This window comes from Pinus tabuliformis, chromosome 4_1, assembly GCF_031772625.1.
Source record: "Pinus tabuliformis cultivar Carrire ecotype Pingquan chromosome 4_1, CPIR1, whole genome shotgun sequence".
NCBI classification, from domain to species: domain Eukaryota; kingdom Viridiplantae; phylum Streptophyta; class Pinopsida; order Pinales; family Pinaceae; genus Pinus; species Pinus tabuliformis.
Window position 1 is genome coordinate 901,333,704 of NC_142303.1, and position 72,089 is coordinate 901,405,792.

Here is a 72,089-nt window from a genome sequence, read left to right on the forward strand (position 1 = left end):
TCCAACACAAGTATAATTTACAATGTAGAAAAGGTCAAAAAGCCACCGAAGAAAATCGAAACAAGTAGCCTCCTCATGAAACTATGGCCGAAGATATTCCTAAAAGGGATGGTCAAGAGGGTCCCAATCGTTGTAGTGCATCTAATTTGATCTTACAGAATGAGTTGACGGAGTTAAAAATAAATATTCCATTAAACAAATTAATTAACGTACTTGCTTATAAATAAGAAATCAATAGTTTCCTGCAAAATACCTCCCATCCTTCCAATGAATTAAAAATTACTGACACTTTTAACATCCAGGATGATTCCCCAAAAATCACTACCGAACCACATGTAAGAAAGGAAGACAACTTAATTCCCCCATTTTATATTAGCTCAAAAATTCAGAATTTCACACTTCACAACTACATGATAGATTCAAGGGGATATCATAATTTGATACCCAAAGAGATCATGGATAACTTAGGGCTAGATATTACCCAAGAATATAGAGATCTATACTAATTTTACTCTAGAAGGGTAAAGTGTTTAGGAATGATCAAGGACTAAGTAGTTGTCCTAGACGTGGTGTTGGTAGATGTCCCACCTTATTATGGCTTTCTACTATCTAGAAATTTGAGAGCCAAACTGGGTGGTTCTGTACAACTACCCCTATCATATGCCACTAGTCATGCTTTTGGAGATGGAACTCATTTTTTGTACTAATAATATTGGCTAAATTATACCATTAGTTTAGAAAAATACCCATACAGCTCTCTCTTATATGCTTTCAATCACATTTTTGGAAATGTTGCCTTAACTGAATCCTCAAAGAAAAATCCTCAATTCAAGAAACGAAAAGGAAACTAAAAATGTAATAGACAAATTTTTTTTGGATTTTTTTTTCGATGGTGCATCATCAGAACCTAGGTCTAGGGTGGGGCTCATTTTATTTCCCCTAATCAGAAAAATGTCACATTCTTTCAATCTAAGTTTTGAAACTAAAAATAATGTTGATGAGTAGGAAGCCCTTGTTATAGGACTTAAAACAACATGAAATATTAGCATCCAGAACCTGGCCATATTTAGTGATTCTAAATTGGTAATCAAGAAAGTAACGAACAAATGTCAAGAAAAACATCCTCGATTAAGAGCATAATGGAATTAGGTCTAGGATTTGATAGAGAACTTTGTCTCGATTATTAACTTTACTATTGTTCCTAGGGAAAGGAACTAGACAACATATTCTTTGGCAATTACTCCGCAACCTTTGTTCCTCCCAATGAGACAAAATTAAAATATGAAATTGAAGTGTTGTATTTCCTTTCCATTCTTGACAATGCTAAACATTGGGAGGTGTTTGAAGACGACGAAGAAATTAAAAGATTTATCGTGATCATGGTGCAATTTTCTAAACAATGTGTAGATGAAGAGGAAGATGTTTCTCAAGAAAACATCGATTCTTCAAATCTTAAAGAAAAGATAGGAAAATATGTGGTTGTGTAGCTAAAAAATAATTATATCCCCAGACGACTAATTCCCCTAGAAAAAAACTTTGATAAGAAAAATGTAGTTACTATCCAACACTCAAAGATTTAAATTTGGAAAAAGAACAAGTTAATATAGGAACCGAGGGAGAAGCTTATTTGATAAACTTATGATGATCTCTCCCATAAAGCTAAAAAATAAATATCTTGACCTTTTTTTTGAATATGCTGATGTTGTTTCCTAGAGTTACAAGGACATAAAAATATATTACCAACATATAAGTGAACATATAATACCTCTTAAATAAGGTGTCAATCCATTTAAACATAAAAAAAGACACATTAATCCCCTTTTACTGCTCCCTATTCAGAAGGAAATTAAAAAACTTTTAGAGGCAAAAATAACTGTACCCTAAGTTATTCTAACTCAGTAGCTAACGTGGTCCTAGTCAGAAAGAAAAATGGTGAGATTAGATCATGTGCCATTTTTAGGAATATTAATTGAGCCTTGCTCAAAGATAATTATCCATTACCTAAAATGGATTCAATCATCTAAAGGTGTTGGGAGCCCATCGTATTTCAATGATGGATGGTTGTTCTAGTTATAATCACATAGCTATTTGGAAAGAAGATACATTTAAGACTTCTTTCACTGCCCCTTCAGGTACATTTATGTATGAAAATGTGTCATTTAGTTTAATGAACGCTGGAGAAACTTTTCAAATTTCCATGGATCACCTTTGCTGATGAGAAAAATCATCTTTTTGTCATCTATTTAGATGAGATGATTGTATTTTCATAATATGATGAATTACATTTAAAGCATCTTAAGGCAATGTTTAAAAAATGTAGAAGATATGGCCTATCCTTGAATCCAAAAACATATTTCTTCGCTATGAATGACAGATGAATTATTGGAAATATAGTATCTAAGAAAGGGTTCATGATCGATACTGAGATAGTTTAGTCGATACAATCCCTATTCCTCAAACTAAGAAAAAATCCAAACTTTTCTGGTAAAATAAATTATATGTGTAGCTTTATCCCTCACTTTGTAGAGATCATCAAGCATATAATAGATATGCTTAAGAAATGTAGAGAGATGAAGTGGACTTTGGAAGCTAAAATTTATTTTTTGCAAATGAAGTAAGCTATAACAGAGGACCCACTTGTCATGAGCCTAGATTACACAAAATATTATATCATTTTCCCCTTTGCATCAAAACATATAATTGTTGTTGTTCTTTTATAAAATAATCAACAAGTATATCAATAGTCAATTGTTTTCTTTAGTAAAACCATACAAGCTACAAAAATTAAATACAATATAATTGAAAATCAAGCATATGCTCTAGTTGAAATGCTAAAGGCTTTTAGAATATATTATTAAATCTAGGTCTATTGTATACTTACTTTGTTGGCTCCCCATACTCACACTACGATGTATTGTAGTGCAGAGCCTAGGATCATCTAAGTGGAATCATATTTGTTGCTCATCTTAGGATATTCTATTTAAATTAGTGTACATGGACATATTTGTCGTTTAATATTTTTTGTTGTGTTTATATCCCCTTTGAATTCTTTGTTCTAACTCATGGTTCTTGACATAAGAATGGTCAAATGGTATAGACGACCAAAAATTCATGAAAATAATCTGTATATTTAAATTATTCTTGTAAATCGGTGTTTAGAAAAATTGTGTAATTATTCTCTTAAACTTAATTATTTTTTGGAGTTAGCTATAAATAGTTCAAAATTCATGAATCTTACCTTCTCCTATAAAATTCCACAAGAAAATAAAATTACATGATGAATTCATCACAACCACAAAGTAAAATCTTTGTATAGAAATAAGTTTCATCGTGATTAATGCAAATTTGTAAATTAGAACAAAAATTATATCTTATTTATTTGGAGAATTGATTTATCATTCACATTTAACATTCATAACATGTTCTTGAGAGCAAGTGTTTAAAATATTCATCAATAATCTTGGAATTGAGCTTAAGTCTGTGTTTAATTTGAAATATGTTAGGGACACAGGGTTAAGGGAAAACCACTAGCCATTGAATTCATTTGTTTGGATCCATTTAACCCAATATTAGTTTGGAGCATTAATAACCATTGGGTTTGACATGAAAGGTTGAAAATATAAAAATGGATGAAAAATAGAGAGAATATCCTACAAAATTTAAACGAGAAAATAAGAATTACTTTAAATCAGTTGAGATTTGGTGGCCAACTAAGCAATTAAGAATCCATCAATTAGAAAACACAAAATTCTAAAATTTACCATTTCTTGTAAATTCCTTGTAAGAAATATCAAGTCAAGAATCTCTTCAAACTAGCTAGATAGATCTTGCGAAACTAAAATAAACCATCATACTTATGCTATAATTGATTTTAGTTAATAATCCTCATACAATTCTACATGATTCACATAACAAATTAGGTTTGCAAATCAATGAGCCATGCAAATTGCATAAACTTTATTTATTTGGTAATAAACTTCAAAACATGAGATGGGTATGAAAATACATGATAAGAAGATACAGACAACCCAAGAGTTACTGCATAATTCTTCCTCAAGATAACTTCATGACCTTGTAGTAATTCACCAAACATTTTGGCAGAGTTTCCCCTACAACAAAGATTTCTTGCCCCTTTTTAATATCAAAATGAGGCATATATATAGGCACCCAAGGACTTAGACCCTACTCTTAACCACTAGTGGTATTTGGAAAACCACAAAAATTTGTTACAAATTTTCTAGCTATACAATAAGTAACTTCTTCTAGAAGTTTCTTGAAGAATCTACTAACTATAAAGTGGGCCCCTTCCTATTTAGCTTTGATAGCTCCTTATCTCTCTCTTAGCTAGGAGTTTCCTTCGTTCTCTCTTTTAGGGACTTCTTGGGTTGTGCACTACAATGTGTTAGGAAGTATAGTGGATGCAGTGTTGATGGTGTTGCAGAGGTGCCGATGGTGCTACGAAGGTGCTGATGGTGTCAGAGTTGCTGATGTCACTGGTGATGATGTTAATATGGAGGTGAGTAATTATGCAAGGGATGACTAGTGAAGTCTCGTCTAGTGTATAGAGCTTATTTCACTCAAATTGGGTTCTATTGACGCTACTTGAGTTTTCAGAGAAAAACATTGTTGGGAATCCCATTCGCACAAGCTCATCAAGACCCTACATTCTCTATCATAGGGAATGTTGCAAGACCAAGCTTCAATGATGGATCGTTCTAAGCTCTTAATGTCTTCGTAGTCAAATTTTCCTTATTCCCTGAATACATTCTTGAGTAAGAATAGGAATTCATAATGGTCATAGTATAACTTCATGACCTTCATTCCTAAAAGGAAAGGATGCCATTCTCTTGTTCGAGTTCCACTTTTAATCAAAGAAAGTTGGAAAGTTTCTCTAATCTCACAATTTATTTTGAAACTTTCTAACTCATGGGCTAACGCTTTTACCTATTCTTTATCCATTATCACATGTTCAAGTTTTATGACTGCTTGGCTGGATCTAGTCACCCTTTCAGACCGTTTGAGGTTCACCCTTTACATCTCTTATTTTGACACCTGATTCAGGAAGTTCATTATTACATTTACATTTGTAGTGGAATCTCTAATGATCTCCTCAATATATTATATTTCCTTGTGTGCCCTCCTAACAATCAATGTCATCTATTGAATAAACTGCAGTTACTTCCAGTATTCTTCTACTATCCTTATCACATAACCCCATACTATTTTTCTAAGCATATTGAAAGATGGCATGTAAGAGTGACCTCTCTTCAAGAGCTCTATCTCAATCTCCAACTTTATTATACACTTGCTTTCTTGGAGAAGTTTGGTCCTATCCAACTATAGCTCTCACCTTTGATTTAAGAGTTCGAATAATGACTCATTAGTTGTCAAAGTGTCTACCTACTCAGCCAAAAGGTGAATGGATTTATTTAACTCAAAAGATGCCATAAGTGGGTCTCGATTGTTAATGTCCTCATCAAATGGGTACAGTTCTTTAACTTTTTATTTTACATCTTTGTAACTCCTAGTAGACGAAGAAGAAATTTGGTGAATTTTCAAGCTAAGGAAATTGTTTACTAGAGGGACTAAGGAGGAACAAGTTATTGATTATACGAATGACAATAGCGAAAGGAAGAGGGGCATGTATCGTACAGTGTGAGTGATAGGTTAGTGAGAAGACCTCCTCAAATATAGAGCTTGGGAGTGACGATGTACAGACGAGTCTAAAGGCTTAGGGTTTCTAATATTAAGGAGTATGAATTTAGTAATTAAACAAGATCCTTCACCCTAATAACAAATTTATAATGTTAATTGCACTAGTTTATGCGATTTCTGGCTTGAGGGACGGGTTTCTTTCAATCATGACTTACGTAGGCTGCACAACTAGGATATGGTTTAAATGGCTTGAATTCCAATGAATACCTATAGAATATCGATGTCGCCAAAGAGTATTCATCAAGAGAGGTATCTCACCAGTTCCATTAACATGATTTACGTGCTTATTTGTCAAATTTGGAAATTTTCATGCTACAAGTGTGCAGGAGGTCGAACAGGAAACAACAATGGAAAAAATTCCAGAAATATACATCTAGAGGACCTTCATACTAGTCACCATGTGACATGTATGATAATTTACTTGGTCGAAAAGTTAGAATGACACAATGATAGTGTTAGTAGAATGTGGGGTCAACCATGTTACTGGTTGATGGCGCATGATGATTCAACAAGCGTGGCACGTTTTGTGATACATGAATCGGTGATGGGTGTAACTAACTAGGCATCCTAACATGGAATGCCATATGGTGACCTTCCATATGTTTGGAAAAACAGCCATTGAAGCCCGAGGTTGTGTGTGAGGTGCTCTAGATGGTGACACGTAACGTTGGTTACATGTCTCTATGATGTTATATTGCTCGCAACTCCATGACACAGGATTGCTTGAGTCATATGATGAAAGGTTTTCTCTGCCATTCAATCTGTAAGTGTGCAGGTTGATTTGGATCTGATTATGTTAGGTTGGAGGTAGGACCATTTCACATGGAAGATGACTAGATGGATAGAGTGATGATGTGGTGAGTGGAAGGAGTACGACATTGTAGGTGGTGTGGATTTACTAGTCACGTGTGGGAATATGGTCACGTGGATGGCGGTTTGACATGTGAACAACTGATGTACCATACGAAAGGATATGTGGGATAATGAGGTGGTCAGGACATGTTTCAATATTTCGCAAGGGGTAGGTCATGGTATTTGAAATTTGCGAAGGTGTGTAAGCAACCACTAGAATTGACACGTGGCCTATTTGCAAATCCTCTCCAATATGAACCTCTTGGATAATTAGGTGCCTGGGGTGATCTATTACATCAAATGTGCCTATCATTGGAGCCTGGTGATGTGTAACTATGCTGGTGCTCCACCTACTGCTCATTTGCTTCATCCAAATCTTCTTATGTTGGCCATTACTGCATGTGCCTAACGCCCATGGGCCATGTTGCAGCACGATGCGATGGCATACACTTATGAAATAAAATTCACATTCACACCAATGAATGACAACATTTAGGGTTGATCCTTTAGACTCTTGCCCTTTCGCTTGAAATTTTATTGGGGTGTTGCATACGACACCAACCTTAGCTCCATGTAGGACAACATGCCCCTGTGATCTTTAGAGAACTTGTAATTCCAATTCCTCCTATCATTAGACTATGGAGTCTTCTTGAAAGTAGCATCTTCCTCTTCGTATAACTATTGAAAATGAATATTTACAATACTGGGCACAACAACAAAGGGGTGACATGATTGAATTTTTTTTTACAATTTATTTATTTATCTTCAGTTGAGAAATATTCAAGTGAAGAATTTCTCTAAGAAGCTTCCATTGAAAGGGTTCCAAAGGAAATATCCATCAAGTGTCTCAAACTCATAAGTGCAGTTATTAGGGACTCCTTATACTCAAAATGGACCACTTCATAGGTTATAAAACTTTCCATGCTTGGCTTTTCAGCTCAGATCGAGTCTGATTTAAGTATAAGATTTCCAGCTTGCAGGTCATGTTCCTTCACCCTTTTATCAAATATAGATTTCATATTTTGCGGGTGGGTTTCATCTTTAATCAAGGCCTCTTTTCTCTATAGCTAAAATTTTATCATCTAATATATCCTCTTCTGCATAGAGATGATCTCGGATCGTCATATTCTAATAGCTTCATTATTGGAAATGTGAGATTCATAGGAAAATTCACATCCATTTCATGCTCTAGCTAATAAGGTGAGGTGTTGATATATATTTTCGCACTTATTTTGTCTGCCCATAGAGCATATTTGATATTTGGATCCCAAAATCTAAAATCCTCTTAATTATCCTTAGGAAATTCTTGGTTGATGATTCTACTAAAACATTCCCTTGAGGATAATATGCTATGGAATGCACCAATTGAATACTATAATCTTGATAGAATTGCATCACCTTAAAGGGATTGAATTCCTAAGAATTATTTGTGACTAAAATTTTGGGACACCCAATATAAAGAGAATTTTACCATCTAGGAAGGCTATAATAACCTTCACATCGTCCTTGTGGGTTGGAATATCGTCTACCCACTTGATAAAGTAGTCAGTGGCCGTAAGAATTTTTTTTTTGTCTTCTTAAATTCGGGTTTATCTCTCCAATGAAGTCCAATACCAAATTCTGGAAAGGAGGTTGAACCTTGTTTAAGCGATAGAGATCGAAGCTATAACACTCTAGGAAAACTCAAATAACAAAATTAGTATCCTTGAAGAGGGAAGGTGAATAATATCATGCTCTCAATATTTTTTAGGTTTTAACATTCTAGGCATGATTTCCTCTGCATACACCTCAATGGAACTCTAAAATGATATTTGATACTTTATATTCAGTGACAAAATAAAGATGCCAACAAGATTTTACCAATACAACAATAGTAAAAAATGAGAGATTAGTGACTACATGACTAAAAAAGTTAGTCACCACAACTATTTCAACTAAATTACTACTAAATTTGAACAATTTTAAGTGACCCAAATAAAAACGACTAACTTAAACAACTAATTTAGTCTAGGGATAGAATAAACGACTAGATAATAAGTGACCAACAAAAAATGACTAACTTAAATGACTAATTTAGTCTAGGACTAGAATATATAAGTAGATAATAAGGGACAAAATTAGAAATGATTAATGTAAATGGATACTATAGTCCAAGGATAAAAATATGACCAACTCAAGTACAACAAGTATATGATTTAGTAATTTATGCCAGTCATTTTTAATTGTGTCACTCCAGAAATGGAACATTGAAATTTTGATATTGAAGTGTTATATTTCACTAAATTTTGACACTGCAAATGGATTCAGAGATAAAGGGGGTCTCTGAATCCATCTGCAGTGTTAAAATTTAGAGATAAAGGGGATGCTTCCCCACATTCATGGATGACATCCACACTAAACTTACTATTGTGGACTGACACACCTTACCCAAGAGATTTGATCTAGGCATTTGATAGTGTAAAACTATCCAAATACCCATCAACATTGATAACAAATTGTTTAGCTAACCCTTATTTTCCCTGCAAAAATACTAAAGAAATACTTTTCCACATTTGTGAATACATGTTAAAAATAATTATAACCAACTTAATCACAAATTAATTATAAATTTATTGTTACATGTTATTCTGCTTTGATATAAAAGTGCATGCTTAAAAATCTCTTCAACAAAATGAATGTTTAAAAATGTAATCATAAAGGGATTATGTAAATTATATTATTCACTTAAAAGAAAGGTGAAAAGCTTCTAGAAAACATATAAGAATTGTAAATATTAAAAATAGCTTAAAATATGAACTAATCTATTTTTCCATTTTCTAACTTTACAAAAGAATATTTACTATTATTATTTATTTTCCAAGAAAAAAAGAATTCTCCTCAAATTCACAGCTTCATACCTATATAAAAAGCTAAAGACTCTTCAATATCTTAACACAAATCAAAGTGGTGGAGGGAAAAACCTTTTGGTAGGGACTCCTGGGAATGAATCTAGTGGAGACGGGGTCTGTACCTCATATGATTAGAGAATGTGGCTACGATCCACTGTGTCGAGGGTTCGAATCCCTCCTCGCCCACCACGAAAGGGGAAAAAGGGAGGCCTTTCGGGGATAGGGAGATTATGATTTGGATAGCGAACACAAATCTATGGAACTTAGTATATACTGATCCTATATTAGCATTATGAAGCAGACTATTATTGAGAAAAATATAGTCGTCCTTCCCCCATATTAGTTGTGATACTCTGTCATAACAAATGTTTTTCCTAAAACCTATCATGATAGATAGTTTTCGTCCATGAAAAAGGTTTTTCATCTTGAAAAGGTGTGGATCATATAATGCAAAATGGACACCCAATCCTTCTTTCTTCGTGCGAAATAATAAAAGAAAAAAAAAAAAAAAAATCAAAGGGTGGAGGGAGAAATGAAAGAAATGCTAAAAAAATAAAAATTAAAGTGGTGAAGGGAAAAATCAAAGAAAAACTTAAAAAACAGATGGAATGCCTTTTGCTCTCACTGCCATACAATTCATTTATTGGAAAAAAACACCGAATCTAAAAGAAACCAAATAGAGAGAGAGAGATAGAGGGGGACATTTTAAATGTTAATGTAAATAATATGTCATAAACAATCCATGTCATTCATAAGCGTTTTGGGAGCTTTGGAGCATTTTCTCTTTGAATCTGGTTTTTGAACTAAAATCTAATGAATTTGCTAAGGTTTTGGGGGATTTTATTTCATGGTTGTCATGTGAGTTTAGTCTAGCCATGACGTTCACAATTTGGTGGATATCTTGCAGTGAAATGATGGATTGGCAGATTTGTCCCTATGAATTCATGAAGCTCTAATGCAAGAGGGTTGGAAGAGGTTTTGAAGGGATTGGCCCAACTTTTGGCAAAGGGCATCAAAGAGGATTTTTTTATGAAATGCGTAAGGAAGAAGTGGTGCCCGACTGGCTTACAATCGTGAGTGTCGTCCAGGCTTTCACCCATTTAGGATCTTTGTGACAATTCATGTGGATCCATGATTACATAACTAGAAGTGGGTTTGAATTAGAGGTTTAATTAGAACTTCACTTATCGATATGTATGCAAAGTGTAGGAGTATAGATATTGTCTTTGTTTTGTTTGAAAAAATGCTTTAAAAGGATGTGTTCTCTTGGAATGCCATGATTAATGGATATGTGGTCAATGGGAATGCAAATGAAGCTTTGATGTTTCTTAGATGAATGCAGCTGACATGCATTAAACATGTCTCTCTCACCATGGTGAAATGCTCCCGACTTGTGCCTAGTTAGCATATGTGCAATGGGGTAAGTGGAACCATGGTTATAATATTGGAATAGGATTTCTGTTTGATGTTTTAGTGGGGACTACTCTCATATATATGTATGCGAAATGTGGAAAAATAGAAGTAGCACACCAATTTTTTGATGAGATGTCTAAATGAGACATAGTTTTCTCATTGCATAAAGATTATCTCTAAATATTATTCCATGTTTGAATTGATCATATGATGGATATATTTATCAACATCCATGGAAAGTACCAATGTAACATGTGCTACCTCATTTATGGATAGATAAGTAAGTGGCATGATAGATGACATCTTGATTGGATCATCCTTGGAGATAAATGTAGTTCAGCTCACAGAAAACAAATTTAAAACTATTGCTGGATCAACTTCCAAGATATTATATTGTGACCAAATGGTCTTAGAAAGTGAAATCTTTAAGCAAAGGCCCATGATAAAAACACTTCCCTAGTATCCATATATAAACCAGTTAACCTTGTGAATAGCTTGGGGTAGAGACAGTGAATGAGCTTAGCATGACAAAAAATGGTCGGACAGATATATACAAAATTCTAAAGCTTAATGACACTTATCCAAGGTCCATCACATGATGTTGTGTGTTCATGAACCAGCAGACCCTTTAATGAATTCAGAGTTTCATTTATGCAATACAATACCATTTATATCAAATATTTATTCACACAAAATTTTAGTATAATAAGAAAAACATGAAATAGAGAATGTCCATTGCATGGGCATCCAGTGAACTGATAGGCCTGCAAACAAGATGGTTTTGTAACATATCCATTCTTTTTTACTGTGTAAATAACAGAATATATTCTTGAATTACTCTACCATGCAAATGAGGTCAGGTAACCAAATTCTCTCCATGTAGGCCAATATTTCTTCATCTCCCAGAAAGTTAGGTCTTGAGAACTTTCCCTCTCTTTTCTTGGGCCAAATTTTAGCCAAATTCATTCCATGTAGCTCAATTCCCATGCATGTTGAACTAGTTAGGTCTCAGGTCTTTTTGGTAAGCAAAAAAAAAAAAAAAAATGTGTTCTAATGAGAATGACCTATTTTAGTGGATATGGCTTCAACACATCTCCCATGAATCTAAACTAAAAATCCAGACCCTACCAGTTCTCTCTTCATCCTAATTTGGTTTCAAATATAGGATGCCACATGCAAAAAAGTTGTTTAGTTATACCCTCTGTATCCTTAATAATTCTTACAAATCTTTCACAAGCTTTAACTCTAAAACCTTTTCCAAGTAGAAAATGGGTTGTTAATCTATATTACTTCAAATTTCTGTCCAAAAAAATCACCCGCACATATGGCTAGCCCTGTAGACTTGGACCTTTTGTTAGCCATTGTTATGAGTTTATAAATGGTGTCAATGGTGTTCTTGGATACATGCATTTTCCTCTTGAATTTGGAATACAAACTAATGCATTTATTATTTGAAAACTATAATCTTCTTGAGATTGAAGCTTCCTTTCACAATTTTTCCATTGACATTGGAACAATCGTCCCCACAACTATTCCAAAATACCCTTTTAGTATGTCTGTTGTCAGTGGCAGTGGCAATTATTTAATACCTTTGCGGTAGATGAGAAACTATGTAAGCATATGCGCCGAGAGGAGAAGACATGCCAAACACTAGTTTCAAAGGTTCCGCTACTAGTTGGGTCAATTGGATGTTATTGATGTAGTTGAAAATAGATATTTGGGAAACCAGGTAGAGTGAATGTTGAAGCTAAGCTTCTTGTTCTTCCCAAAGAAGAAATATTGAAGTCTCTTTCGCGTGAGACACAACTGAAGAAATTCATAGGTTGGAAGATAATGAAGTTGTCAAAGTATTAGTTACGCTTGATGATGATCCAACTAGAACACAAATTGTGTATGGATTTATTGTATTAATAGAGTCAAGCATCACATCCCTTAATCAACATTTCAAAAAAAGGCCATCGTTTTTGTTATTTTTCTTTTTTTGTTTCTGAAAAATTTTAGAGCTTTAAGTTCTACGAGAAGGTAATCTTATTAACCAAAGATATTTGCATAAATGTAAATATTGTAGCTGCATTTATTGAAATATTGGTTACCTCATTGTTCTAAGAGGACACCCAACTCTTCTTGAGCATTTTAAAGAGGAAGTTAATGTTGCAACATCTGTAATATGGGAGACAATGCAATTGCTACATGTATAACAAAGGGATTCAAATATGGAGGTATATGCCCAACATCATATATTTACCCATAAAAGTCATGCAATTCAACACAATAAAGACATATTCAAATTGTGTTAAAATCTTGGAAGCATTGTAGTAACAATGCTTGAAGAGCCACTGTCATGATGCACTAAGTAGTGCAGGGACTATTTCAAATAACACTAAATAAAACACATATTACATATAGTGTGTAAGAGGATTCCTTTAAATCCATCACATGCAATCACATTCCACACTATTAAACCATAGTATTAAATCACTACCACTGACAAATGCACTATACGTCAACCAAGTTCACAACAGTTTTTGTCTTACTATTGGTTTTAAAGGAAAATGTTTATAGAACCATTCCCAATTGCCACGAAAGTCACCAATTGATGCTGCAATTTGTAAAAACTCTACCCTTATTTTTCGACGAATTCAGACGCCTTCAACATGGTTTTATTTTACCTAATAAAGGCTTTGATTACTATCTCTTGACTTATAAGATAAGAATTACAACATAAGGATAAAGTAACCTAAATCTAGTAAAACTAGAGACTAAAGAGAGTGAATAACATAAGGCGAAGACTAGCTCCTACTCTTATCATACATATTAGCTCCTAGACTCTATAATCAAGATAGAAAAGGTCAATTACTAAATTAAAAGTGAGATTTGGGCTACCATAGAAGCGAGACAGAAGAGAAGGATGCAGACAAAGACCTATATTCAGATGAATAAATGTACCCCATTAAGTATTACTAGCATTGGAATTTTCCAATGGTGTATTGTTCATAAGCGAAGGCCATATGCTCACATTAGCGATCTTTCCCATTTATTTAAGGTGTTGTCATTGTTTATTTATTGAATAAACACATAAACAGGTCTGTTAGAATTTACTTCCCTGGTAAGCATGGTCTAGGGCTACCCCCTCAAGAGAAAGGTATATATAGGAGGTGGGGGTAGTATGAGAAAGGTAAAGTCTTGGCTCTCTTAGCCTGTTGACTTGAAATATAAATAAATGTGCAAGTTTTGGCATCTGAATATATATAATGAAAATATAAACATTGAAAACCATATATATAAGGAAACATTCAAAGATGGTAACTTGACTGAGCCAAAAATTCTAAAGGTGCACACTACTGGAGAGTCCATGAGATATCAAAATTTTCATGGTTTAAACAATCCACTTCATTTGTGGCCTCCTTTTGGTTATGAATTTCTTCTCCATAGAAATATGCCTCATCAATTGGACCTGGTATACAATATTGAAATTAAGCTACACATTTATTTAATTTAGAACCCTCAAGACCATCAAATCTAGCACATGAGCTCCTCTTCCTGTGCATGTTGCAGACTTTCAAACCATGTTCACATGTTTTCTCCCACCAATTCCTTCCAAATTTGTAGTTGCTTCCATCGTTGGATTGCACAAATTCCTCCATTGAATACATTGTTGAACAGAGCCACAACATTACAGATTCAACTGAGTCTTAATTAGGCATGTCTTTAGTTAGATCAATAATATATAACAAAGAGATATTTGTCACAACCAAAATCTCCCAAAGACTAGCAATCTCTTATCTGTGTGATATGCACTCAAAATGCAATAACACAATAGGAATGCAATCGAATCAAAATAGAGGAGACACCGGGTCTCTATCTAAAATAAAAAAAAAACACAACACAATAAATTAAAACTTAAACTATAATTACCATGCCTAACCTTCCAAAGTGCACACCGCTTTCTGAAATCTATCAAGATGTGAAACTATAAATATAATTCACAGTGAACAGATTTACAGTGAATAGATTTAAAACTATTGCTGGATCAAATTCCAATATATTAGATTGTGACCAAATGGTCTTAGAAAGTGAAACCTTTAATCACATGCCCATATCTAAACCATATGTTAAAAAAAACTTCCCTCGTCTCCATATTTAAACCAGCTAACCTTGTGGATAGTTTGGGATTGAGACAATGAATGAGATTAACATGAAAACAAATGGTTGGATTGATATATACATAGTTCTGAAGCTTAATGGCACTTATCCAAGGTCCATCACATGATGTTTTATGCTCATGAACCAACAAACCCTTTAACCAGTTTAGAGTTTCATTTATGTAGTACAATACCATGTATATCAGATTGATATTCACACAAAATCTGAGTATGAGAAGACAAACATCAAATAGAGAATTTCCATTGCATTGGCATCCCAATGAGCTGGGAGACCTGCAAACAAGCTAGTTTTGTAACAAATTCATTCCTTTTATTGCGTAAATAAAGGAATATATGCTCCAATTACTCTTCCATGCAAATGAGATCATATAACCAAATTCTCTCCATTCAGGTCAATCTCTATGCATCTCCCAACAAGTTAGGTCTCGAGAACTTTTCCCTCTCTTTTCTTTGTCCAAATCTTACCAAAACTCATTCCATGCAACTCAATTCCCATGCATGCCCAACTAGTTAGGTCTCGGGTCTTTTTGGTAAGCAGAAAAAAGGAACTGTGTTCTAATGAGAATGACCCGATTTAGCCAATATGGCTTTAGCAAAGATCCCATGAATCTACAATAACATACTAGACACTACTAGTTCTCTCTTCATCCTAATTAGGATGCAAAATATAGGATGCCACATGCAAAAAGGGAGATTAGTTTATACCGTCTATAACCATAATAATTCTTACAAATTTCTCACAAGCTTTAACTCTAAAACTTTTTCCAAGTAACAAATGGGTTCTTAATCTATATAACTTCCATTAGGGGACTTTTGAGATCTAAAATGGGCCTCCTAAGAAAATGTACAACCAAAATAAAATTTATAAGAACCAATAGGATTCAAGATGATGATGTCAACCATGGGGCATGATTCAACATTTTTTAAGTAAAAAAGTAAAAGATTAAAAAATAATAAAATAATAAAACTACTTTTTCAACTCGTATTTTCAACTTATCTCCCTAAGTTTTTACGGAAAATTTTAGTGGGAGTACTCTTTGGATGCAAAATTTAATTCCTCATCCAAAGAGTACCCATGTTGCATACTTTCAATGGACCCTGTTACACGAAAAATGAGAAATGCATGAAAAAATGTGATTGCAATCACATTTTTCATGTATTTCTTAGTTTTCGTTTAGCAGGGTTTATCAAAACTATGCAATATGGGTACTCCTTGGATGAAGAATCAAATTATGCATCCAACAAGTGTTTCCGCTTGAAATTTGAGTAAACCCATAGGGAGATAAGTTGAAAATACGAGTTGAAAAAATAGTTTTTTCTTTTCTCTCTCTAAAATTTAATGATGTCATCTAATCTTATTTTATCATCTCCACTATTATTTGATAATTTCCTTATGAGGCTCATTTTGGACCTCAAAAATACCCTAATGAAATTTATGTCTAGAAAAATCACCCACACATATGGCTAGCCCTGTAGACTTGGCACTTTTGTTAGCCATTGTGATGAATTTTATAAATGGTGTAAATGGTGTTGGTGTCAATGGTGTTCTTGGATACATGCATTTTCCTCCCGAATTTTGAATAAAAACTAATGTATTTAATATTTGAAAACTACAATCTCCTTGATATTGAAGCTTCCTTTCACAATGTTTCCACAATCTGTGTCTCTCTTGGCATGTTGACTCGAAAGATAAATAAATGTGCAAGTTTTAACATCTAGATATATATCATGAAAATCTAGACATTGACAGCCCTAGATATAAGGAAAAATTCAAATATGGTAGTTGATTGAGAGCCTAGAATTTTAAAGGTGTGTAGTGCTACAGAGTCCATGAGATATCATAAGTTTCATGGTTTAAACACTCCACTTCATTTGTGGCCTTCTTTTGGGTATGAGGTTCTCCTTCATAGCAATTTGCCTCATCAATTTCTACCTGGTATACATTGTTGGTATTAAGCTACACCTTTATTTAATTTAAAATCCTCAAGACCATCAGATATGGAACATGAGCTCCTCTTCCTGTGCATGTTGTAGACTTTCAAACCTTGTTCAGGGCATTTTTCCCACCCATTCCTTAAAATTTTTCAACTACCTCCATCTCTGGATTGCGCAGATTCCTCTGTTGAATACATTGTAAAACAAGGCCATAACATTACAGATTCAACTAAGGCTTAGTTAGGCATGTCTTTAATAACAAAGATACATTTTCCACAATCAAAATCTCCCAAATACTAGAAATCTCTTAGTTGTGTGATCCGCACTCACAAATGTAATAACACAACAACAATGCAATCGAATCAAAACATAGGAGAAACTTGGTCTCTATCTCAAATAGAGCAAAATTCATACAGTAACTTAAATTATATTTTTTTTGAACCAACAGTTTACTGGATGGAAGAAGAATGATAACTTAAACTATAATTACCATGCCTAACTTTCAAAAGTGCATATCGCTTTTTGAAATCTATCAAGATGTGAAACTATTACTATAAATCACAATGATATTGCAACCTTGGTATCCACTTCCATACCCTCTTCTTATGCATGTTGCAGACTTTCAAGCCATGTTCAGGGATTTTTTCCCACCCATTCCTTCCAAATTTACAACTGCTTCCATCGCTGGATTGTCCAGATTCCTCCGTTGAATAAATTGTTGCACAGAGACACAACATTACTGTTGGGTTGTGTTATATTCTTTCCACAACTAACCTACGTAGTGAACTGGGGGATTAGAGGGGGCGTGGAGCCCCCCCTTCATTGCATCTATTGTGCAGTGAGGGGGTCATAGGGGGGGTGATAGTCCCCTTGTCCGGGGGGTTTGAGGGGGGCGAGTAGCCCCCCTCTACAGGGTCTAGGGTAATGCCCAGGGAAATTCTTTTTTGGACCCTATATTAGGTTGGGCAAACCTACCTATGGTTTTTGGTCCATGGTTTTGGACGAGATGATTTTCGGTCCATGGCTTTGGAAACGATGGTTTTCGGTCCATGGTATTGGATGCTTTGGAATGTATAAATATGTATTGTAACATTGAAAGGAACATAATGAAAAATCAAGCTGGTAGTCCCGGTTTTAGGATCCAGTGGGAAAATCTCTGTGTATATTTGTTTTATGTGTTATGCTCTTGCATTATTTATTTTCTGTGTTTTAGAATTCATATGCAGGTAATTTATGTATGGGGTTAAAACCTACATGTGGTATCAGAGTTGCTTTGGCTTCAAGGGGACGCCTTTGTTTTTGAGGAGTTTCGCTCGGGCCTGTGGTAGACCCTGTTTAGTGGGAGATCTGCGAGATCAATTCTAGTGGTAAAAGAAGATGACGAGTAGTGGACAGATAGAGATCGAGAAATTTAATTGTTAGAGTTTTGAGTTGTGGAAACTCAAGATGGAGGATCTATTGGTGGATAAAGATTAGTGAATCGTGATAGATCTGGGTACTAAACCAACGAGAGTAATTGATGAAGAATGGAAGAAGTTGGATCGGAAGGCAAAGAGCACAATATGATTTTGTGTCTCAGATTCAGTATTGATGAATGTATCAGGGGAAGCTATGACGAAGGCTTTGTGGGACAAGTTAGGGACTTTGTACCAATCTAAGTCTCTGGTGAACAAATTGTTCCTGCGAAAAATTTGTATAACCTGAGGATGAAAGATGGAGACTCGGTGACAGAGAATTTGAATGCATTTAATACTGTGGTAAGTCAGTTATCGTCTGTTGATATCAAAAATTTAGATGAAGATAAGTGCATTAGTTTGTTGTGTTCTCTACTAGATTCGTGGGATAGTCTGGTTATTGCAATAGGTAGCAATGAAACTGCCTTTAGTTTGATGAAATAGTCTCATCCTTGCTGATGGAGGAGATGAGACGGAAAAATATGGAGAGCCAAAATGGTGATGCCTTGTCTGTACAAGGACGGTCCTAGAACAGAAACAAAAATAAGTCATCGAGTGGGAGATCTAAATCTAGAGGTAGATCTAAATCTCAAGGAAATCCTATAAAGGTGGTGTGCTCAAGATGCATAAAGGAAGGGTACTACAAAAGGGACTATAAATCTAAAGGTCTTGAAAAAGGAAAGGGATCTGATGATGCTCCTTTTGTAGAGGCGAAAACCACCTCAGATGAAGGTAGGGATGTGTACTTGGCTTCTTCAAGTACACATGTAGATCATGAGCCATGGTTGATTGACTCATGTGCATCCTTTCACTTCACTCCCCATAGAGACTGGTTCTGTGAGTATGATAAATATGATGGTGGTGATGTCTTCTTAGGGGATGATAGGAAGGCTAGAATCATTGGTCATAGAAAAGTAATGTTGAAGTTGCAAGGTGGAAGGGTTAGAACACTTCCGAGTGTTCTACATATTCCTGCATTGGCCAGAAATCTAATTTTTGTAAGAAAGATGGATGATGCAGGTGTAAAAATAGTGTTTGAGAAGGACACCTGTAAGATGGTTCAAGGAGCACTGGTATTGATGCAGGGAGTTCGGACTGGATCTCTGTACAAGCTGCAAGGTAGCACTATTGTTGAAGGGTGCAATAGTTCTGTGGTTCCTGAAAGTGGAGCAAAAACTCTAGTGGTCTCTGGAGAGAAGACCATGTTGTGGCATCAAAGGCTTGGACATATTGGAGAGAAGGGCCTTTGAATACTTCATGGTAAAGGTATGGTAGAAGGTATGAGTAATAGCTCTCTGGATTTTGATTTCTTTGAAAATTTTGTATATGGGAAGCAAAATCAGGTGAGTTTCCCCTCTGGTGGTAAGAGGGCGAAATAGATATTAGAGCTTGTGTACAGTGATGTGTTTGGACCTCTGAAGGTTCCATCACTGGGTAAGTCTGTGTACTATGTATCATTTATAGATGACTTCTCAAGGAATACATAGATATATTTCCTTAATAAGAAATCTGAAGTCTTTGATAGGTTTAAAGAATTTAAGGCTCTGGTGGAAAAACAAACAGAGAAGAAGATAAAGGTGTTGAGGACAGATAACGATGGAGAGTTTTGCAATAAGGAATTTGAAGAATTTTGTAAGAAGTGTGGTATAGCATGGCAGAAGAATACTCCATATACACCTCAGAAAAATTGTGTTGCAGAAAGAAGGAATAAGACGTTGATGCAAAGGGAAAGAAGCATGCTCAGTGGTGCTGGGTTAGGATAAGAATTCTGGGCAGAGGTGGTGGAGACAACATGTTACTTGGTCAACAGATCACCTTCATCAACGTTGGAGGATAAGACTCCACAAGAGGCATGGACTGGTAAGAAACCCTCTCTTTCACATCTGAGGGTATTTGGATGTGATGCATATGTATATGTTCCAAAGGAGAAATGAACCAAGTTGGATAGTAAATCTGAAAAGTGCATCTTTAATGGGTATAAGGATGGTTTAAAGGGTTATAAGCTTTGGAGCCCAACAATAAGGAAGGTTGTGTACAACCGAGATGTGGTGTTTAGAGAGGTGAAAGATGTTATTAAACATGAAGTCCAACCAAAGGAACCTGAGAAGATAGAGTTTGAGATAAAGGAGGAAGAATTAGACTCTACATCAGAGGGGGAACCAGAAGATGAAGAGCCAAAAAATCCAGGTGTAAGAAGATCAGTTCGAGAAAGAAGGCAGCTAGAAAAGTATAGACCATCTGCTTTCTGTTCAAATCTTTCTTTATATATTACTAATGATGACCCCATAACTGTGAAGGAAGCAGTAGATTCAGAGGATGGAAAACTCTGGAAAGAGGCCAAGGTTGATGAAATGGCATCTTTACACAAAAATAAGGCTTGGGATCTAGTCGAGTTGCCAACTAGAAGGAAACCCATTGGCAGAAAATGGGTGTTCAAGAAGAAGACAAATGCAGAAGGAAAGGTGGAGAAATACAAAGCTTAGTTGGTAGAAAAAGGTTATTCCTAGGTGCCAGGAATTGATTTTGGTGATATTTTTTCTCTTGTTGCCAAGGTAGCTTCTATTAGATTACTTTATTTGTTGCTGCTGCTTTTGATTTTGAGGTAGAATAGATGGATGTGAAGACATCATTTCTTCATGGGGATCTGGAAGAGGAGATCTACATGAAGCAACCTGAAGGCTTTCTGGTGAAGAGTAAGAAAGAACTAGTATGCATGTTAAAGAAGTCTCTGTATGGGTTAAAATAGTCACCAAGGATGTGGTATCAAAAATTTGATACATTTATACAGGGACTTGGCTTCACCAGAAGCAAAGCAGATCACTGTGTGTATTTTGAATTAATTGGTGACTGTGTTATTTATTTGGTCTTGTATTTTGATGATATGTTGTTGGATGTGAAGACATCATTTCTTCATGGGGATCTGGAAGAGGAGGTCCACATGAAGCAACCTGAAGGCTTTGTGGTGAAGAGTAAGAAAGAACTAGTATGCATGTTAAAGAAGTCTTTGTATGGGTTAAAACAGTCACCAAGGATGTGGTATCAAAAATTTGATACATTTATACGGGGACTTGGTTTCACTAGAAGCAAAGAAGATCACTGTGTGTATTTTAAATTAATTGGTGATCGTGTTATTTATTTGGTATTGTATTTGGATGATATGTTGCTGGTTGGAAATGACAAAGAAATTATCTAGGATTTGAAGACCCAATTATCCTCCAAATTCGACATGAAAGATCTTGGTGCTGCAAACTATATTTTGGGCATGGAAATTAAAAGAGATCGGGCAAAGAGGAAGCTTTGTTTAAACCAGAGGAAGTGTGTTGAAACAATACTACAGAGGTTTAATATGCGGGATAGTAAACCGGTGAAGGTTCCTATTCCTGTAGGTGTAAAGCTATCTGCTAAACAGTGTCCCAAGACACAAGAAGAGGGAGAGGATATGTCCCGTGTTCCATATGCAAGTGCAGTCGGTAGCCTAATGTATGTAATGGTCTATACTAGACCAGGCATTGCACATGCAGTGGGAGAATTGCGTAGGTTTATGTCAAAACTAGGGAAGGAGCTTTGGACAGTGGTGAAGCGAGTTTTCAGGTATTTGTGTGGCACTAGTAATTATGGTTTGTGCTACCATGGAAGACCAGGATTGGACAGAGTTTTGGATATCTGTGGCTTTGTTGATGTAGACTACGTTGGAGATTTGGATTAGAGAAGATCTACAAGTGGGTATGTGTTTAACCTATTTGGAGGAGCAATCAATTGGATGAGTAAGAAACAATCTGTAGTAGCACTATCAACTATGGAGGCAGAATACATGGCAGCCACTCATGCAAGCAAGGACATAGTTTTCTTGTAGAGATTGTGTTCAAGTATTGGGTTAGTATAGGGAGCTATAAGGATAAACTGTGACAGCCAAAGTGCAATTTTCTTGGCAAAGAACCCTGCTTATCATTCAAAGACAAAGCACATTGATGTTCATTATCACTTTGTGAGGGATACGATAGAAGACAAGAAGGTGTTGCTGGTAAAGGTGGACACTTTGAAGAATACTACAGATGCATTGACAAAATCTGTGAGATCTGAGAAGTTCTCCTAGTGTAGAGAAACAATGGGCGTTTCAAGGCTGGAAAAATGACTAAGCTCTCCTGTGGCCCCCTGTGGAAAGAAAACAACAAGTTGGAGAATGTTGGGTTGTTGGGTTAGAAGTTTGATAGCCCTAGATATACTGCTCGCCTCATCTGGGATCCCTTCCCTCAACAGACAGACCCTCATGTGAATCACTCAGCAAGCCACAACTTTCTCGATTTAGCCACCATACCTGAAATGCTAGGATAATGCTACCGGAAGGGTTAGATACCCAAAATGCTAGGGAGGATAATGCTAGCAAAAGGTTATCCCATATTCTTTCCACAACTAACCTACGTAGTGAACCAGGGCTTAGAGGGGGGGCAGAGCCCCTCTACGGGGTCTGGGGCAATGCCCCGGCAAAATTTTTTTTTGGACCCTATATTATGTTGGGCAAACCTACCTATGGTTTTTGGTCCATGGTTTTGGACGCGGTGATTTTCGGTCCATGGTTTTGGACGTGATGGTTTTCGGTCCATGGTATTGGATGCTTTGACATGTATAAATATGTATTGTAACATTGAAACAAACATAATGAAAAATCAAGCTGGTAGTCTCGGTTTTGGGATCCAGTGGGAAAATCTATGTGTATATGTGTTTTATGTGTTATGCTCTCACATTGTTTATTTTCTGTGTTTTAGAATTCGTATGCAGGTAATTTCTGTATGGGGTTAAAACCTACAATTACAGATTCAAGTAAGGCTTAATCATGTGTATCTTTAATTAGATCAACAATATATAACAAAGATAAATTTGTCACAATCAAAATCTCCCAAAGACTAACAATCTCTTAGATGTGTGATCTGCACTCACACTGCAATAAAACAACAACAATGCAATTGAATCAAAACAAAGGATACACTGGGTCTCTATTTGAAATCACGTAAAATGCAATACAATAACTTAAATTATAAATTTTTTAAACCAGTGGCTTATTGGATGAAAGAAGAACGATAACTTAAAATATAATTACCATGCCCAACCTTCCAAAGCGCATACCTCTTTCTAAAATATATCAAGATGTGAAACTATAAATATAATTCACAGTTAAATTGCAACCATGGTATCCACTTCCATATATATATATATTATCATCATAACCCCCAAATCAATGATTTTGGGCTCAGTTATCGTGACTCATCCTTATAGTTCTTTGTTTCTAATAGCTACAACTTCTTCATGCATTCTTTCATTGGAAGGTTGAAGGATTTGTCTAGTATTTGTTGTCCTTTGAGATAACTCTAGGTCAATTAGTTATTCCAAAGCATATATAATGTTTTGTTGTTTTGAATGGTTGGATGACCAGTGAATAATTTATAAACAGGTGCTTTAAACTTAAATAGATTTCCAATTAAAATAAAAGGTTTTTCTTTAACTGCACATAGTTAATTTGATTTTAATGGGGTTGAAAAGTAGGGCATAAGGAAGTATAATTCATTTAATATTCAAACTGCATACTCAACAAACTATAAGAAGAAATTAAGAAAATAATGTCTACTTAATCAACGAAATATAATTAAACTATTACAAAAATATGATGTAATTTATATTTAAGGAGGAACTTACAATAACAAACAGTTTTGTAAATTATTCTCTTATTTATAATCACAACTTCACGATGGATTCAAAACGAGACTGAAACACAGTTAAATTTTGAATCGGATAATTATAAATCACTTAATTTATATGAAGAAAACATAATGAATGAGCAACATGAAATACAACTCACAGAGAAATAGACCATATGAGATAAATCCATAATCCTTTCTTATTGCAAAAAAAAACGCTCCAGCTTAGCACAAATATACTTGATAGCTTGTTCAAGGGTTCAACCCATAATAATGAAAAGAAGGAGTTATTTATACAAAATTTTGAAAAAGATCTACATTATGTTGGAACAGTATAACAAAATAGGACAAAATTACAAAAATAGTATAATTATGTAGGAACCGAGAAACTGCTAAAGACGTGGCTCTATATTTTTTGAATTTGTTGATGATATGGCCTGAAAAAGATGATAAGTTGTCATACTATTAGGATCAGAAATTACTCAATTGTTTCACACAATTGATCCCATCTTTGTTCACTTGGAATTTCCAAATTCACCATCTTTCTAAATGTTTCATCCACTTCTTTATACCTCTCGAAATTTGGCTTGGTGAGGAATAAATGTATAATTTCATGCTTGATGGTCAAATCAAACTCCAAGTCTTCAAATAAGGCCTTCCCTGTTATATGTCCTTTGATTCCTGCAAACTTGGCTCTGTCTACTAAATTAGTAAACAATTTCTTGCAATAATCTTCTAATTTGATCAACTTATCATTTATATCTACCGATCTTGGTAGTCCCTTTTGATTTAAACCATTAAAATTTGAATGAAACCTTTGGACAATAATATCCAGTGTTTGACATTTTGTTTCTAACTCCTTAATCAAATTCCTCTTTCGTAAGACATTATTAATCTCTAAGATGGTAGCTGTTCTGTTAGAAATATTTATCCCTTCCAGTTCTTCTCTACTTTTTGAATTTAACACCTTGATCATCTCTATGGCTTCTGCTGGCTTGGTCTTCAAAGATGCTTTCTATTCTTCTATAACTTCTCTGCATCTAGTGATGAGTTCTTGTTGTTCAAAAATAATCTGTATGGATGGCCATACATCTATGATAGATTTCTTGATGTGTGTCGAAATAGTTTCCTTCGTATGGCCCAAGTATATTCCATTAGGGACTCAATTTCCAACTTCTGGACCTTAAGTTCCAATCTGTGGGACTTCTTCATCTCCTGCACATATAAATTATCATTCTTGACTTTCTGCAATTCTAAACTTTGGAACTTTTGCAGTAACTTCTCGTTTTCATGTTTCTCTATGGCCAATTCTTGTGATAATCTTGCTAGATCAGCTATTGTTGATGTAGACTCAATGGTTTTTGATGATGAAATAGGCTTTGTACCTACAACTTCTATTGGTACTGCTATGACTGGAACCATAGCAAGTTGTGCTGCTTCATTTTTCTTTAGTAACTCTTCAAGCTGCACTTCCAATTTCTTTGGCTGTATATTTTTCTCAATGATAAGCTTGAACATGTCCTCCTTTTGTTGTTCATTTTCTGATATTTTCTTTATTAGAGGATCTTCTATAGAAGGAAACTTGAAGTGTTTCTTTAATGCAACAATGTTTGCATATTTATTTTTGAGGAGTAACTCTGCAACTTTGACATCTTTGGGATCATATCATACTTTAGTCACAAAGTCCTCCAGTGCCTTTATTATGTTATCTTTGTCTAATGAAGAAAATTTTTCTAACTTGAGCTTAGACTTAACGTTGGATTGGGAAATCCTAATTTTGGAAAGAGACATAGTTGTAGCTGTCATGGTGGAAAATAACATTTCACTAGTTTGTCTGTGAATATCCATCTGGTCAATTGGATCGATTTGACTGGTATCAAATGAAAACACAGTCTTTTTATAATCTTATGGAGACTTGAGAAATGGAATTTGGGCTTGCAAGAAATCCATTTTCATTTTGCCTTTCTCACTATCAAAAGCAGAAAGAAGCTCGGAAGTTGATGTTTGTTTCTAGAATTGGTTGTATACATTAGACTTCAAAGTCTCGTTCTTCTGTTTAATCTCAAGGAACCTTGAGAATATGCTTTGATCATATGAGGAACTAGTTCCTGTGGACTGAATGATTTCTAGAGGCTCCCTAGAAGGTGAAGTTGTAGGAGGAGTGGTTGAAAGACTAGTTGTATGAGGAGTTGTTGAAACACTAGCTCCTGCTGAGGTAGAAACTTCTAAATCTCTAAGATCAATTATTACTAGTTGATTTTCTTCTATTGTTATGACCAATCCTACCTTTGGCTTCTTCTGTTGAAAAATGAATCATTTCATAAACTCAGTAGAGGAAGTGTCCTCTCTCACCCTTTTTTGTTTCTTGCTCTAAGAGACTGGTGTCTGTTCATTGGGGGTGGATACAACATGTTCATCTGCCTCCTGAAGTGTCCCATCAACCAACTTCTCTTGATTCATGAAATTTTCTATTTTTGGTCTTAGAGTATGATTATAAGGAGTCAATTTTAATTCAAATCTCAAGGTAGAAATAATAGCAAAAGGGTCATAAGACCATGTAAAGATAGGCTGGAAATTTATCTTCTTTAACACTGTATCTGCCTAAACACCAGCTGATCTGGTGTTGTAAATGAATGATCCAATCTTTGCCTTGATCATGAATTGAGATTTACTTTTTCTTGACACAAGGTGTAGGTCATCCATGTTGATCATCTGCCTAATATATTCTAGAGAAAATATTCTCATAGGAACATACTTGGGGACTTATATGATGCAAGCTCACAACCATATACCCTTATCTCTATCTAATTCTGGTATAAATACCAATCACCAATTTTAGTCTGCTCACTTAAGTGTCAAATCCTCTTAATTTCATCTCAAATCCTTGGATCTATCTGACTGTTGAGAAGTTATGCACTGGATGTATGAATGTATCTATAAATTCTGAAAATGAAGAGCTTGTGGAAGTGGTCCTGACTATTTCAGTATAATGAATCAATGATTGATTCATTCCTTGTTCATCATGTTTGCTGAGCTTGATAGGCAAAATATCTCCCTATTGAAAAGAAAACATGTGAACAATTACAGATTTGTAGCTAAACTCTCCATGTAAAGTAAAATTCATGAATTGTTCATGTATATTGTCAGCCGGGAATTGGCTGTAATTATATGTGAATGCTAGTTGCTGATCTTTGTTGAAGATGGAAAGGAATCCAAGAATGGTTTCATCAATAGACTGGTCATTTGGATATCCTATCAAGTATGAAAGAAGAGAAATACAATGTCTAGAGGCCTCAGGTGTTAGGGTCCCACCCTAACCCCCTTATTTATGTAATGTGATCGAGTCATAGTCAAGAGTCAATAAAGCCCATATTAATAATTGTAAGTGGTTAACCCGCAATTAATGATGGGACCACAGTTAGTTGCAAATGGGCCATAATATTAGATAGATGGTATTAATAAAACCATGGTATTGATCCTTGGTATTGCATAAAGGATAGAGACTCCCTGCGAGGAGCATTGTGTCTTATTTTTGTATCGAGCTCTGCTCTATTGGAGGTTGCCCCCTCGAAGAGGCCAGTGAACATTGCTTTCTGAATAATAAAATATTTGTTGTTGTCTCTCTCTATTCTATGTTCTGGGTATCTTTCTTCGCATATTTTGTATTTAGGTATCTTTTTGTAGGTTAAGAGCATAACAAGTGGTATTAGAGCACTTTCAAGGGCCAGTGGGATCTCCATTTCTTAGAAACTTTTTTTTTTGCTAGAGACGTGTTCTGGCGTCTTAAAACCATGGGATCTGTCGTTGAGCGCATAAACCTGCGGATTTGGGGAGGCATGAATGCAGGAAATAAAAGAGGTGGTCAAGCTTGTTGGACTCTCTTGTAACCCCTGTGGGTACCCCTTCGAGTAGTAGCGCATTAGACAGAACCGTGTACGGACTGTCTTCCAAGTACCTTCTGGGTATATCAGAAGCCCCTTAGCTCCTCTGCAACCTTGCCATAGATAAACCATCGGCCGTCTTGCTGCTATAGTACACCGAGAATAGCACTCGGAGAGATTACTCACCTGTATGATAAGGCAGTCGGGTTGTACGGCTAATGGTACGGTTGATCTTCCTTAGTTAGAGCCCTGAAACATTGGGCCGAGTACTACTGTCAGACCCTTATGTATATTGTGATCTGTAGCACCTGACACTTCTCGAGACCATAGTTCCCTTTTCTATCTGGGGATCACGTATCATCTCTGCCAAATCAGTTCGCAAAGAGGTGCAGCAGCAGCAGACATCAGTCCTGCAGTTCCGAGTTAGCAGACCATCCATTATGATCTATTAGATCCATCAGATCCGTAACAATAGTTTGTTTCGCCACCCAGAGCTATTCGATCTGCCATTCAGATCTCTCAGATCCACCAGATCTTAGTGGTTGTGTGGGGTTCCTATACCGGGGTATAATTTTCGCAAGACTTTTGGCCACATTAACATTTTGAGGATTTGGCGACTACAGTATTCATAAGGAGTAAAAATGTCTGAGATCTCCTGGGGCGCTTATTGGTGATCTAGCCCATCATAATCAGGACGATGAGCTCAGCATGGTGGTACCATTCAATTCTTAGTGAAAATTTTTTTTTAGGCGGTCCCAATTTTCAAAAACATCAGGTCGGTGCATGGTAGAAACTAGATCTCAAGCTATGGCCAATGAAAGGATGGACAAACTTGAAGAATCCTTGCAATCCCTCCACATTTAGCTTGACCAACTAAATAGCCTGATCCGGAGCATAATCCTGACGGGCAAGGAGGAAGCCCATGAGGAGGCGTATATTGGCAATGGAAACAGTGAGGGTGAGTCTAGCCACTCTCCTCACCTCGGGGGCCCCCACCAACAATCTCGTCCGCGATCTCCCAAGTTGGATATGCATAAATTTTATGGTTCTCACCCGGCAGCATGGATAGCACAAATGGAGCAGTATTTCAATATGAATAACATCTTAGATAATGAGACTAAGCTTATGGTGGGGAGCATGTACTTGGACAATGAAAGGTGGTAATGGTGGGAATGGCATCAACGTTGCAATGGACCTTTTAGGACTTGGAACTCCTTCAAAAAAGCTCTTACAGAACTCTTTGACCAAGAATCTCCTTTTTTGGGTCATCTTACAAAGCTCTGACAGACTGTCATAGTGGATGAATATATTACAGCCTTTGAAGCCTTAGCCTTCCGCACTAGGGGTCTCACAGATGTGTTCTACATAGAATGTTTTATCAACAGTCTTAAAGAAGCCCTAAAAGCCCACGTCGTACTGCACCACCCTCCCACATGGACAGAGGCTTGTAAGGTAGCTCGTAACATGGAACGTGCGTTAGTAGCCCAGTAAAATCGCCCAAATTTCACTGCTAATGGTTGCCCCCCACAGGCTCACAGCACGACTTAAACACTTAAGGTTCAAAAGGTGTCACCTGTAGAAATGGCCGAAAGAAGAAAGCAAGGCTTATGTTACTACTGTGATGAAAAATACTCCCCAGGTCATAAATGCAAGGAGCCCAATTTTTTTCAAATTGATGCCACTGATTACAGCTCATCGGAGGAAGATCCACCACTGGAGCAACATGAGGCGGTGGAAGAGGACAACCGAAAGGAAAATGTCCCTGACGAACCAGTTATTTCACTGCATGCTTTGGCAGGGATTTCTTCACCTCAAACTCTCAAAATCAGAGGTTTTATTAAACATTGCCCAGTAGTAGTCTTGATTGATAGTGGAAGTACACATAATTTCATCCATCAAAAAGTTGCAGAAGCAGTGCATTGTTTTGTACGAGCAGTTTCTAACTTCCAAGTCCAAATTGCCGATGGGGGCACAATGAAATGTGAAGGCCACTGTGAAAATGTCAAACTTCAAATGGGGGATTATCAGTTGAAGACCCACATGTTTGCCATACACATGGGAGGGTGCGACATTGTCCTTGGTGCTGAATGGCTTCACACTCTTGGGCCAATCACAATGGATTTCCAGGAGTTATATATGAGTTTTAAGTAGAAAAACTCCACACATACCCTCCATGGACTCTAGGTGGGAGCTCCCTCTATCATCAGCTCGCATAGGATGGAAAAATTGCTAAAAAAAGGGCCATCATGGAGTTATAGCTCAATTTAATGCCATCCAGGCAGTCGAAACCAAGTCTCTGTCGATTCATCCTGAGATGCAATAGATTTTAAATAACCATCTGTCGATCTTTGATAAGCCTCATGAGCTTCCACCCTCGAGAGGGGAACATGATCATAGCATCACCTTGGTTCCAGGGACCCAACCCCCAAATGTGCGGCCATACAGATATCCGTTCACCCAAAAGAATGAAATAGAAAAAATAATCAAGGAACTTTTGGAAGCAGGTGTCATTCATCCCATCATTAGTCCTTATTCATCACCAGTGGTCATGGTGCTCAAGAAAGATGGGGAGCGGCAGATGTGTCTAGACTTCAAGGCCCTCAATAAGTTGACAGTCAAAGATAAATTTCCCATCTCCGTGGTTGACGATTTGCTGGATGAACTCAATGGGGCTCAATTCTTCACTAAGCTCGATCTTTGCTTAGGTTACCACCAAATTCGAATGAAGGAAGTTGACATTCCAAAGACTGCTTTCAGAACTCATGAAGGCCATTATGAGTTCTTGGTCATGCCATTCGGTCTTTGTAATGCCCCCTCTACTTTTCAGAGCCTTATGAACCACATTCTCAAGCCATGTCTCAGGAAATTTTTCCTTGTCTTCTTCGATGACATCCTCATCTATAGTTGCACTTGGGCCGCACATCTTCAACATGTAGATCTACTATTGCAACTGCTCCGCAAGCATAAATTATTTGTCAAGATGTCCAAGTGTTCATTTGGCATGGAAGAACTTGAGTATTTGGGCCACATTGTGGGGCGTGAAGGTGTCAAGGTGGACCCCAAAAAGATCCAGGCAATGCAGGATTGGCCTCAACCTAAGACCTTGAAGAGCTTGAGAGGATTTTTGGGTCTCACAGGCTATTATTGTAAATTTGTCTGAAAATATGGTCGCATAGGGAAGCCCCTCACTCAACTCCTGAAGAAAAATTTATTCTTCTGGAATGAGGATGCACAACAGGGATTTACAGCTCTCAAAAATGCCATGTGTTCAACTCCAGTCTTAGCACTACCTGACTTCACCAAATCTTTTGTCATTGAATGTGATGCTTTGGGTACAGGGATTGGGGCAGTCTTAATGCAGGAAGGGCGACCTTTGGCCTTCACAAGCCAACAACTAAGTGGGAAGAATCTGGACCAATATACCTATGAGAAGGAAATGATGGCCATCTTACATGCAATAGAGACCTGGCGACCTTACTTATTGGGGCGACGTTTCCAAATCCGCACAGACCATCACAACCTTAAATATTTTTTGGAGCAACGCCTATCCTCCCCACAACAAAATAAATGGCTCGCCAAAATGCTGGGATATGATTATGAGATCATTTACAAGAAAGGGAAAGACAATAGTGTAGCAGATGCATTATCTCGCCAATTTGAGGAGGAAAGTACTCTGCTAGCAATTTCCCTCCCCATTCCAGAATGGATTGAAGAGGCTTGCATGGAATGGTTTTCACATCCCGGGCTCTCCCAACTCATTTCTCAATTGCAGGTAGATCCAAATTCCACCAAGGCCTACTCGTGGCAGGATGAGATTCTTCACTACAGGGACAGAGTCGTAATATCACCAACATCCACCCTCAAAAATCGCATTTTGGTAGAATTGCACTCATCCCCCATTGTAGGACATTCAGGCTTTCAGAAGACGTATGCTTCCACCAGAAGATCATTTTTTTGGACAGGCATGAAAAAGGACATCCTTACTTTCGTAGCAGAATGTGATGTCTGTCAACGCCACAAAGGGGAGACCGTCAACACACCAGGCACATTACAACCGTTGCCCATCCCAACATCAATTTTGACGGAGGTTTTTATGGATTTCATTACAGGTCTTCCAAAGTGAGGAAATAAGTCAGTCATCATGGTGGTTGTGGACAGAATTTCGAAGTATGCTCATTTCTGTGCCCTACCCCACCCGTTTACACCGACTTTGGTCGCTCAATCTTTCATGGATCAGATCTTCAAATTGCTTGGCATGCCCACTTCTATTGTGTCCGATCGCGACCCGATCTTCACCAGTAATTTTTGGCCGGAACTCTTCAGGCTACAAGGCACTCAACTAAAACTCAGTACTTCCTATCATCCGCAAACGGATGGTCAAACTGAAGCCGTCAACAAATGTCTGGAAACCTACCTTAGGTGTTTCACTTCAGAAAAACAACATCTTTGGGTACAGTGGTTACCTTTGGTTGAATGGTGGTATAACACCAACTATCATGCCACCCCCAAAATGACACCATATGAAGCAGTATATGGTCAACTCCCTCCTTCCCCTACTTCTTATATCAAGGGGTGCTCAAAGGTACAAGTAGTGTATCAACTCCTACAACACCGTGCAACCATGCTCGCCCATCTTATAGAGAATCTTCATCAAGCTCAAAATCGCATGAAGCAACAGGTAGACCAGCATCGCTCAGAGCGCCAATTTCAAGAAGGGGATCAGGTCTTTTTGAGGCTGCAACCATATAAGCAAACATCACTCAAAGACAAGGGTTGTCAAAAACTATCTCCAAAATTCTACGGACCATATCAAGTATTTCAGCGCATTGGAGAAGTGGCTTACAAGTTGGCTTTTCCACCTACTCCAAACATCCATCCAGTTTTCCATGTCTCATTGTTACCGAGAATAGTGTGTATGCAGAACTTCTAATCCCACTAAGGCTGGTAGCTACCTTAGAAACAGACAAACTAAAAATACTTTTGTTTTCCTTTATGAGAGATAGATGAGAGAAGCATAAAGGAGACCAACCTCTATCTTGCGCTTGGTTCCTTGTTCAATTCCTCTCCCTTCTGATAGATCTTTTGTTACTCGCTTCCTTGTCCACCCAGATTCATAGGGTACCTGTAGAATCAAAGAAGCATAATACTATCCAAGAACATAGATCTATTATCATAAAAAATATAGGATCAGGTGTACATTGACCACACAAATGCATAAAACATTAATCATACAAGCATGTGGAGGAAAACTTGAATAGCTTTATTGATACTCAAGAAAGAGCCAAGAGAATTACAACCATTTGTTCTGACCCAGCATCATCCTCTCAGCAAGTAAGCCCTTCTTCACCTCATGAAAAGCTTAGATCACCCAACACTATGATGTTGTCTCAAGAAACCAACAGCAATTCCTTACAAGATGCAAAATTCCAGCCTCTTGGATCTCTGGGATGAGGGATCCATATATGGATGTCTGCAAGCGAGGTGAGTCAGCTTGAGATTTGATTAGTGTCTTCCCTCTGATAGTTCTTGATTCCACTTGGAGATTGATGATCTCTTACTCATCCCTGGTCAAATTCAGAGAGGGAAGTGTCACAGGAGAAGTTTCTGGAAGATTCCATGCTTCTCCACCTTGCGGATTGACCCTGCCATTTGTCCCTTCTCGCCCATCGCACCCCATAGAAGGGATTTATGAAATGCAATGCACCTACTGTGTGTATTTAGGTGGGATGCAATGCACTTTGCCTATGGAGTAGGTGAAATGGTGCATTTTTGAGCAGTTCTGAGTAGTTTTTCATGGAGAAATTCTGGGAGATGCTGTAATCAGTTGACCTTGTTCTTTTAGGGGTTGGAACAACACCTTTAGGGACTTAGGAGACCTTTGTTTATGGACATTTACGCTTGGGGTTGCAGTTCCCAAAAATTTCTATAACAGTTGCCCCCTAAAGCATGAGGTCGTTAATCTTTTGATGTCGGGTGAAATGCTTTATCATGAGGATCCAAAGTTCTTTCAAGCTGGAAGGAGACCTGTAATAAGATACAATACAATACATTATCTTCATTTTATTTTCATGATCTAGCTGAGGTGGGCATTCCCATGCTCATCTTTATAAATTCATTTTTCATGTACATGAAACAAACAATCGTCTGAGTGTAGACTGATGATTCTGGTAGAGCCATCATCCCTTAGATTGGATGATTATTTGTGCAGCAATGATGTACATTTGATGTATTTATTTTCTTGAATATATATCGCAGCCCGGATGGATGAAACTAGATCCGGGGTCTTCAATCTCATTCGATCTTCACTCAAAGTACAAGTCGATCCATGTGAGAGATGTTCTAGAGTCCAACATGGAAAGACATCGGCTGATTACCAACCAATGATGTAAGTTGTTAACAGGTGCGAGAGGAATCACCGATAATGATAATTATCCTCAAGGTACTGCAGTACAATTCACGTGGTGTGAATAAGGGATTTGGCATCGAACACCACGTAAAATATTTCGGTCAAATGCCATTGATGTAAACCTATCGCCGGAAGTGAGAAACTTGCCATTCAGGCATGCAAGCATCAAAGTACTGAAAGGGTTGTTCCTATATAGACTTCTTGGATAATGAGCTGATGTCGCCAAGAAGCGATCTGTCATAGGAGGGACTTAATGAATCCCACATCAATGACACAGAATGGAGCAAATGATTTTAATGGAGGTGAAAACAATCTGGTGATATACGGTTTAGGGTGGCGTCATGAAAGAATGGAGCGAAAATGTGTTATAGTGGGTGAGACACAGGTGAATTCTCTGAGGGACTTCTCTTGAACATATCGGCGACACTGACATGATGGATTGGTAGCATTAACCCCAAATATGGATGGTGTGATGGAACCATGGTGATGTGACCAGTGAATGGAACAACCCAACACGACTTGGATGCGGAGTGAAAGTGTCATGTTCAAGAGCGACTTGCTACGAATAAAGTTTCTTCAAGTTTTCTTCCCAATTTTTCCCCAATCATTGCTGACCAGTACCTATTTATTTTTTTCAAGCTTGAGGACGATAACATATGCTTGTTCTATAATTTGCCCTTCGGGCAAGCCCATCGCTATGTTTTAACGAGCCTAGCGATAGTGAAACTCGGTCTTGTATGTTATGGACAAGTTTGTCACTATTAGGTTTTAACGAGTTTAACGACAAAGATAACTTGATCCTTTTCAATTTTAGAGAGTCTGAAAAGGAACGTAAAGGAAACTCCAAAATATCTTTTTTCATCATCTAATCCCTTAAGTCCGAAAAAGTATAAAATAATACAGAAGGGATGAATTTTCGGTACTTTTAACGAGCCAAACAAAACAAGCGCTCGATCTTTTTGTGTAATAATCCCTTAGGTCCAAAAAGATTAAAATCTAAAGGAGGGATAGCACTTCCGGTCACATTAAAGAGCTGGAGAGGCCAATGGCTCGACAATATTTTCATATTTTATGAGTCAGCTGAAAAGAGCTTAAAGGAGACTCGTTTTTGAGGAACGAGTGATAAATTCGGGTAGCAGCTGATTCCAGGTAAGGTTTGGAATTTTCCCATCACGGCAGTGTTACAAGGATGGCTCACAGGATCACTCTTCACAGTTGTTCCTCAAAAGGGGTAAACAATCAAGTGGAGGTGGATGATCGGCCAATATAGAGTGGAGGTGATGATGAGAACACGACCAAGGCTTCAAAGGCTGAAATACTACATTCACGATGGTTATTTAACGGAAATTGGTTCATTTTTTATTTTAAAATGAGCTTAAACGTTGGGGGAAACACTTGCTCATTGCTTATGTTTATTTTTTAACGAGCATGAAGTCCGCGTTAAAACTTCTCGATCCATTCGTATAATAAGGATGTCTCATCCAAGATTCCATTTTTGTGGAGCTTGCACCTTACAAAGCTTTGCTCCGGATCCTTTCCTTATGAAAGTTAGGAAACGACCAATCCTACGAGTTTAAAGGGTTAGAGGACCTAGAAATTTAAAAAACAAATGGTCACTCTTTGCTTGCATGCCAAAAGGTTTGCATGCCCCTAGGTATAGAGAAAAATTTCCAGGTTACCAAGAAAGTTTCATCCGCGTAACGAATAAAATTCTTTCTTGGCGATGCCTATTGAAATAGGCAAAGAGGAGTGGTGTCACCTGGCATAACCTTAACGAAGGTATCTTATTCCAGTCTGTTCCCATTTTCCTGTAAGGACGAGTTCGCCAGATTAGTCATATATCCCTCGCGGAAATCAACCCTATACCCAAGGTTCTCTTGCCGAAGCAGACCAGGGTGCATGCCCCCTGGGTTTCAGTCATATCCTCTGAATCACTCGCACTCATTAGGAGGACGGACTGGGGATTGTTGAGACATTCTTTGCTTGAAAAGACCATTCAGGGATGGTATATGACTATTTTCTATGCGTGAATAGGGGAATGAAAGCTGGTCTACGAGCTTGACCACTCTTCCTTCGTGCATAAAACAAATTACTCTAAAGAGTGAGGAGACAATGGCTCCCATTCAATAAATATAGTCTCGTCCAAGGAGTAGATTATAATCCAGGGGTCCTTGGACCACCATTACATTCATGTGAACGGTTTTCCCTCTCAATGTTATGGGCACATCGGGAAGGATCCCTAACGGTCGACTGGTTCCTTTGTCAAAGCCCGTTAGATTTCTCATTTCAGGCAAAAGCGATGGCGAACCAAGCGCTTTCCAAGCAGTTGAGGAAAGGATACTCACAAAAGCCCCTTCATCTATGATGGTACCGGCCATGACCATTCTATATACTTGAGCAATGATTCAGAATGGTACACTAGCTGGTAAACGGGGTCTGCCTAGTAGATTCCAGTCAAAGGAAACAACTAGGTTGCTTGGAGGTGGGACTGAATAGACGGCCGGCTATGACTCTGACGAACTTCCTTCCTGCGGTAAAGGAACAGGTAGACTGCCCCCATGTTCATCGGAGTCTGTGTTTACAAAGAGCATTTGGACGGTGTCGTTCTTGTTCTCTTCGGTGACTCTATCATCTGAAGATTGATCTTCTGAAGGCATGACCGGGTCAACTGCCGCCTCAACCTTTTGACTTTCATCGCGTATGAATTCATATGGTTTATCTTCAATGGTAGACGCTTCGGCCCACCACAAGGGTGTGTCAGCCGGATTTTCAACTAGTGACGGACTCGGCAAGAGTTTCTTGTATCCAGGAGGAAACCGTAACGGTGAAACTGGACGGTCATCCAAGACTCTTTTAGCTTCATCTAAGAAGGGACAATGGTGGACGATGTGATCGCCTTCACACAGTTTACAAGGAAATTTACATTTTCCTTTTTGTCCAGGGGCTTCACTTTCACTAGTTGACAGTGTACTTTCAACATGATCGTCAGAGGTTGACGACACCAGGTTGTGCAAACAAGGAGACCAGTCCCTTAAGATCCAAGGGATGCAAGGACAATCTCGATGATAGTGGTCTCCTTTGCAAATGACACATGGCAATTTAGGCCTGGTCGGTGCAGTTTGTGGATTTTCGCTAGACGATGCTTGGTTGCCCCTTTTTTCCTTTGGCTCCTTCTTCTTCTTCTCCTTATTCTTCTCAGGTACTTGATTTTTGGCTTTACCAGCCTCATCAAGCGAAGAAGGAGGAGAGGAAGAATTGGATGAAGTAGAGGGTTGGGGGGTAACTCTGGAATCGTTTAGTTGCTGACTCGATTGTTTAGGAATCGCGGTGTTCTGAACGACGGAGGTTGAGAAAGGCCATACGGGAAAACCAATTGTCAATCCTAGAAGTGACAATGTGGCCATATGGGGTGCACCAACATCTCCCTAAGAGGAGAAGGGACTAGGATTTCCTCCAAGGGGAACTCCGTGGTTGGTGGACTCCATTTTCCTCAACCTAAGATCAACGTAGGAAAGGTGAGAATTGTTCCATTTAAAATAAATTTTTAGATGCTTTGACACAACTTGTTTTTTCAATTTTTAAGAGTCGAGAAAAAAAAATATGACTCTAGTTGCCTTAAATTTTTAATGAGCCTGAAGTGACAAGTGCTCAGATGGACCTTTTCTGTTAGGGAGTCTAAAAAGGAATGAAAGGGATTGCTCTGGAAATCTAGACAGAGGGATTACCAAACCAATGGCAAAACTGTAGAATACTTTTTACGGTACAACAGTCAATCTTCCCAAATGCTGTGTTCAGTGCATTGTGATCGATAGGGTGGCAGACGCGGCTTCCTGTGGATAAAGGATAAAGCCTATTGTGGTCTCCCAAAATATACTTGACGGTACGTGGAAGCACAAGTCTGTACTAGCACTTATCATCTCAAAGTGGAGGAATCACCCAACCAATAGTGAAAACAACAGTTACCAGGCTTTACGACGCCGGAATACGTCTCTAGCCTAGACTTCTAGATGTTGTGCGTTAGGTTCCAAAGCGTTTTTAGATTCATTAAATTTATTTTATAGTTGATCTTGCTTAGGAAATTTGCCTTTCAGGTTCATCGCGTGATGTAGATGTACAATTCCTAAAATGCAATCTAAGATGATAAACAGTCGTTTAATATTCTTTTTGCAAATGAAAATCCTAGCTATTAAGGGAAGAGAGATGGCGTTCTTTCAACAAAGAGAAAAGAGCACACACTATATGCACTGTCCTAAATCAAACCAACAAACAGTCTAAATGCAAATGCACGTGCATGTATTTGTTTTTAGCCTTCTTAATGTGTAAATGATAAAAAGAAAGCTAATGCACAAATCTGAATTGTTTTTCAAAGCGACAATTACTAACAAGCTTCTTTTCAAAACAAAATGAGGACAATGACAACACTTTGCGATTTGGAATTGAAAACTTGCTTTTGACACTAGAAAAACTACTAATTCAGATCAAATACAATAGTAACAGGGTAATCGACTATCAAGAGCAATCAGATTCTCTTCTATGACTGAAAACGACACTTGCGACACTTTCAAATCAAGAAACGACAGTACAATTACGCTACTTCTTTGTAAAGGAGAACTGAAAATGACTCAAAAAATACATAAAAACATTTACAGTTCTTTGCACAATGGAGGCCGAATATTAGCAAGGAAAGGGGTTTCCAACAGAGGTGTACTGACTACAGGTAGAAAAACTCCTGAATAGATCTGAAAAGAGTGAACACAGAAACCAAAATTTAGGAACAAGGCCTTGTCTGATCAGCGCACCTGTAACACAGTGAAATTGAAATGCAACGCACCTACTACACTCAGGAAGTGCACTGCATTTGAGGTTCACAGAATAGACAGTGCGTTTGACCAGGGACGAGACTTTGATTGGATTCCGAGTCACAGTTTGCAGTTCAGTTCAAGGATTTAGGCCAAGCAAGTGGTAATCAGTAAATCATTCACAAGGGTAGATCTAAGGAGGTTACTAGAGCCGCCACAAGGGAAATTAAAGAGCTTGTAAATCAATTGTTTAATTCATAAACAAAACCCGGAGATTGACTGAGGTAGCGTTGATCTACTTCGCACTTGCATAGCAAATGCAGTTCGAAGGCTAGCTGGCTTGACTTCAGGTTTCGTCTGTAAGTTTATAAAGTAAACAAATGTAGATTAACAAACAATCTAATCGGTCCCCAGCGAATTCGGAATTTTGTTACCGGGAATAGTGTCTATGCAGAGCTGCTAATCCCACTAAGGCTGGTAGCTACCTTAGAAACAAGCAAACTAAAACTACTTTCGTTTTCCTTTATGAGAGATAGATGAGAGAAGAATAAAGGAGACCAACCTCTATCTTGCGCTTGGTTCCTTGTTCGATTCCTCTCCCTTCTGATAGATCTTTTGCTACTCGCTTCCTTGTCCACCCAGCTTCAGAGGGTACCTGTAGAATCAAAGCAACATAATACTATCCAAGAACATAGATCTATTATCATAAACAATATAGGATCAGATGTACATTGACCACACAAATGCATAAAACATTAATATACAAGCATGTGGAGGAAAACTTGAATAGCTTTATTTATAATCAAGAAAGAGCCAAGAGAATTACAACCATTTGTTCTGACCCAGCATCATCCTCTCAGCAAGTAATCCCTTCTTCACCTCATGAAAAGCTTAGATCACCCAACACTATGATGTTGTCTCAAGAAACCAACAACAATTCCTTACAAGATGCAAAATTCCAGCCTTGTGGATCTCTGGGATGAGGGATCCATATATGGATGTCTGCAAGGGAGGTGAGTCAACTTGAGATTTGATTAGTGTCTTCCCTCTACTATTTCTTGATTCCACTTGGAGATTGAGGATCTCTTACTCATCCCTGGTCGAATTCAGAGAGGCAAGTGTCACAAGAGAAGTTTCTGGAAGATTCCATGCTTCTCCACCTTGTGGATTGACCCTGCCATTTGTCCCTTCTTGCCCATCACACCCCATAAAAGGGATTTTTGAAATGCAACGCACCTACTGTGTGTATTTAGGTGGGATGCAACGCACTTTGCCTATGGAGCAGGTGAAATGGTCCAGTTTTGACCAGTTCTGAGTAGTTTTTCATGGAGAAGTTATGAGATATGTTGTAATCAGTTGACCTTGTTCTTTTAGGGGTTGGAGCAACACCTTTAGGGACTTAGGAGCCCTTGGTTTATGGAAATTTACGCTTGGGGTTGCAGTGCCCAAAAATCTCTATAACTCTCATGCCTCAAGAAAGTGATTGGGAAGAATTGCAGAATTCAAACTAGTCTACTTGAATTGGACGAAGAAGGGTCAATCTGGCTCCAACCTGAACAGGTCCCAGACACACGAGACAGGCACCTACGGGGCCGCATGATTAGGGAAGTCCTCGTCAAGTGGAAATACACCTCTCTGGAAGATGCAACTTGGGAACCAGCCACTATTCTTCAGCAGTTTCCGCAGCTTCAGCCTTGAGGACAAGGCTAGTCTTAAGGGGTAGGGCATGTTAGGGTCCCACCCTAACCCCCTTATTTATGTAATGGGATCGAGTCATAGTCAAGAGTCAATAAAGCCCATATTAATAATTGTAAGTGGTTAACCCGCAATTGATGACGGGACCACAGTTAGTTGCAAATGGGCCGTAGTATTAGATAGATGGTATTAATAAAACCATGGTATTGATCATTCGTATTGCATGTATGAGTCATATATAAAGGATAGAGACTCCCCGCGAGGATCATTGTGTCTTATTTTTGTATCGATATCTGCTCTATTGGAGGTTGCCCCCTCGAAGAGGCCAGTGAACATTGCTTTCTGAATAATAAAATGTTTGTTGTTGTCTCTCTCTATTCTATGTTCTGGGTATCTTTCTTCGCATATTCTGTATTTGGGTATCTTTTTGCAGGTTAAGAGCATAACATCATGTAACATAGAAGATGGGTAGGGTGGATTCCTTCTTAGTAATTCTGCATCCTGAGTTAAAAAGATTTCAAAGAATTGGGCTCTATGCAAAGGTTAACTTATGGTACAGGTCCATAAGTGTTGCTGGTGAAAAGTGGATGAGAGAGCCTAATTGAGGAATTAGGAGCATCTGGTTTATGGTTTGAGCAGAGATGGTGATCATAATGTCTTCATTCTAAGCCACCACTACTCTTTTTACAGGGTCATATTTGGCTTTGCACTAGGTAATTAGGTCATAGAAATTATTTCTTTTTGGAAAACTGAAGAAAGGTAACAATGATTCTGAGAATCTGATTGGGTCTTGTTGATCAAGGTATTTTTGTTTGAGCCATAGGTGTAGTTCATGGAAATCAAACTCACACTTGGCATCTACAATCTTGAAAAGAGAGTCAACAAGAGGAACATGGTCAAGATCGGGTTGGGTGGTAGTAGCAGTGATTTCTTCTATACTCTACATTTTAGCTTTCCCTTTTAGGGCCATGCTAACAGACATAAGAAATAACGATTCTGGTGACAGATTGATTGAATAGGAAAAGGTTCTGCAGAAACTATTTCACCTGCAAATAACAGTAAAGAGTTAGAGGAAAGTGACAAAGAGGCAGGTTTAGGTGTATTTATAACATGCAGGGATGGGCTAACGGTTTTATTTATGATCGTAGCAGCTTTAATGTATAGGAGCAGAGCTGCAACAGATGTGTCGCACGGAATGAGTCGATCTTGCGGGCAAGATAGACCTTCCTAGAATCTAAAGAAGACCTAACGACAAGCAAACCAACCAGAAACTATCTTTCTCTAAATATGCTTCAATAAAAAATAGCAAACAAATGTTTTTAGGGCCTACCTTTGGTCCAACGCATGCTTGTGGATTCCCTCGCTCCTTTGATCCAAATGAGCTCCTCTTCGCGAATCTGCAAACACAAACAAGGCAAACAAATTAAATAGCACCTGAAAAGCCAATTGCATGAAACATATTTAACATGAAAGTCAAGGAGTCCATGAAACAAATAACATAAGATACTTGTTGAGAAAAATGAGTTTGATTGTATTAATTCAAAAGAAGAAGAACTTTACAACCTTTGCCTTGATGCTATACAAGCTCCTCCCAGGGTCCAACAAGATGTCTCCTCTACTTTGACAAGTTTCACTCACTCTCCAATGGAACCAAGAGGTATGTGATCTCTCCTCTCAAGCTCAACCAAAGAGTCTTAATTTCACGAGCATTTACCCTCAAAATGTTCAACTTCTAACCTCTCTAGTCCTCACCCCAATGCCTGTATTTATAGTGCAATGGAGGGAAGTTACTAGGTCTTCCTTCAAAGGGATAAATCCCTCCTTCAAAGGGATAGCTCCTTTAGTCAAGGGATTAGCTCCTTCTCTTTTGGGATGCATGAACCACCTCAAAGCGAACAATCCACGTCAAAATTCCTTCTAGAAAACTCTAGAATTAACCCAAAGTGAGTTTTTTAAGATAAAACTTGCGCCTTTTGACTTTCACAGGGGTCCGCAACTACACCGTTTGGGACAGAGCAGGTAGGTACGCAGCTTTTGTACACAGAAGGTGCGGGACCGCAGGTGACCATGAGAGAAAGTGCGGAACCAGAGTTAAATTTATTTTTAATGTCTTTCTCTCATTTCCAAAGCTTGATTTGAAGAGCTGAGGTCTTAGACTTGCTTAGGAGGACAGTACAAGTGATGATAGACCCATACTGACTGTAAATAATCATAGTGACGATATTTTTGTGTAACAGATTGCCCCCTAAAATGTGAAGTCTGTAGTAGATGAGGATTTCATTTATCATATATGAAGAGTGAAGTACTTTATCATTTCGAGGATCATCTTGTGGAGAGCCCGGTCGGAACCTGTAAAAACATTCGATGCAATATATATATATATATATATGAGATCATATCATCGCTGAGGTAGGCATTCCCATACTCAGATCAAAACTAACTAGAAAACTATCTACTACTCTGATATAGGAATGATCTTGTAAAACATCACAAGTATAGACTCATGTGAACATAGTATGGACGCAACCATCTGTTTATGAATAGTCCACAATATAATGAATACAAAATTCCTCGCAGCCTAGATGGTGGAAACTAGATCCAGGGTCTTCATTTCTACTTCCCGAAATAGTACGATTCTATCCATGCGAATAAATGTATTGATGTCGAACATGGTAGAAACCACTTGATTACCAGTGAATGATGTAAACTGTTAACAAGTGTGAGAGAAACCCCCAGTGATGTCAATGGCTCTCAAAGTACCCAGTACAATCCATGAGATGTGAATAAATGTGTGATGTCGAACATATCATGGAATCCTTCGATCGAAAGTCAATGATGTAAACTGTCGTCAAAGGCGAGAAACCTGCCATTGAGGCATGCAGATCTCAAGGTACTGACAATTCCTAGATCATGTTTCTAGATAATGTGTTGATGTCGATAGAAAGCGATCCATCGCAAGCAAGCCCACAACACGAAATTATAGATCAAGTTGAAGAAATTTAGTTGCAAGGGCTGACTCAGGGATGGTCAAGATGGATGACAGATATTTTGCAGATGAATGGCTTATTGGCAGTGACCTCTTGAACACATAACGGCATGACAGATGGCTTGGTGACAATTGACCCAAAGTTAATACTCAGAAACCGGCTGAAGACTTTCAATGTGGTTTGATCAACTGTTAGGCAAAGGATTTCCCAACCCAGGTGAACAAAAGTGTCGTGTTCAAGAGTGGTTACAAAATATGACAAACAGATGCATTTTTCTCTCTTTTCCCCCGCCATTTCTGGCAAGTACCTCTTTATTTTTTACGAGCTTGAGGAGGATAACATTTGCTTGATTATAAGCTCATCCTTTGGATGAGTCCAACTTAGTTTAGATTCGAACCCTAAGAAGGAGTGGTTCATTCCTATTTGTAATTGAACAGGTCCTTTACTGTAAAATTTTAACGAGTCCAGTATAGGAGAAACTCGGCGTTTTTCATTTTTAGAGAGTCTGAAAAAACTTAAGAAGACTCCAGGGTTGACCTTTTTCGTAAATTTGTGTCTCCCAAGCCCGAAAAAGTATAAAATAATACTTGAGAGAACTGCTTGATCTTTTACGACCAAGGAGTACTTTTCGTTATTAGTGTCACTGATCCAAAAAAGTAAAAAAGCGATCAATGACACGTCGTTTTATAACCAATATCGAATTTGAAACGACAAAAATCCGGCAATCTTTTCGTATTTTTACGGTCGGAAAAGAACTGTAAGTGGACCGTCTTTTAATTTCGTTTTAACGAGTGTAAAAGAAACGCTCAGCAATATTTTCATGTTTTAGGAGTCAGAAAAGGGCTTAAAGATGACTCTACTTGTTTTTTCGTTGAAAATGATAGATTTCGCCTGAATAATCCTTTATTCTGCACAAAAACACAAACATTACTCATACCTGTTTGAAATAGATAAAAATGTTGTAAAATACCTTTTCAAAGTGAAACATAAATAAATTTGCAATTTATTTAATCAAAAAACTTATAAAAAGGGGTTTTGACAATTCATTTTTACCGTTTGAGTTTGGGTGAGAAAATAGTGTTTTTGCTCAAAAAACTTCCCGTGAAGATTGCGGAAAATCCAACTGTCGGAATCGAGCGCCGTCTTCTCCAGGTAATCCACATCATCCTACTCTTCATTTTCAACCGTTTAGTTTTTTGATTTAGTCCTTCATTTCATTTTTTGGGAGGGTTTTTAGGCGCAAAACCCGCGCGCGGGGGTCCGCAGGTTTACCATTGCGGACCCGCGGACCCCAACTTTTTCTCCATTGGGAAAAAGCTCGGGGTCCGCACCTTCCATGTAGACAAAGTGCAGACCCACGCACTGTGTCTAACTCGGAGGGTGCGTACCCCGCCGCAAGGGTTTTGAACCCAAAAATTCTCAAAAATGGACCAATCAAAATGTTTTCTAGCAATTTAATTAATCTTTATACTTGATGCAGAGAGTACATCATGCTAGATTGGCGTGAACGAGAGCATGAGGACGTGGATGCTGCCACATGGAATCATCAGCCTTCACTTGATGCTTTGAGGGCGTGCGGACTGTACAAATTCTGGACCATTCCTGGCGTGAGGGCTCAAGTGGATTTCTTATAGTGGCTGGTTGACAGATGGAGCATACATGACCAGTGCTTTTTCATTGGTGGCCACTGGCTCGAAATCGAGCCGGCAGACATTTATTTCTTGACTGGTTTGTCTAAGAGAGGCGAAGACTTGACTCTGCACGGGACTAGGCCAGGTGGCCAGTCTGTCGATAGCCTCCGGCTAGAGTACTGCAACAGCCAGGCTAGAGACAAAGGGATAGACATAAAGACCATATCCCGTCCTGAGCTCATGGTGATTGCGTTTACTGTCACAAGACTTTACGCAGCTGCCGCATTACATATTGCCACTGGATCCCAAATGCGTATGGCAGTTGATTGCTTTCAAGGCACCATCTTCAACTGGTGCAATGCTGTGTTGGCCAATGTGAAAGGCCAACTGACCAGCGCCAAGAGCGGACGACTAAAGACCTTTGGTTATGGGGTTTTGGTCGTGAGTTTTGGCCTGGAGAGGGTTCCTATGCTGATCCCACAACACCTTACTGTTGGAGCTAGGCTTCCTCGAGAGCCCAAATTGATGCGATGGGTTGCAGTCATGGCCCGTCACCGAGACGAGAGGACAGAGGTTGCTCGGTTCAAACCTGAGTATTTCCAATGGTTGGAAAACCAGGTATTTTCCATTCAGGACTTCCCTTACGCTGGGATAGATTTCCACGGTGACCTAGACATGGCTCTTCCACCAGGAGAGTAGTGGGACGAGTCAGGTAAAATCCTTTTCAACTTTTCCTATTTTATTTTTTTTTATTTTTCCATCGTCTCAAAAATGATAGTAAAAATTTCAAATGCAGATGTGGGTCCACAGCGACCAGCCGCTCTCCGACCTTTCGAGAGAAGGCAACCAGTTGCACCCGCGCCAGCCCCACAGGACGAATCAGCAGAGGTTTTGGCCGAGTTGGAAGGTCATCTCGAGCGCTTGACAAGAGATATTCCTGAGACCACTATAGACGACATTCCTCGTCGACTTCAGCGCTATGTGATTGGAGTCCCGATACCTTTTAGGAGGTTCCTTTGCAAGGTGGCCCGGGCAGTGGTTCCTTATAGAGATCATCACCAGTGATAGGATGATCGCCTATTGTGGGCACATGTGACATTTTTGTTTTTTGTACTTATCATTTTTGCCGATCATAAGGTGTTTTTCAACCTATGATCGAAGACGATGTATTTTTTGACACACTCCTATATATATATCACTATTACCGGCTTATCTTGTAAATCATGTTATGGAATGTTTTTAAATTTACATGTATGATTATTGCAAATGTCTATTTAACATTCGAGAAGCAATTGCATCTGCTAATGTATTTAAAGACCTTGGAATATGCTGATATTCAATGTAATCAAACTCACGTTCCAAGAGATGCACTCTCAAAAATAATCTTAATAACACTGGATTTCTAATGGCATACACTCTATTAAGCTGTAATACAACAAGTTCAGAATCTAACCTCACTATCAAACTCTGAATCCCAAATGAAATAGATTCAGACAATAACTCAATCACTGCACTATACTCTGCAATGTTGTTTGTTGTTTGACCGAGGCTTACCCCATGCATAGAAACTAACTCATCAGAGGGCGAATAGATAACCCAAGCTGTGGAAGAGATGTTCCGTGTATTACGACAAGCACCATCAGCAAATCCAATGTATGTTTGGAGAGGCATCGACATCTACAATATCAAGAGTAAAACCAAGATAAGTAGGAATAATGAAGGGAAAAACACTCTCTAAGCTAAGCACACTTTTAAAACTAAAACACACAAGCTAGAAAGAAAAACTATCCTAACTAAAAAACTCCATACCCATTCTTTTAAGCATAGTACCTCTTCAAGTAAAGGCCATTTCTGGGTTTACCGAAAGAGTTCCCATCAAAGTCTACCAATTCATAGGCCCCTTTTGCTAGCTTTCACTTAACAATATAGGGACCATGCCACATAGGAACGAATCTCCCAGCACCTAATTTATCATTAGCTTGATCATAAACTAAAACTAGATCCCCTTCTGAAAAATTTCGAGGGGTCAAATTTCGATCATACTGAGCTTTCATTCATTTTGCATGAGTCTCGATCGCCAATGCAGCATCATGTCGATTCTCATCTAATTGAGCCAAGTATAACAAACGCTTTTCCTCTTCGGAAGTGGCTGGAAGTAACTCGATGGCCATTTGCAGTGATGGGATTTCGCACTCAATGGGTAACATAGCTTCCAAACCATAGACTAGTTGGAAAGGAGTGAACCCTGTTGATGTTTTTACTGAAGTTCGATACGCCCAAAGCGATGAAAATAGCATGTTGTGCCAATTCGACCGATGAATCCCAATCATTCGTCGGATCATGATAACTAAAACTTTGTTGATGGCTTCAGCCAGACCATTCGCTTGTGGATAATAAGGGGTTGAACTATCGTGACATAAACCAAGCTGGCATGTAAGTTCGGTCATCATAACGTTTCGAAAATGACGCCCATGATCAGTGATTATCGCTTGTGGGACACAAAACCTAGCAATTATATGATTAAACACAAAAATTGCAGCTGTTTTGCCATCTGCCTCGAATGTAGGCATCGCCTCGGCCCACTTAGTAAAATAATCTACCACAAGGATGATATACGCATGCCCCCCCGGCTGAGTGAGGGTTACATGTAATAAAATCGACACCCCATTTGGCAAAAGGACCAACGGCAATTATAGGGTGAGAGGAGCAGGGGGAGCGCGCATCTTACGATTAAAAATCTGGCAGTTGTGGCATTTTCGGACCGCGGTAATACAATCTTTAAACAAGGACGGCCAGAAATAGCCAGCGCGTAATATCTTTTGGGCTGTGGCATACCCAGACATATGACCGCCGCATGCTCCAGAGTGACAGTAATTTAGAACCCTTTTAGCCTCTTTGTGAGTTAAGCAACGTCGAAAAATAGAGTCCGCCCCACGGAAATAAAGAGTATCTCCAATAATTTTGAATTGTTGGGACTGGAATCGAATTTTCCGATGTTCCGACCTTGAAATTTCTGGCCGAAAGGATTGGGTCTGGAGATAGACGATGATATCCCCATACCACGGATCTAAAGTGCTGATTAGAAACAAAGATTCGTCTGCAATGGGCTCCTCTGCCACAGTTTTTGTGTCAGCACGTGGGAAGTCACACATTAACTCTGCAAAAACTAAAGATTTCTTAGACTTAGATTTCTCAAATTCCAAGTCGAACTCCTGCAGGATAACGATCCATTTAGAGTACTTGCCCCCTAGCAATTGTTTGGTCAAAATGTAGATCATAGGGTTGCAATCCGAAATTACTGTAGTATTACGTAGTAAAATGTAGTGACGAAAACATTGGACAGCTTGAACGGCTGCCAATGCCAATTTCTCCACATGTGAGTATTTTAGCTCAGTTGGATTTAACGTTCGACTAAGGTAATATATCACATGTTCCCTTCCGAATTCATCTTCCTGAAATAAGACCATTCCAATGGTGGAATGGGAGGCGGTGAGATACAAGAAGTAATCCTAGTTGTAGTTGGGAGGATGCAACAACGGTCCATGGGTCAAAGCGTGTTTGAGTGCATCAAAAGATTTCTGAGCTATCTCATCCCAAAAGAATTGAGTATTTTGTTTCAACAACCGGGTAAAACCCTATGTAACCTCGGCATAGTTAGGAATGAATCGTTGTAAGAAGTTTGCTTTCCCCTGCAAACTTTGGAGTTGGCGAAGACTCGAAGGAGGAGGCAATTTGATGATAGCTTTGACCTTTGCGGGATCAACGCAAATGCCGGCTTTCGAAACTACAAATCCCAGCAATCGACCCGTTTCTATAAAGAAGACACATTTTTGTGGATTCAACTGAATACGATAATGCCTACACCTCATAAAGATTGCTCGTAAATGGACGAGGTGATCAGCTCTATGTAATGAATGAGCAGGCAAATCATCGAGATACAGTTGCACAATGTGTTTGATGTCATGAAACGCATAAGACATCGCCCTTTGAAAAGTTGCTCCGGCATTCTTAAGCCCAAAAGGCAATTTGCAATAAGCAAATGTCCCCCATGGACAAATGAAAGCCGTTTTTGGTTGATCGGCAGGTAGAATATTTATTTGATTGTATCCGGAAAAACCGTCAATAAAGGAAAATATTTCGCTGCCGGCACAATCATCAATGATTTGATCGATATAGGGGGTTGGGTAATTATCCTTTGGACAGGCTCGATTAATGTCCCTGTAATCGATGCATATTCTTATTGTTCCCTGCTTTTTGTTAACTGGAACAATATTTGATACCCAATCCGTTAACGGGATCGGATAAATGAAACCTGCTTTCAACAGTTTCTCAACTTCTGCTTTAATTGCAGCAGCTTTTCGTGGGTGAATCTGACGCAAATGTTGCTGGACGGGTTTAGCGTCCGAGTAAGTCTTGATCTCATGAACAACAATCGCGGGATCAATTCCTGGCATTTCCTCATAGGACCAGGCAAACACGTCGCGGAATTCTTGAAATAGGACCTTATATAAATGAATTTCATCATCTGTACAAGAGGCACCTATATGAATGTTTTCAACAATTCCGGGCTTAACCGAAATGTCAATAGGAATAGTTTGAGAGATATTTCCCAAATTCAACTCGGAATCAGGATGTTTCATTGGATTATGAAGTTCCTTGACATATTCAGTTGTAAAAATTGATGAGAAATTATTTTCAAAACGATCATCCTCAGGTAAAAACGAAGATCTGTGATGGAGGTCTTCCCATGGTAAATCATCTACACATAGGATTTCGTGAATTTGCTCGTCAGAGTGAACAAGTTCAGGAAACATGATTAAACCCAAGGTTGATGTGAAAAATGATTCCTCATGGACCACATTCATTAAGTCATTTTCGGTTGAACACGGGTCGGCAAAAGACTGCACGGCTTCATAAGGAATTTCATATGGACTCAAAGGCATGGAATTACCAAATGAGTCTATTTCAGATCCAGAAAGAACGATCCAAGGATCGTCATAAAAAATGGTGTCTGATGTAATCATATGAATGGTTGCAAATGAAGATGATGCATTGATTGGAGGAAAAGGAAAAGTTCCAAGTAAACTGGCATCTTTAACTAATCCTACTCCAACATCCTTATATGGGATAGTCGATTTACCGACATGCTGAATACTCTCTGAAGAGGCTGGGTCGGATGAAAAGTAAGCCAGCTGGTCTATTGTTACGATCTTTCCATTATGTGGAAACTTTATTACTCGGAAGACCGATGAAACGACCGCTGTCATAGCGTAAGACCAACTTCGACCCAAGAGAAGGTTGTAATCTAGAGGGGCATCAACCACCTCCACATCTAGATTAACGGTTTTTCCTTCAACCGCTATAGGCAAATCCTGTGGAATGCCAAAAGGATGAAACCCACGGCCATCAAAGGCCTTAAGAATTGTCGGGGATTGATTTAGTGAAGGAAAACCAAGCGATCTCCAACACTGTATCGACATAATACAGGTTGAGGCTCCCTCATCAATTACAGTCCGATGAATTGGCCTGTTTTTGACTATCTTTGGGATCTGGAAAGCCATTTGATGAGGCAAACATGGTGTACTATTTTCTAGATAAAAGATTATTAGGTTCGGGTCCTGAACGTCAACAGCTCCTATAGCCGACAACAGTAATTTACGCTGTGCTGGGCATGATTGCAGCACTTCCAAAGCCGACATTGCTGAGGGTGAAACAGCTAAATCCTCAACATTGTTATAATTTTGAGCCGCTCTCGCATGTGGATTGAAATTTGACTTTCAAAGTATACCCTTGGCGGGCGGTTTGATTACTAAGTCTGGATTAGGTTTCTCGATCTGTAGTGGATCGGAACCGGGAGCTGAGGTTGATGGATTAGAATGAGAAGATTCTGCTTCTTTGCCATCAACAGGATTTTTACTACCATAATCTTGCGATCGAGTCGCAATCCTAACATGGGACATCATCAATATGGGTTCTTCATTGGCACTCGAGGAAGAACCTATCATCTTACTGTCTTGACTTGGAAATGGATCCTTCAAGACAGCAGGAGTTTGGGAACCTTTGACAATCTTCGCAACCTCTGCACGATGAGGGCAGTCCCTTGTGAAATGTTCTTCGTCACAAATGAGATATGGATAACGAGGTTTGCACTTTTCATCATTGGATTCTGCCTTTTCAGGTTTCTCCTTTGAACTTTTGTCCGTTTTAATTCTTTCCTTTCTTCTTCCCACCGGATTTTGATTTAGCCGTAGATGACTCTACAACGTGAATATCGGTGGAAACTTTTGCAGAAGAATCTCCTGTCGGGGAATCAGGCAAGGTTACGATAGGAGAAGAATTCTTGGAAGACTTCTTCTTACTTTTAGTGTTAACCGTACCAATCATACCGTCAGTGGCATGAGATCCTGAAGGAGCTGCAGTGATTTGATTTGACTTGGGAAGATCGAGGATCTTTTCGTGTAATGTACCTGACTGAGTATAGACCAAGTCAAGGTACTGTGCTTGAGCAATCACTTGCTCTTCAGTAACAACTCCGGCTTTAGCAACATCTTCAGTGATCCTTGGCAACAAAGATTTTACAAACCACTCAGCCAAGATTTGATCCGGAATAAATACCTTCACTAAACGTCGTTGACGTCTCCACTCATGAATATGATTTGAAATGTACGTGGATGTTGACTGTTTTAGCGAAGTTAACAATTCCGTGCCATTGTCATATCGGACTAGCAACTGGAAATGAGTTAAAAACGAGGTGGCTAACTGACTAAAATTATAAAAAGTGCCTCGCGGTAACTCAATGTACCACTTGGCCGCGAGACCAATTAGAGTGCGCTGGAAAAGTCTAAGACGGATAGAATCATCTGTGATGGAGTTAGATGCACACCAGAGGTGGTAATTGATCACATGGTTCGACGGGTCCTCTCCAGATTTACCTTCGAACTTGGGAATGTCACTAGGCAACTTATTCGGCATTGGCGGCCAAAACGGAAGATAATTAATCGAATCATTCATTAGGCGCGACAAGTCAGGCAAGTCCAAAGTTGTGATAAATGGTAACTGCCGGTTAGGATCCCTAAAACTCTGGGTCATGAGAACAGCCCCAGGAGGAGGATATCCGGGATAACTAGGAATAGGAATCGCGTTCTGGATATTGTATCCTCTTGGAAAGCCAGGATTAACCGGACTGTACTAGGGTTGTTGAGATTGTTGATAAGTGTACCTAGGATACGGTTGATACTGATAAACTGGTTGCTGGACAATAGGACCGAATTGGTATTGTCCCTAGTACGGTTGATAAGTGAATTGAGGTTGACTTGTGACAATTGTACTTAAACCAGGTTGTCCTACAGGCATCTGAACCGTAGTTTGAATCGTGGATCCAGACGGTGGTAAAGATGTCTGAGGATTAGATACAGGAACACTAGAAACTGGAGTTGTCGATACTCCAGAAGTAGGTGGGGTAGATTGAACAGATGTTGCGACAGTTGCAGCGGTCGTTTGAGATGGAGTACGAGGCACAGTAGGCCCAGACTGAGAAACTATCGAAGGTACAGAAGTTTGAATGTTAGACTGGATTGGTTGCTGGGGTGAACCAGAAACTAAGGGTTGTCCAGTTTTAGATGACAACTGTACACTTGGCTGCAATACCTGTTGAGTTTGCGATGGATCCCACACTATGTTCATTCCGGGGTACTGACCCATAACAGGTTGAGAATATTAAGGACCATAACTGGGTTGAGGGTAGGATTGATAATTGAAAGGTACATTTCCCGTTCCTTGAACATAAGATTGACCTTGGGGTGGTTGGAAACCTTGGTTCGAGTACTGACCTTGGGGTAGATACCCCTGAGGCGCGTACTGATACTGGGGTTGACCTTGAGGTATAAATTGATACTGGGGTTGACCTTGGGGTACATATTGAATCTGGGGTTGACCTTGAGGAACGTATTGTACTGTAGGTACGTACTGTCCTTGAGGTTGCCCCCCAGATGCAAATTGTGTACCTTGAGGTTGCCCCCCAGGCGTTAATTGAGGCTGCCCCCCAGGCGGTAACTGGCTACCTTGAGGTTGAGAATTGGGAATAGAACCTGACATCATAAGAATGTCTTCTACGCTCAACGGCTTTGCACCATTGCTTCCAGTGAATAACCCTTGTTCAATGGGTTGAGGATATGCTCCCGAAAAAGTACCAGAAAGCGACTGATACCCAAAGGGAACAGAAGGACCGTCGTACAAAAAAGATTCAGGTGATTGAGTAAACATGGACGACTGACCTGACATATTTACAGGAGTATAAAATCCTCTAGGATGATAAGGAGTACGAGGTGACGAAAAACTTAACCCTGGGTTTTCCAAATAATTAGTCAAAGAAAGATACCAAGTAGTACTTCTAGGTGGACTGTAAAAAATTGATTCACGCTCCCTTAGATCAATAACAGGTTGATTTTCAGGGATAGGGATGCCTACTTCTTCTTCCGAAGCAAGTTCTTCAATAGCTATCAAACCAGAAGGAAGATTTTCGGTGATTACTCTCTCTACCCTAGGTGAATTAGGAGCACTAGAAGTTGGAGAGACAAACCCCGATGTTGGAGTAACAGGTTCAGATATCTCAGGTTCTTCACCTATATCACTAGTAGATGAAAAGCTACCAGCAAGTTCGGAAACTGAAATAGATTCAGGATTATAACCTGTTACTAGAGTTTGGTAATCAGGATGTACAACCAATGAAGACTCTCCTTCTTCAGGTGACCCAAATTTACTGCCACTAGGAGTTACGAGGACTTTCAAGCCTTCAAAATGGCTGGGGACTTCTTCAGGAGGTTGGCCCCGAAGTCTACGGGACTTCCTCAATAAATCAGCCACGGTTACAAACTCAGGAGACTGGCCCCGAAGTCTACGGGACTGTCTTCGTAATTCAGCCACAGTTAAAAACTTTTAACTACTTCACATGCAAACAAAGTAAAATCTCAATGAAAAACACCTAAAGCCTCTAAAGAACCAAACAAATTTGAATCACACGCCTAAAGAATCTAGAGATCAAGCACACACAAACAGTAACTTTCCAGACCGAAAACACTAGTTGGTGATGAAATCCAGTGTCGCAGAATTCAGTACAGAAATGGCGGTTGGAACAGTTACCCTAGCAACCTGCTTAATGAATAGACTGGACCAAGTTCCTCCACTTAACCGTCTCGAGTGAAGTGAACCCCCCAGAAAATCCAAGTGAGTCTAGCCGACGTCTGCTCCAGGTACAGTGGGATCTTCCCACCACTGTCACCTTAGGAAGAATCCTAAAGAATATGGCCACTAAGGTTACCAACTGAGACAAATACAACTGGGGGAACAGTCTACGATCCGATACGCACGCAAGGGCAGAGTAGCAAGCTCAAACCCCTTGAAGGCTCCTTGACATAATCCAAGGTTTACCAACAAGTGACCCCAGGCTCCTCGACAATGGTTAATCCGAGGTTTACCGTTTTTAATACGTGAATATCTGGCGTCGTTCCCAATGAGGAAGGATTGATTCCCACACTGGTTCGAACACAATCTCGTGCTTCTCCTTTAAGAGGAGCTTTCCCAGAGCATAAATGCAACAATTGTATTTCTTCCTACCACAAGATACAGCTACTTGTTTGTTTTTACTGTCTTGGAGAGTTAATTACTCTCCTACTCCAAGACACTAGCCTAAGCTAAGTTGGTATATCAGAGCCCTAGAAATAAAATGTTACTAGGCGAATTTTATTTTAAGCGTTAATTTTAGTGGTTGTTGTTTAAGTCAAGAGGTGGCGGAGATGAAACTCGTGGTGTAAAGACTCGACTCAAAATCACTAAAAAGATGCACCTAAGATGATTTAAACAATTTTTTCTCTTCGATGAACATCTACACTAAGAAAGAGTTTGAGAATGCAAATACTTTGTAAATACAAATCTTTCTCAATTAAACAAATTTAATGAAGAGCTTTTCCTTTCCAAAGCACTCGAAACGAGACAACTAGTTATTTCACAAAAAATTTCCCTTTTCTTTTCAAAGCACTCAATCACTACAAAAGCAAACTTTTTTCAAAAGAGATTTTTTTAATATTTTGCATAAAACACTCAAAACTAAGCAAATGACTAATCTTGAGATCTACAAACTATAAAAACCCTATTTGAAGTCAAAGCTTACCAAAGCGTCTTTTTGAGGATGTTTTACTTAGCTAAACGTGAGCTAAGGACTAATTTATGCAGAATCACAATTAGTCAAAAAACAACCAATCTTTCGTTTTCTTTGTTTTTTTTTTAAAATGAAAATTCCAACTTTCAAATACAAGTTTTTCGAAATTTTGAAATGAGAAAACACAAAGCGGATTCCTCAGCAAGAGGAGATTTCATAAATGGTCAGACTCATAAGAAGACTGGTAGACACCAGGGTAATCTGAGGTCCCTACGGCTTCTAAGCTCAAAGCCACTACACAACCAAAAACAAAAAACAAACCCAACAAGCAAAATTCCTAGGAATTCCACCTAAAACCCTAACACTAATGAAATTAAACCAAGGAAAGTTTTTGACAGAGAACAAGCAGGTCTGGGAAATGGCTAAAACCTATAAACAAGTTCTAAACTGATAAAAAAGAGAAAAATTTAAAATTTTTCAAATTTTTGACAGGGTACGCAGGACACCTGTTTACACAGGTGCGTCCACGCTCTATGCACAAAGGAAAAGTGCGTACAGGTACGCACTGTGCTTAACTCACAGGGTGAGTACCTCTCCCAAAACTATGAAAAATAAAACTGACTCAAAATTAATTAAATTCACCCAATCCCACAACCATCAAGTCAAAAACAGAAACAGAAAATACAGTTTCTCAGGTCAAAGTATAAACAAGGAAAACAATCAAATCCCCAGCGGAGTCGCCATTTTATCGCACGGAATGAGTCGATCTTGTGGGCAAGATAGACCTTCCTAGAATCTAAAGAAGACCTAACGACAAGCAAACCAACCAGACACTATCTTTCTCTAAATATGCTTCAATAAACAATAGCAAACAAATGTTTTTAGGGCCTACCTTTGGTCCAACACAAGCTTGTGGATGCCCTCGCTCCTTTGATCCAAATGAGCTCCTCTTCGCGAATCTGCAAACACAAACAAGGCAAACAAATTAAATAGCACCTGAAAAGCCAATTGCATGAAACATATTTAACATGAATGTCAAGGAGTCCATGAAACAAATAACATAAGATACTTGTTGATAAAAATGAGTTTGATTGTATTAATTCAAAAGAAGAAGAACTTTACAACCTTTGCCTTGACGCTGTACAAGCTCCTCCCAGGGTCCAATAAGATGTCTCCTCTACTTTGACAAGTTTCACTCACTCTCCAACGGAACCAAGAGGTATGTGATCTCTCCTCTCAAGCTCAACCAAAGAGTCTTAATTTCACCAGCATTTACCCTCAAAATGTTCAGCTTCTAACTTCTCTAGTCCTCACCCCAATGCTTGTATTTATAGTGCAATGGAGGGAAGTTAGTAGGTCCTCCTTCAAAGGGATAAAGCCCTCCTTCAAAGGGATAGCTCCTTTAGTCAAGGGATTAGCTCCTTCTCTTTTGGGATGCATGAACCACCTCAAAGCGAACAATCCATGTCAAAATTCCTTCTAGAAAACTCTAGAATTAACCCAAAGTGAGTTTTTTAAGATAAAACTTGCGCCTTTTGACCTTCACAGGGGTCCACACCTACACCGTTAGGGACAGAGCGGGTAGCTACGCAGCGTTTGTACACAGAAGGTGTGGGACCGCAGGTGACCATGAGAGAAAGTGCGGGACCAGAGTTACATTGATTTTTAATGTCTTTCTCTCATTTCCAAAGCTTGATTTGAAGAGCTGAGGTCTTAGACTTGCTTAGGAGGACAGTACAAGTGATGATAGTCCCATACTGACTGTAAATAATCATAGTGACGATATTTTTGTGTAACAAGATGAATAGGAACGAACATCACAGCAGGGCAACGAGCATGTGAGGTGGAAACAAATAGGATGACTTGACAATGAGCATGTGTTGTGGTGACATTGGATTGGTCAAGGAATAACGGTCAAGGCACGAGATGGAGGACCATTGGTGGAAGAAAACCATGAGCTGATTATGGAGGGGGTAGAGAATGGTTTATGGTTTTGAGCGAGGGGGGTGCAGAGATATGAGATGGTGACACGTAGGGTTTGGGCGTCTGCTATTAAAACCACTTTGCAAACCCCCCCCCCCCCCCACCACGTTAACGAGAAATGGTCGAGGGGGTGAAAAATGTCTCCCCCGTCGATTGGTCTAGGCAGGGAGTAGATCGATTGTCGAATGATGTGTGCTCTTTATTGAAAGACGATAACTCATTTTTGCCGTCTAGAGACTTTGGCTTAAAGAAATATGTGTGCCATATACATAAAGTCCAATGTCAAAGATTTACAACAAAGATTAATCCCTATTAAGGAAATTAATCATTAATTAATAAAAAAATAACATTTCTAATGTGGCGCATTTAAACGAGCAGCCTTTGCATTTATTCTTTTTATTTGAAATTGAAGCCTTTATTTTCTTTTTTCTTCCCTAACTTTTTTGTTTTGTTTTATTTTTCCTTCATTATTTAGGACAACTAACTTCTAACATTTTATTTGATATGGATGCGTATAAAATATACAATTGTCCTAACATTTTTTATTTTCTTCTTTTTCATCCATATCCTAACTTAACAATTTGAATTTATTTTTTACAAATATACTAACTTAGAAAAACCAAATAATGTTACAACATCGGCTCTACGTGGGGACTGCTTCCCCTTGTGGGATGCAGAGAACAAGTAGATCCAAGTGCCTTCTCCTTGAGATATGGAGTCTTTACTGAAACAATTACACACTTGCAATTTTTAAAAATGAAATGAACTCTCCGAATATTCATAGATGATGAATTAATGGATGAAAATATAATACTGGATATAATGTTTCAAGTATTTCCCATTCAATGACAAGGAGGAATACCGTCCATCCAAATTCTGTAGGATGAATGTATTATTTCCGTTCACTTCTGCAATGCTAAATGGACCAAACCAGAGGTTGTCAAATTTTTCACACTTTCCTTTATCCTCCCTCCTTGTATCCCATCTAAGCACCAGGACTCCTTTCTTGAAATTTCTTTCTCTAGCCTTTCTATCAAATAACTCCTTCATTTTCTTTTGCTATTTCCTTAGCTTGTACTAAATTCCATACCTGTTCTCATTTAAATCAATGATTTGATTAATCCTTCTTGAGAAATCATCTTTTTCTTCACAAGATTCCAGAAGGAATATCATAACTGGTAAAGCTAAATGAGTGGGAAAAATTGCTTTCTTACCATTGACTAATTGGAAAGGAGACTTTTCTGTGGACCTCCTAGGAGAAAGTCCATTTGCCCAAATTGCATGGATCAAGTGACTGTCCCAACTCTTTTTATGGTATTCAAGAGTTTTCTTAATGACTTTAACTAAGCTCTTGTTGGAGGACATTGCTATCCCATTACCCCGTGGATAGTATGGTGTAGAATGAGGTAACAAAATTGAATAATTTTGATAGAAATCAATTATTATAACACTACTAAAGTCTGATACATTGTTTATAACAATCTGTTGAGGACATCCAAATCTTGATAAATTATTTTCCTCAATTAATTTAATTACAACAGTATCAGTTGCATTTTTAATAGCTATATCCTCTACCCATTTATCAAAATAGTTTGTAGCAATTAGAACCCATCTATGTTGATTACTTGATCGTGGATGTATCTCCCCTGTGAAGTCCAACCCCCATTGTAGAAAAGGTGCTTGAACCAATACTGGAACAAGAGGGAGTGCTGACAGCTTCTGTTTCCCTGCAAATATTTGACATTGTGTGCAACTTATAACTCTTGCTCCAACTTCTTTAAATAGTGTGGGCCAGTAGAAACCTATCTTTAAAATTTTGTAATTTGTTGCTCTCCATGAATAATGTCCACCACTAAACCTTGCATGGAACTGATCTATAATTCCCTCTATTGCATTTCTAGTCAAACAGAGAAGAAGGATATTGAGAGGATCCTTCCAGTATAGATTACCATTTATAATACAGTATTTAATTGCTTTAAGCTCACCGATTTACACTTCTTCAAGTCAAGTTCAGTTGGACATTGAAAATCTCTAAGAAACTGCACAATATTAGAATACCAATTAGAGAGTAGATATTTATGATCTATATAAATGAGAATGGTTTCATCTAAAGAAGGAGGTTCTTGTGGATTCTCTTCTAAATTTTCAAATGGTTCTTATGGATTCTCCCCTTTTGGATTTAAGGAAGGTTCTTGTGGATTCTCCCTTTCTACAATTTGAGAAGGTTCTTGTGGATTCTTCTGAGATGAAAGTTCAGAAATGAAGTTTATTCCCAATACTTTGCAATTGGATTCATACAACAATTTGGCCAAACCTTGACCTTTCACTAGCTTTGTGGTCTTTATCAAGATCAAACTCAAGAATTTTGTTAATTGATCTGCCTCTTCTTCCATCAGTATCAGGTTGGGTCAAAACAGTTTTGACAACATGATTAGGGACATAGGTTGTAATGTGTGAATGCAAAACATAGGTTCTAAAGGATTTGAGGGCTTGGATTAAAGCATAAGCTTGCTTTTCAATAATATCATATTTAAGCTTAACATCCCTTATAAATTTACTAAAGAAGGCTATGGGCTGGTCATCACCATTTATATTCTTTTGTAAAAGTAAAGTTGCTAAGGTTGTCTCTGATGCAAAGGAAAATATGCTAAAAGGGGAGGAGTAATCAGGACTGACTAATGTAGGGGCTTCAGATATAGTCTTTTTGATCTGATCAAAAGCATACCTAATAGAAACTGTCCATTTCACTTCATTTTTCCACTTTAACATATCAGCTATTTCCTTTACTATATCTACCTAATTAATGATAAACCTTCTAAGAAAATTAATTTTCCCAAGGAAGGTTTGTATATCCTTCTTGTTTCTGGGCAAAGACAGAGTTTCAATAGCTGAAACTCTCTTTGGATCAATGACAAATCCTTCCTTGGAGATAATATGCCCCAGTAATTTCCCTTCCTTTACAACAAATAAAGACTTCTTTGGATTTATGGATATGCCATATTTTTTTCACCTGTCAAAAACCTTGCTCAACTGTTTTAAATGATTTTCATCAGAATCAGAGAAAACAGTTAAATCATCTAGATAAATGACAGTGAATTCAGATGTCTTACCAACAAATGCTAGATCCATGGCTCTCTGGAAAGTGGCTCCAGCATTTGTTAGTCCAAATGGCATCTTGGCATACATGAATGTACCCCAGGGAGTAGTAAAAGAAGTTTTCTCTTGGTCAACTTGACTCACCATAATCTAGTTGTAACCAAAAAATCCATCTAGAAGAGAAATCTTATTTGCACCTAAAAATTTCTGAAGTAGATGATCCATTTTGGGCAATGGGTAGTTATCCTTTAAAGATGAATTGTTCAGATTTCGTAAGTCTACACATAACCTAATCTCACCCTTTTTTCTTTCTGATAGGAGCTAGGTTAGCCATCCAGCCAGAATACGTAAAACGTACTATGATATGAGCATCAAACAATTTTTTAAGTTCTTTCTCAATGGTTGGAAGTAGTATGAGATTGATTCTTCTTAATTTTTGTTGGAGGGGTTTTTCTTATGGTTTTAAAGGAATTTTGTGCTAAATCCAAGATGTATCATGAGTTTTTAACTCATTATAAGACCGGGCAAAAACATATTTATAATTTTTAAGAAGATTCAAATATTTCATTTTAACATCCAAAGGCAAAGATGATGATAATTGTACATTTTAACTTCTTTTAAAGTCCCAATATTTCATTTCTCAATTTCTTCTTCAGGTGAATTAGAGAAGGGGTTTTTGGAGACATCATTATTATCAAATAACTTTTCCAATGGAACTAATCCTTTGGGAATAAAATTGTTAGATAACTGAATGATATCATGATCAAGAATTTTAGGACTAAATGAAGTGTCTGAGATCTGTTGATTTGATTCTTGGACATCTTTTTGATCTTCTTCAATTTTCATATTTGAAAATTTATCAATGACTTGAAGAAAAGATTTTAACTGTTCATCATCCTCAAAAATCTGCCAATGTTTAAGGTTATGAGGAATTGATGGTCTATAATTGACTTGAATATGATATTCCAACAATACTAGCTCAGGGATTTTGAAAGAGCTTGTTGAAATAACAAGTGAATCAGGATGCATATTCTCATCCCTGGGTACAACAGTTATGTTAAATCCTTGAAAGAAATTTTCAATTGTATTCCAAACTTCATTTCTATAAGACCTAAGTCTTGGGTGCTTTTCTTGACACAGGTTTCTAACTTTCTTGACTATTAGCTCAGAATCAAAAAAGATACTCAAGTTTTGAACCTTTAGACTCTTAGCTAGTTCAAGACCAAGAAGAAAAGCCTTGTACTCAACCACATTATTGGTGACTTTAAATTAAATTTTACATGATTCAATAATATTTTCTTTATTTGGTGAGATTTAAACAATCCCTGCTCTTGCTCCTTCCTTTGAGCAAGAGCCATCAAAATAAAGTTTCTAGATATCTGATTTTACAATTTTAGGTTTGGAAATTGTATTTTCAATGGCAAGTTGAGAGTTTTATGATTTTTGCAATGATAACTGAAAGCAACTAAAATCATGATCTACTGCATAGATGGAGTGATTTTTTTCTTGATCGGACCTCCAAACAGTATGGAGGAATATAACTTCCCTATACAACCTTAAATTTTCACCTCCATAGACTAGAATAGTAGCAAAGGACATGTCCATCTGAAGTGATCCTCCAAGTTTAACAGAAAATGATCTAGATAGAAGCATACCAAACTTGGTAGGAATATCAGTGACAATTATGTCTAAGACTATACTCTTAAGAGCTATTTAGGCTAAGGTCACAACTAGGTCTTTAATCAGTCCTAGGCATGGTACTTTCTTTGAATCAAATGTGTAGAGGTCACGATAGGAATGAGTAACTTCTAACTAGATCTAGTCCATAATTACCTTTGGCATAAGGTTATGAGAAGCTCTAGAGTCCAACATGCAGTTATATAAGAGAAAATCATGGACCTTTAAAGTTACATAAAAGGGTGGAACAATCTCATCAATCATATTAGAACTAGGGCCAAAATCTATTGAGGGTTTTTCATCTTGTAAACTAATAATATCTCCCTCAGCATCTACACTAGAGGACTGTATCCATTTAGACACTTGATTTTTATAACCAGGGTTCTTGGAAAGTTAAACTAAAGGGATAGGAATATTGACTCTTTCCAATTCTTTGTCAATATTAAAAATTGTCAAAATGGTTTTATCAGATGAAAATGTTTGAGTAGATGACTCTGCAGTTTGAGGTGTTGGAGTTATTGTTTGGATATATTTTATTTCATGTTCAATTACAGTGTTAGATTTTGGAGGTCTCTCTGGGCCTGATCTAGGTCTTAGATCATATCTCTTATTTAACTCTGAAATAAAAAATTCAGAAAATGCTTAATATTTATAAAGTTGAGCATCTCCTTACTCTTGTTCAAAAGACTGAGGGGAAGGAGCAGGCACTATTGCCATTTGTACTGTTGAATAATAAAGATTATTCATATCTTTAGTAATTAAAGGGCCTTCATCCCAAGGCTGTTGATCATCAATCAACAAAGGTGGTTGAATGTTTTGATCAAAACCTGGTCTCTGGAGGATCTGCATTTGAGGAGCTCTTCGAAATTGAGTTTGAGCTTGAAGCCTAACAATAGTTTGCTAAGTAGTTATAGGTTGTGATTCAATTTCAGAAATCCTATTGGAAAGGTTTCTAAGTAAATATGTAATTATGTCAATTTTCTGATCTTCAAGTTTAGATTTGGAAGAAGATGAGTCATCAATCCTAGCTTTTAATTTTCTTTATTATTTCTCTACTTTAGCTTTATGTTTACTAGAGGCAGACCTATTACTTCAACCTCTATAGAATTTGTCTGCATATCTTCTAATGTATTGGATACTCTTTCTCTTAGCATGACTGAAAATTCATCTTCAAATGATTTGGAAAATCTAACTTTTGCAGCTATCACTGGTGGCTTACAATTAGTAGGTATTTTATGATAGAGTTTATTAAATCTCTTAGTAAATGCGGCCACTGGTTCATCAAGGTTTCTCTTCAATTCTTCAAATTCAGTAAGAAAGTAGACAGGATCCTTCTTTACCCCCCATTGATTCTTAAAGATAGTTATGAGCTCATTCCATGTTCTAATAGAGTCAGGTCTAAGTTTTCTAAACCAGATCCTAACATTTCCTTCTATGGATTGCACAAATAATATCATATAAACATTTTCATGTTCTATGTTCATATTATCAGCAAAATCTAGCAAAGCAGCTACATGAAATTCTGTTGAAGGACCAGTTTCACCATTGAATCTTGGTAAATGCTTTACATATCCATCATGAAAATTGCCAAGTTTTGAGGAATGACTAAAGCAACATATATTGCTTGTACAATGGGTTGAAAATCCATAGTGAAAGGTGGAGTATGTGGTGATTGAGTAGATGATGAAGAATAAGAGGAAGAGGATGAAGATGAAGGTGAAGGAGAATTGGTAGCGGTATTAGTGTGTGGAGGAGAGAAAGAAGGAGGAGAGATCCTTGAGGATTTCAAAGGGGTTTTAATAACCAATTTATGAACTCCTGATGGAAATTCTCCCCTATTTTCAAACAAAGGATTTGAATAGAAAGAGAATGTCTCTTCAAGATTAGTGGAAGTTGATGAAACATAATAAGGAGTTGGACAGATGAAATATGTAGGCTTGAATTCAGGTAAATGTAAACCAAACTCTTCCTCAGATGAAGGTGATTTTATAGGAATGGATGGTAGTTGATATTACTCAAGTGATTGGATCAAAAAGGATGATGGAAGGTCTAATCTTTTGAATGGAGTTTAGGAACCCTAGGAGGTAGTTCAGTCCAATCAGGATTAGATGGAACAAATGAAAAAGGATCTATAGATGATATATCTTCAGGGTGTAATGTTGAAGAAGAAGAAGAAGTTTGATGTCTTCTCCTTAAAGAGGCTCCCCTAATAAGTCTCTCTAGATCTAGTGGAGGGTTAGCAATCGCAGAGTCAAAGCTTGATCTAGTATGCCTAAAAGGAGCCAGCTTGAAATAGTGGAATCACGAGGTGAAATTTATTGACCTATATCTAATCCTGTATTCACCTTAAAGGAAAAGAGAAAAATCGTCGCCCCATGGAAAATAAGTCTTTGAATCCTTCATTCCCCGGCAACAACGCTAATCTGACGTTGTCCTTTGAGATAACTCTAGGTTAATTAATTATGCCAAAGCATCTATAATATTTTGTTGTTTTGAATGGTTGGATGACCAGTGAACAATTTATAAACTAGTGCTTTAAACTCAAATAGATTTCCAAGTAAAATAAAAGGATGTTCTTTAAATGCACGTAGTTAATTTGATTTTAATGGGGTGGAAAAGTAGAGCTAAAGAAGTATAATTCATTTAATATTCATAATGTTAGGATCATAAATTACTCAATTGTTTCACACAATTGATCCCATCTTTGTTCACTTGGAATTTCCAAATTCACAATCTTTCTAAATGTTTCATCCACTTCTATATACCTCTCAAAGTTTTTCTTGGTGAGGAATACATGTATAATTTCATGTTTGATGGTCAAATCAAACTCCAAGGCTTCCAGAAAGGCCTTCCCTATTATCTGTCCTTTGATTCCTACAAACTTGGCTCTATCTACTGCAATAGTATACAATTTCTTACAATAATATTCTAATTTGATCAATGTATCATTTAGATCTACCAATCCTGGTAGTCCCTTTTGATTTAAAACATTAAAATTTGAATGAAACTTTTGGACAACAATATTCATGGTTTGACATTTTGTTTCTAATTGGTAAATCAAATTCCTCTTTTGTAAGACCTTCTTAATCTCTAAGATGGTAGTTGTTCTATCAGAAATATTTATCCCTTCTAGTTATTATTTTCTTTTTGAATTTAACACCTTGATCATATTTTTGGATTGTACTAGCTTGGTCTTCAACACTGCTTTCTGTTGTTCTATCACTGCTCTGCATCTGGTGAGGAGTTATTGTTGTTCAAAAATAATTTGTATGGATGGCCATACATATGTCATAGATTGGATGATGTGTGTCCAAATAGTTTCCATGGCATGGCCCAAAGTATATTCCATTAGGGATTCACTTTCCAACTTCTGGATCTTAAGTTCTAATCTGTGGGACTTCTGCATCTCTTGCACATACAAAGTGTCATTCTTGACTTTCTGCAATTCTAAACTTTGGAACTTTTGCAGTAACTTCTAGTTTTCATGTTTCTGTATGGCCAATTCTTGTGATAATCTTGTTGGATCACCTGCTGTTGATGTAGACTCAATGGTTGTTGATGACAAACTAGGCTCTATACCTACAAATTCTATTGGTACTATTGTGACTGGAACCATAGCAAGTTGTGCTGCTCCTTTTTCGTTTAGTAACCCTTCAAGTTTCTCTTCCATTTCCTTTAGATGTATATTTTTCTCAATGATAATCTTGAGCATGTCCTCCTTTTTTTGTTTATTTTCGTTATTTCCTTTGTTAGAGGATCTTATACAGAAGGCGACTTCAATTGTTTCTTTAATGCAACAATGTCTGCATATTTCTTTTTGAGGAGTAGCTTTGTAGCTTTTACATCTTTGGGATCATTTCCTACTTTAATCACAAAGTCCTCCAGTGCCTTTATTTTATTATCTTTGGCTAATGAAGAAAATTTTTCTAGCTTGAGCTAATATAAAACATTGGATAGGGTGGTCCTATGTTTGGAAAGAGACATAGTTGTAGTTGTCATGGTGGAAAACAACATTTCACTTGTCTCCCTGTGCATATCCATCTCGTCAATTGGATGGATTTGACTAGTATCAAATGAAAACAAAATCTTTTTATAATTTGATGGAGACTTGGGAAATGGAATTTGGGCTTGCAAGAAATCCATTTTCACTATGCCTTTCTCATTATGAAAAGCAGAAAGAAGCCTATGCTGGGAAGTTGATGTTTGTTTCCAATATTGGTTGTATACATTACACTTTAAAGTTTCATTCTTCTATTTAATCTCAAGGAATGTTGAGAAGATGGTCTGATCATCTGAGGAACTAGTTCCTGTGGACTGAATGATTTCTAGAGGCTCCCTAGAAGGTTAAGTTGTAGGGGGTGTGTTGGCATTATGATTCAGGTGTTGTCCTTGATGGCAAACTCTTTCAGGTGGTAAATCAAGAAGGACGCAGGCAATTTGTTCAGCAAGTGCGTCCCCGCAGGTATACCATACAGAACCCGCGTCCAGGGACGCTGGCCAGCCGTTCAGAAGGTGCGTCCGCCCAGTGCACACATTTCAAGGTAGAGAAAAGCTCGTGGGGGTTTCTTGTGTGGTATCTAGCCGACGGTTGTGTGTTTCTATGGTGTCGGCTCGTGTTATTGTTCCACGCTTTGGGGAGAAGCTTGCCTATATAAAGCAAAGGAGTTCATTTGGATTAGGCATCATCTTGGTTGATCATCTCTTGGTGAGATCTAGTCCATATCTTTAAGGGTAAATCTTCTAATGGACTACGATCTATATGGCGCATGATCAGATCTGTGGATCTGAGTGTTTGGGTTGGTTCTGAAGTCCTCTTATCTTCTATATCTAAAGGGACGCAGATTCAGTAAAGGGAAAGTGCGCCGGGACGCAGTACAGTAAAGGATCAGGTGCGTCTCTGAAGCGAAGGACGCGGCGCGACTGTGATATTGGGTGCGTCTCTGAAGCGAAAGACGCGGCGCGATAGTGTTGAAGTGTGCGTCGGTCGCAGACAAGCAAAAAGGAACAGTGCGTCTGCACGCAGAACAGCATAAGGTATACTGCGTCCAGTCGCAGGCCACAGAAAGAAAATATGCGTCCCTGTCTTAAGATGATCTGTTAACTGTATATTTCTGTTCATAAGGTGTTCTGGGTTGTTTCTGTAATAACTGATCTGATATCTGTAGTAGACTGTATCTGTTGTATACTTGTTGATCATTTGATTCTTCATGAAAAGAAGTAGGGGGTTGTAGCTCCCTTCCAGGAGAAGTCTGGAAAACGAGAAAGAGTTGTAGCTCTTTGCAGGTTGCAGCCTGCGTGCTGGTAAAGGACTGCACCAGTACAAAATCATTGTAAAAAGAATTTCTTGAAAGAAGATAGAGACATTATTGCAGCAGGTGGTTTTTCTCCCGCATTGGGTTTCCACCTTACATCTTGTGTTCTTCGGTGTGACTGTCTATTTTCTTTATTCATGCTCATTGTTTTATGGTACTGATATGCAAGAATATTTCAAAAGATCAAATAAGGAAGATTTGGTAAATTGCTAGATAATACTGATTCACCCCCCCTCTCAGTATTATTTCCAACAATTGGTATCGGAGCAGGTCCTTCAGAACAGCTTGATCGCTTGAAGGTAGATCGATCATCATGAGCAACTACGAGAGAGAAGCATCAATCAGGCCACCCGTCTTCGATGGAACAAACTTCAATTATTGGAAGGTAAGACTTACTGCATATCTTCAATCTCTTGGTACAGAAGTTTGGAACATTGTAGAATCAGGCTATGCCTTTCCTTCAGTTACTCCTACAGATCCAGCTGAGAAAAAGCAGTATGAAACAAATGCAAAAGCAGTCAGTACTCTATTAGGAAGTATATCTCAAACAGAGTTCATGAAGGTCATGCACTTCAAATCAGCAAAAGAGATATGGGACAAAATGATCACCAGCTATGAAGGAGATGAACAGGTAAAAGAAGCTAAACTTCAAACTCTCAGGATTCAATATGAGACTCTCAAGATGTATAATGATGAAAGTGTGGCTAATTATTTTCTTCGGGTAGATGAGATTGTTAATTGTATGAAAAATTTGGGTGAAGAAATAAAAGAGACTATAGTAGTTCAAAAGATTCTAAGATCTTTATCTCCCAAGTTTGAATCTAAAGTATCTGCAGTAGAAGAAAAGGAAAATCTCCGTGTTCTCACTATGTCTCAGCTTCATGGAATTCTAACTGCTTATGAAATGAGAAAGGGAGGGCCATCAGACAGAAGGGAAGCTGCTTTTAAAGCATCAGGCAAAGAAGATCACTATGAAGCAAGTCATGTTCCAGAAGAAGAAGAAGAAGAATCAAACTTTGTCAGAAATCTTCAAAGGGGTTCTGGAAGGTTCAGAGGTAAGCTACCTTTCAAATGTTTTGCTTGTGGAAGAGTAGGTCATTATGCTGCAAAATGCTCTTATAAGGATAAAGGAAAGGAACCAGTTAGATGGAACAAGAAACAGGGTACAAATAAGAAAAGCTACTACACCCATGAAGATAGCGATGGCTTATCAAACAGTGATGAAGATGAACAAGGTAACAAATATAGATTGTTAATGGCATTTGAAGATGATAATTATGAGGATGCTATAGATGTGGATAACCTTTATGATGAAATTACTAGACTCAAGAGATGTATAGAAGAAAAGAACATGATTATTGATACTCTACAATTTCAGATTGATGAAAAGGAAAAACATCTTGAAAAATTAGAAGGTGAAATTGTTGGTCTTAGAAAAGAAATTGAGAAAACAAAAACTATTAATCTCAAGTTTGTCAAAGGATCTGAAACGTTGAATGAGATTATCAGTATGCAGCGGTCTCCACTAAATAAGACAGGTCTGGGCTACAATGGAGAAACTTCTCAAGCTTCCACTTCAAAAAGTTATCTTGATGCTGCAAGAAGAAATGAGCAAGAACACAAGGAAGATCATCAGGTAAAGCAGGGACAAACTTCAAACTATCAGGGGCAATCCAGCTTAAGGGTGAACAAAAGCCAGCCACAGGTAAAATCTTCTCAATTTGGTTCAAGAATAGATGAAAATAGAAATTACAATCAGTCGGCTGGTAGATTCAATAATCGCAGAAACTTCTTCAATGGACAATGCTTTTCTTGCCATAACTTTGGTCACAAAGCAGCCCAATGTGTTGCGTATAAAACAATCATGACTAGGGAAGCTCAAAAACAAAGAAGCATGACAGGGATTACAAAAAGGACCTATAACAATTTTTCAGCTCTTGAAAATGAAGTTGAATGCTCTATTTGCAATAATTTTGGACATGAAGATGTTGAATGCAGAAGCAGGTTTCCGAAAAAAAAGGTACAAGAACAAAAAAGGGAACAAACCTCAGGCACCAAAACATGGAAAATAAAGGAACCTCAAACAAAAAGATGTGGGATAGCATTCTATGCAGAAGGACAAGAAAATCTATGGTACATTGACAGTGGATGTTCAAAGCACATGACAGGTGATAAAGAAAAACTTGAATCTTATTCTAATTTAGAAAAGGGAAAGAAAGTCTCTTTTGGAAATGATACTCCTGCAACTATAAAAGGAAAAGGTATTGCTCCTTTAAAAGAAGATGTTAAGGCTGGAAATGTTTTGTTTGTTGATGGACTAAAGCATAATCTTCTAAGTGTAAGCCAGATGTGTGATCAAAGAACCGAGGTTATATTCAGATCAAATGGATGTCTTGTTCGTGATCTTGATACAGGTAAAACAGTTCTCAAAGGAAAAAGAACTTCAAATAATCTATACATTTTTGATGAAGAACAACAACAATGCTATCTAAGCAAGGATGAAGAGCACTGGTTATGGCATCGAAGGTTGGGACATCTAAGCTTCTCACAAATAAGGAAAGCTTGCAAATATCAGGCAGTTCGCGATCTTCCAGATATCAAAATTCCTGACAACACCATATGCAGATCATGTCAGTTTGGAAAACAGACTAGAACTAACTTTCCAGAAAAAGAAGGATCAGCCAGCATGCCTCTTGAGCTAGTTCATACAGATGTATGTGGACCATTCAGAAAAAGAACACCTAGAGGAGAGGAATACTTGATATTATTTATTGACGATTTCTCCAGGTTTGTTTGGTTAGGACTTATGAAGCACAAAGATGAAGCTTTCGAAAAATTCAAATCCTTCAAAGCCTTGGCTGAAAATGAATCAGGTCACAAGATTAAGTGCCTCAGATCCGACAGAGGTGGAGAATTTACTTCAAATGAATTTTTCGATTTCTGTGATGAACATGGAATAAGGAGAGAATTTTCTACAGCTAGAACTCCTCAGCAAAATGGAGTAGTGGAAAGAATGAACAGAACAATCCAGCAAATGGCTCGTGCTATGCTTGATGAATCAGGAACTCCTGCAACCTTCTGGGGTGAAGCTGCACATGCGGCAATTATTATTCTCAACAAGACAAATGTCCGAGTGAACAGCACTCAAACTCCTCATGAGCTCTGGAGTGGTAAAACTCCTTCGGTAAAGCACTTCAAAATCTTTGGGAGCAAATGCTATATCAAAAATACTAAGGAGCAGCTTGGCAAACTTGATCCTAGAGCAGATGAAGGAATTCTTCTTGGCTACTCTCCACATAGCAAAGCATACAAATGCTACAATAAAAGACTTGGCAGAATTGTTGAAAGCATTGATGTAGTGGTTGATGAGAAAGGATACATTCCTAGGCAAATACATCGTGAAGACATTGAAGAAGATGAAAGCTACCCTCAAAGACAGAATGATGAAGAAGAAGAACCGCAAGAACAATTTCAAGACGGACCTCACGAAGAAGCAGAAGAAAGAACAAGAATAGAAGAAAAGACTCCATCCAGATATGTTCAAAAGAACCATCCAGAATCTCAGATCATGGGACAAAAAGAAGCAGGTATACAAACTAGAAGAACTGTTGCAGAAGCTTCAAGTTATTTGGCATTACTCTCCTCTACTGAACCACAAAATGTGAAAGAAGCATGCAAAGATGAATGTTGGGTGAAAGCAATGGATGAAGAACTTGAGCAAATCGAAAAGAACAACACTTGGGAGCTGGTTCCTAGACCAAAGGATAAGAATGTTATCGGAACAAAATGGGTTTTCAAAAATAAATTGAATGAAAATGGAGAAGTAATTAGAAACAAAGCCAGACTTGTTTGTAAAGGGTATGCACAGCAAGAAGGAATAGAATTTGAAGAAACTTTTGCTCCTGTTGCAAGACTTGAGGCCATCCGAATGTTTCTTGCTCTCTCAAGTTGTCAGAACTTCAAAGTATTTCAAATGGATGTGAAATCAGCTTTTCTGAATGGAGATTTGGATGAAGAAGTGTACATTGAACAGCCAGATGGTTTCATTCTTGGAAACGATCCAAATCTTGTATGCCGATTAAAAAAGGCTCTCTATGGTCTCAAACAAGCTCCAAGGGCTTGGTACTACCGGTTGGACAAATATCTTCATCAACAAGGTTTTTCAAAAGGTTCAGCAGATAGCAATCTTTATATAAAAGTTGAAAATGACAAATTACTAATACTTGTTGTGTATGTAGATGACATTATTTTTGGCAGTAATGAAGAAGCTATGAGTCAAAGCTTTGCCTCAATCATGCAGAAAGAATTTGAGATGTCCTTGCTAGGAGAACTGACATACTTCCTTGGTTTGCAAATCCA